This window comes from Trichoplax adhaerens, genomic scaffold, assembly GCF_000150275.1.
Source record: "Trichoplax adhaerens TRIADscaffold_2 genomic scaffold, whole genome shotgun sequence".
NCBI classification, from domain to species: Eukaryota; Metazoa; Placozoa; class Uniplacotomia; order Trichoplacea; family Trichoplacidae; genus Trichoplax; species Trichoplax adhaerens.
Genome location: NW_002060944.1, coordinates 138,056 through 210,144, shown reverse-complemented (window position 1 = coordinate 210,144; position 72,089 = coordinate 138,056). Strand labels below are relative to the sequence as shown.

The window sequence follows — 72,089 nt, the reverse complement described above, 5'->3', positions numbered from 1 at the left end:
TTATTTATCGTTGTATTCCGAAAAAGAAGTGCTATCAAATACTTCTCCTTCATTTCATATTACTTTTGGGTGGCATGATTCCATTTCTCTGTTCAATTTTCAATATTCAAAAGTTTCGATACATATATACACATTTAGATCTAAGCACTTTGTTGATGATTTTGTTATATTGGTTGCCTAGCCTTGTCATATTTCTCATCATTAACCTGTTACTAGGCATGATCGTTACTGTCGTAGCTATCACTTTAACAAGAAACAAGATTGCACGAGGTTGTGTCAATTACGTCAAAGCATCTAATGATTGGTTTGCAACTTTTGTTGATCAAGGATTCTTTTACAAAATCGTACATTGGTTCCAGTTGCACATATTTATTTTTGTGATTACTTTCAAAGCCAATGAATTTAACATCAAATCCAGTCGATGGTATCGTTACTTTTTAATAATCTATTTTACGATGTCTTTAGGTTTACTCTGTTACGAATTGACCAATTTATGCAGTAGTATTCTGGCTAATATTATTATTGGCGTTGTTCATCCAAGCGGAATGCTGCCTCTCCTTGCAACTCAATTACCCTTTGTAGTTACTTTGATTGCTTTAATCCAAAGACACTTTAATCGAAAGCAATATATACTAGGATTATTTAATGAATTGAATGCAAAAGATATTCCTGTATGCATTGAGACTTATCGAAGCGATAACCAAATTTTGGTCGAAGTTTCCCCTGATGCTAATCAATTTATTCACCAAATCCAAGACTTTTTCCAACAGGAAACATTCCACAAAACCTGTGTCCAAACACTATTTTATATTTAACGAAAAAAATTCCGATAAAACAATTAGTAAATTAGCTAATATAATTGAGTGGAAGGATGTACAATCAAATTTCAACATTGTTGAAAGTTTGAACGGCCGGAAATGGATAAGACTTTCCATTTACGACTCAGCAGCTCAACTATTACATCTTCCAGGTGTAGAACAACTGCTTTATAACTGTCTTCTGGTGCTACTTCTTGAAATTGGTTACACCGTAACTATAATTCTAATCTACCATGATTTGGCTACTTCACTCGGTAATATTGTAGTCGGCATATTAATGCCATATGTTTCTTTAGCTATAGCTGTATTTTTTTCCCGTACCTCGTTTGATACTACAGGTGATAAAAGAACTATTTGTAAAGCAGTTGCTATGAATATGAAACAATTGATGGGGAAATCGATGGAATTAGAAGTGTAATATGAATAGCAATTTTCTATTGGTAGTCATCCATAATACAGATTTGGCTATTAGTAGCTAAAAAAATTCATCTAATTCAAGATGATACTTTTACTAATCAATTAGCAATAACTACGCGACGTTGCCCAGCTAAAAAATAATAAAAAGTTACGTTACAATATCGTCATGTCGTTTATTCTATCTTATACCATTACTTAAAGTAATTTCTTTGTAGTTATATCCTTTTGGCTTTGATTCTATAGCCGTCATATCTAAAACTCCCTTTTCTTTCATCGTATGAATGATTTTTGAATGCTCTTCGAGTAGCTTAATATCTACGTTATGACTTGAATTCTATAAACATGATATACGCTGAAGTAAAAAGTGAAAGGTGTATCTTCGTGATTTAATTTTTCGAAAACAACGTAGAAATTCAATAACCAATTCGAAAGTAGTCACTATAATTATTGATCGATATTTCCATTGTTATGCGAACACTGTCGTAAAGAAATAGCCATATAGAGATATGAATCTATTGAATCCTTTTGCTATATTGACCGTCAGTTTTAAAATATTCTATACGAAATTCATAGAATTAATCGATTGCATCGTTTACTTAGCGAAATGATTACCATCGTCACCTTCAATGATGCATCATTTCTGTATCAACAATATCATTAATGGTCTATCTATTGTGTCTATAGTTTTCTGATTGCATTGGTTCTGTTTCTTCTTTCCATGTCAGGAATGGCTAAAAAATTACTATTACGTCGCTATCAAACTTATTGAATCACAAAGCGTGATAGCAAGGCAACTTAGCAAAGCTAAAATTCTTCATAAGCTAACCTTATAAATTCTAATTAATTTTTTGAAAAACACATTGTTATATGATCACTAGCAATGGTTTATCTATCTAAAAGTGCCTTTTTAATTAATACTTTTATCCATTTGAAACAATGGTGTTGGTAACGAGTATTAACTGACTTTTGTAGAATATAGCACCTAGCCTGATTAATTAATTTTATGTTACAAACTCAATTTTGGAACCACTTAATTGAAACTTTTTACTATGGAATAACGACTTCCTACACAGTATTTAGTAGTTTGAGTAGCTAAAATTGCTTAAACTATTACTATACTTCTCTGCAAAGTATCGATTTCTAGAAAATCTTCTCTAAATGCTTCATCTCTAAGAGGTAGTAATTGGGAACGTTATTGAGATCGCCCATTTATCACCACAAGCTATTCTTGAGTGTCACAGGCTGAAGATTCTTCTTGAAAGAAAAGAATGCACCACTATGTTGGTCTTCAATGCCATCATAGAAAATTAAGGCCACATCCTCGTATGCATTCGTACTTTCTTTCCCCTTGATTCATATAGATATCGTGTATTCCTTGATTAAACATTGATCCCACACAAAAATTCTTAGACTCAGAATTTCGGGCACATACGCGTACCATATCATCTACAGTTGTACTTAAAATGTGTGTCAATTCTTCAGCAGTTTTTTCGCTAAATTACTCTTGAATAATAAATCCTTCTTGAACATAGTCAATAGCGGCAGACTTTGCAGCACAGCTGAAATTATCTACACCTATAGACAATGATTTTAAATGATTCAAAAATTTAGCCTGTAAATCTTCCTTCCAAACGTACATAATATTTTTGCCACTATAGTCTTTCACATTAAGTGCCGCCTTATAACACTCTGATCCTTCAACTTTAAGGTATATGTATACATGTGGATGATTCCCTTTCTCTAATTCTTTGATTGGCACGCCAACAAGTGTTACGTATTATTTAACCATTTTGTTGTCGCTTAACTAAGATTTATTGGTAAACTTTGAAGTACTATATGAATCTTCTCTAATGTTAACGATGATAGTGTGGGCAGAGACTGGCAATGTTGCTTATTTATATAGACGAGTAGGCACACATGGATCAGCAACGCCTTTCTAATATTCCAGGCAATCGTTACAGGTTATGTGGTGATAGTAAAGGGCAAGAGCAAATGTGATTTGGTATACTTAACAAACTTCTGAATATTTCACGTACTGTAGTCTATAGTTGGGCCATAGTTGATATGTATTGTCAATGATTGATGGTAGTTGTAATACGTTATTGTCACAAACTAGCTATGTGACAAAATTACATAATAATAAGCTTAACATCTACAAATTTACAGTAATTTGTACACTTAAGCCCTTGCTAAGCTTTACGACAATATAACATAAAAAGTCCATTTCTACAAATTTACAGTAATTTGTTCGCTTATAACTTTTATGATAGGTAAACTAGAGAACTGATTTTATTGGGTAATTTTCTGAGCTTATATACTCTTAGACAGCTACTAATATTGCTGAATTATCTTAAGATTCTAATAGTTTAGTCTTACTTTATGGCCAAATTATTATAGAAATACTGATACTCATAGATATCTATTGAGTAATTCTATGCGCTATCATCAGGATTAAAATCACAAAAAGCATTACTAGGATCAATTAATTTCAATTATATATGAGAATAATTATTTATTGCAGTGCACCTTATAGTTACTGTAATAAATTATAATTACGATAATTCCTACTGTAAGTAATTAATTGTGATCAGCTTATACCAGTATAAATGCTGAATTCGCTAAATTTGACCATACTGTGACAACTATAAAAATTGTAGTAATCATGTAATTGTCTTCTACTAAAGTAGAAGAACTTGAGACAGGTCTCCTAGTCTCTCTAAATCGAATCTAAACCTTGAAAGAATAATGCTGCAGTCCGAGTAACCGTTTTTAATATAATTTCATCGTGTATTAATTTGTAATTTAAATCTTCTAGAATATTCGTAGTCGCGCGATCTCCTAATGTAGACAAGGCAAAAAGTACATTCTAAACAATTAAAAGCGCTAATATCTCTTGTAGAATTAGAAGTGTTAAACAGGCTTCTGAATTAGATTATACCGAATCCAAATTTCTAGAGAAGGTACTAATTTAATGATCAATGAATACAATCCTGAATCATAACTTTTATGATTATAATTATGGAGCCTTTGTTATAATAATTTTATACTCTACAATTATAAATTATTTTATGACCATATCACGACACTGTTAGTCAGCTAACGATGAATGACAGCTCTACCTTGCTATACTTATATCACACTTCTTCCCATGTAGCTCAATTCATCTTTATCAGCTCATCGTGGAAAACTTCCGACCGTCATCGTATGAATTATGGAAAGCTAGAAATAAAATGCTTTTATTTCTTGTAATTTATGCAAGTACTTTATATGTCAAGTAGATTCGGTACAATAAAAATATTTATGAATTGAACTCGTGATAGCCCGACTACTAGTATGAGTCCGTAGTAAAGAATTAGAATTACATTTATCTAAAGCTGTCTGCTGAATCATTATCAGTATCATTTTTTGTCAATTTTTGATCGTTTATTTATAACGGATTTGCTTATATTATTATCCTACAGCATATCCATTCCTACTTTTATTAACGTTTCTAGATACTGTAACTCTCAGTTTAAAATTTATAGCTAACGTTATAGCAACTACTGTTGTATAGACAGTGATATCCAAGCAAAAACAAAAGTAATACATAAATATTTCGATCATTCTGATAGTTAATTGTCTATTTTATCTGATCATACAATAAATCTTTTCATCTTCTCTCTGCTCAAATGATTTGTTCTTATTTACATGTGATTTTAACATGTTTTAATTTCTTTTCATTACATTGGTCTAGAATAGGACGCTATATTACCAATGCATATAATTATATTTAAATAGGTGTTAGAATTTCAATCCGGCTAGTTTAAAATGGCTGTAGGCTAACAACGAGAAGCTACATTTAGAGAAAAAAGACCAGTATTCTTACTCGTAATTGATGCAGAAGGTGAGATAGGAATAGGCATGGTTCAAGTCTTATTCAACATCAAAGCGCTAATTGTTTGCGACTATTTAATAACTGTTGTTCCAATAGCAGCTTTTAATTTTAATTGCGTTACGAGTGATTGGCTCGAAATCAAAAAGTTCTAATAAGGTATTGATATAATTGTAAATGGTAAATAATCATCAACATATTGCACTCTGACAATTGACGTCAATGTACAGAAGAAAAGAAGAGTAAATATGGCATTGAAGAATAGATTATCGTCATCAGAATATGAATTTTGATAGGGCTAAGCTAAATTGCAAGTCTATCACTGAGCTATAATTATGGATTAGAAGAGAAAAACTATAACCAACCACCATCTGGATAATTAATAACAGATGGATATAGATATGAAAGCAACTCCAACAAAAAATTTGACTATTCGTATTGACGTTCTTACTTTGTACAGAATATTTTATATTTCTATATTTAAGTGATAGCTAGGCTTCAAAAGATCGATTCAATCCATATTATAATTCTATATCTGTTTAAATGTGAACCAATTTCCAAGATTATATAGAATTCCGTAATATTTGATCGTCGAAAGTAGGAAAACTCTAATTCATCTAGCTACCTATCGATATTCTTAGCATGAACGGATATCAGTCCGATACCATTTCCATTTAAATTCTAATTGAAACGTTCTTATGGAATCCTCGATCAATTTAAGGTTTGAAATCAGATTTTTAATAAATTCAAAGATGGCTGCCTAATTTATAATTAAGGGTTAGTATTTCCAGTAAATTGTGTACATAGTTTTCCATATCATTGTTTAAATTTACGTTTATTAATCTTGCTTAATATTTTGTATGTAGGACCCATGTTAACGTTTCACAGATGCTGTAAAAAATAAATTATTATCTTGAGTTCCATGAAAGTCTAAGATACTATTTCTCGATATCACTATTATTTGTAAGAAGTGAAACTTTCAGTAGATAGATTACAATTCAATCAGCCATGGATACCGATATTTCAAGGCAAGAAATTCTATGTGGAAAGGTTAGTTTGAGTCCAGTAAAAGCTTTTTATTTTAGCTCGTAAGAATAGGCACTGCATCATATTTATATCCCGAAATCCCACCGATATTGATTAGAAAATTATTGATATTAATTTATTTCCTTTCTATCAGCTTTACGAAGCTGATCCTAATAAAATATGATTAAGAATATTAATAGATAAGCATAAAATTTCAAGTTTTTAGGAAAAAGGTTTGACGATATGAAGTTTTAACTTCAGCAAGTTTTTTCAATGTTTGACTGTGTTACTCTTCAATTAGTATTCCTTCTAATATCACCGAAAAAATTCAAAATCTCTACTAGATATTATCTTGGTTAATATTTAAGTCAATGAATAATGTATTACCGGATTATTTAGTTCACATAAAATCTATTCCTCAATATCTTTCGTATTCAAGTCATAATAACTCTGCCATATTAGCTCATGGGTATTTTAAAGTTACACCTTTCAAGACATACTGCTTACTGTATATGGAAAGCCATCATATTGTTGAAACTTCTCAATACAAAATTTTAAAGAAAATATTCTTGAACGAGTTGAATTCACTGAAAGTATTTTAAGTATCATTACAGCCGACCTATGACTTTAAATTAATTTTAGTAAAGGTATGTATAGAAATAATCATATCTTATAATTGCCGCTTACATCATTACTAATCCCTTACATGCAGCTGTAAATTACTATACAGTAAAGATATTGTCTATTAATTTATCATGCGAGAGAAATTAGTTTGACAGATATGATTAATTTTTGGTACCATCTGAAATTGATTTGTTAAAGGTGCACGTTGGAACTACTACCTACTGTTTCAGCCTTTATATTGTTGCTAATTCAAAAGGTTTACTCGTAAAACTATTCAACTCGTATGGAAGCGAATTATTTCAATATAACTAAGACATTATATATTTGTCCTCAAATACACGTTTAGCAATTTTAAGAGGTGTTGTCGTATGCTATGCCTAGGTTATAGGAGCCTTACATTATGACTTTTCACAGTTCATAATATAAATGTATCGGCAAATTATTGATGATTAGCAAATTTTGAGGAGCTAGTATTTTAATCTTTCGAAATGGTCGATTTATTTTCCTTGACGGAGATAGATAGAAAAATTAATTCAGGATATGCAAAATCCGGTGACTGGTCTAGCCGTCAAAACACGTAAACTATTCCTTGCCAGTATACCAAGTGTCTTTACAGGTATACCGAATTCGGTACAAGTAATCATTTAGAAACCCAAAAATATCGATTGTGATACGCACGGAATAAATGAAGTCATTAATACCAAGTCGATTATAACTGGTCCATCTTCTAATAACAGTAATATTTATATAAATAGGTACTGAACTAATCAATTGGCTAATCAAACGACTTGATCTCAAGGAAACAGGTCTATTTTAGATATCTGATAATTAATTAATAGGAACTGGCTTTTTTATTGCAAAATATTAACTGTCTATCGATAAGTGATACGTCAGCAATGAAAATCCACGCTGAGTTGTATACTAGCTAATTATTAAGAATGATAGCATAGTGTTCATATATCCCAGTTGACCATACTTTATACATTGTTTTTCTTCAATATTACTTTATACGAAATATAAAAGTACGTATATCATCCATCATTCCTAGAATCTTCTACTTTTTCGTCTTATCTAGTAGTTGGATATTGTAAGCGTATAGTATTACGGCCTGTTTGCAAATTATGTTATGATGAAAATTTAGACTGATGTATTTATCATTGATTAAGAATCGAAATAATTTGCAAATTTTTGAACTCAACATTTTTAATAATCAAATACGTATTAATGCTACAAGAGGCCGAGATAAATTACATTATTGATCATACTTTTAGTTATCCTGTACGTTTTGAAACATTTTACCTGATTGCAATATCTCCGTACAGATTTTCATCTGCTATATTTATGAAGCCAGTAATTTTTAACACAAGTAATCGTAGATAACCTTTTTTAAAGGAAGTATAAGTTTCCGCAAGTATGTAGTCAGACTTGTACGGATGAAAACCAGTAATGAAACTTTCTTAGCTTTAAGCTATTTAAAATTCATAAATTTCAGAATTAAATCAATAATACAATTTTATTAATTACGTTAATAAGATTTTAATCACTACGAGATACTGCATCCATTAGACTTATTATATTTCGATGAATATTCAATTTCTGTTGCATCTTTATATTATTGATCCATTTCAGTAGAAGCTGTTCATCTCGCTAGCATGTTTGCTCGCTACGGGTACATATACCCAGCTCATGAAACCAGACAACCATTTGCAATCAAGTATGATAATACGTTCTATCGATTTCAGGTATATGATATCCTTTAAGCAAACTTAACCTAATTTACAAAATCATCGTGGTAACAGCCTAAACAGTATTTGATAGGATTGACATTTGCAATTCTTGACTGATATTTGATACCGTAAACTAAACGAAATTTTTTAATAGAGGAAAATTGTAGTAATTACCTATTGTAAATACCGGCATATCTTTATATTGTATTGATTAAACTTAGATTATATTCAACAGGCATCTAATTTGTGGTTTACCAGAACTCCTACAATTGACCTGTCTGATTACGGTAAGATATTGTATAGTAGGGTACTCTTAACTAATATTTGGTTTATTATTTTGGCCATGAACTGTTAATAACCGCCATTCCTTGACTTTTGATAGCTGTTATGAGTTATAGTTTGAATTAAATGTTAATACTAAAATTTAGTCCGTTGGCTTGTGGATTTAATTTCTAGCTATTTATCTGCTTAAGAAACAGAAGCATGAACGGATATCCAATCATGAATCGGTGAACTATGATTTATATAATTAGGAATAAGTTACTACAACGGTATAATTCAAAATCTTTAGCCCATCTGTTGCAAGTTAAAATTTGTCGAGAAGAAATCAAAGTACAGCTAGTGAATTAAATTTTATGAGCTTGCCGTCCGTTTAGTCTTTCTTGACATCTACCTACGGTATGATTCTAAATATTCACGACTTTCAGTTATCACAAGTTTACAACAGAATATCTGAGTGCATCTCTTCTGCAAAGCTGAACTAAAGCTTTTAATTCAAGTCTACTAATTTTATGTTTTATTGCTATGTAAATATTAGTTATTAATATTTAAATAATATTATAAATGTATGAATTTACCTACTAATATTATGTAAAATATCAAAGACACCATCATCAGTGAATTTCTAGATAAGTTATATATAAAATCATGTTACGGCTATTGTACAAAAGTTACTCAATGGTACAATCTCTCTGACTCAACCTTCGCCTTGGCAAAGATACAATTTAGCAATTCAACATCTTTGTTTAAAATTAAGCTACTTTTCTAAATAGGGTATAATCTATTTTTAATCTTTGTTACTATTCCAATCACTTTAAACTACTCACTCAAGGCTGCATTGGTAAAACTACAAAGTCAACTAGAATATAATTGGAATTCTGTTATTTCAAAGGCAAAAGAAGAAGAAAGGTTTGTTAAATTAATGCAGCTGTTTTTTAGTTATCATGTTTGTATCTGTTACATTCCTTGAGTTTACTCTAATTCTCTCATGGTTACAAATAGAAAGGACAAATTGCGCAATAAAGCTGAAAGGTCTTTAAGTTATAGCGAGCAAAGATGTTTTTGGAGAGTTCGTCAGCCTCCGGTAATCTGTTGGCTAAGCTAAACCGTTCCTAATCATTATATAATTATCGTTACATAAGCTAATTTCTAGTCGATACAGCTATCGAAGGATAAGTAATTATTTATTGCTTTTTTCCCCTTACATGTTGTAGTCTTATGATGCGAATATGTCAGAAGCCGGTTTTAGAAGATTAAATTCCACGGTTGGTAAAAAATAATAACAGCAATCTTTATTAAGTTAGCAAAATGAATAAATTGGAAGTGATGTTGTCCCTATCGCCAATTCTTCTCTTGCGGTTACAGCCAAAAGACTCTAAACGGACCTTAATCAGTGAGGTAAACACTCTTTGCTTTATTAACATTAACTCTCACTATTCCAGTACTTTCTTATCGTACAATGCTCGTTCTGAAGCCTATCGCAGCATTGTACTTATTCCTGCACTAAATTGATTGCTATTACGATTACATAATACGTTTCAACAGTACTTAAAACCATCATCATAGCCTCTAATTATAATTGATATTTTGTAAACAGGCGGAAGCCTTGCGAAAAATGATTGAAGGTTGTGCTATGAAAGTTTCAAAAGGTGTAGAAAGGTAAACAATTTTTTTACTTATTACCTCATAATAAAATTACTTTAGGTAATTCATTTTAGCATTCATTGTAGCAGTCATGGTGTGTTATTATTTCTTTTACAGTAGTTTATCTTATTACAGCCTGCATTATCTATATTAATGACTATACTTACCGCTCGAGAGATGCAGTAAGAATGTAAAATATTTTATACTTAATTAGTGACAGATTCTATGCTGCTAGTCGTATTATAATCAGATATATAATATATCATAATACCACAATTCTGATTAGATACCAAGTAACGCCTTACATACGGACTTAAGAGATATTATTATCTCAATTTACGAATAAGTCTGCGTATTTATTATATGTCTCCCATTTGAAGTAAATAGATCTAGATTGTAACTTTTTGTATTTCCCTTTATCGATAGCGTTATCAACAATTGTGAAAAATATAAAGACTACGATCCATTCCTACCGACTACTAGAACTAGTAATCCTTGGATTACTGATAAAATTACAGAATGGAACCTAAATTCAGTCAAGTAATTCAATTTAATATAAAATATATGCTGTAGTATTTTACCTACATAAAATTAAAATAGGAAATTGATGATATTGTTACATGCTATCGAATCCATAACTGCAAGTAAACTAAATCACTTTAGTGATTATGTTAACACCTCATTCTAAATTTAGCATGATTTATGAGCTATCATCATTAGGTAATAAATTTTTTTTCCTATACAATTTATTGATAGTGCCACAGTTTTGCATAAACGTCGAGTTTTATTATGGGCAGTATCATTAGCAGATTTGCTACGAGATGACATTGGAGTGACCAATTTTATTGAATTTGCTAGCAATGAACACAGCGAAGAAAATATAAAGTAAGACATATAATATTAGTCATTATAAATAAATTACTGACTATGAGTTTGCTGTATAAAATTTTCCTTTTTAATAATTGAACTGATAGGTAGAATATATAACTTAACAGGTCTCTGATATAACGTTGATCGTTGTAGTGTTCTTGATAAGATTTTTTATAGTAACTAGGAGCTACCCCTCTCGATACGCTCAGATAGTATTGGTCTGAAACCTTAATATTTTTATTGTTATAACCATCACATTTTATACATAGATGTATCGTGTTTAGTTAAGCATCATGTCAACTTAAATGTCAAGTCTGAATTCATTTGACTCTTTGTGAATGGCTATGTAATATTCTCTGTAAATTTTATGATTTTGCAGGCTTAAAGAATGATATTATACGGCAAACTATAACAAGTAACAACTAACTCTTTCTGCATTTTTCTTAAACAGCTTCTGGCTAGATTGTGAAAATTTAATACACCATACGCCAATGGCACTAGTGCCTAGTGTTGTTCATGATATTTACGGGTTCGTTACTTCATATTTCGGCTTATTTGTTTAATATGATTATATTGACGTATTAAGTACTGGTAGATAGTTGCTGCTACATTCCTTGAGGTTTAATAAAAAAAATGAATGCTTGGTAGTGAATCCACTTTAAATTAATAATGATGATTCTATTACATTTTATTGCAAAGGCGATATTTAACTCCATCATCTCCACAGCAAATTAATATTGATGCTAGCTATATTAGAAATATTGATAAATCACTCTATGATCCAAACAAGTGGATATTGATTGATATACAGAAAAAAATTTATTACCTCATGGAGAGGAATAGTTACCGGCGCTTCATAGAATCTGAAGAATATCAATCGATTTTAGAAAGTGCAATTGAAGTTCGACCTCGGAAAAAGTATGATTTTTTAATCTATTATAATTTAAATCTATTCCAACTCTACCTGATACAAGCAGTGATTATTCCGGAAGAGTGGTAATAGCCAATTTTTTTATTTTTGAAGAATACTCAAGGCCGAATCTTAAATAGTCTCTTACTACTTAATTAATCGGTTTTTCTTCCTGAGTAATTTACTGCTAATAGCAAGCTTATAACCGGCTGCTATTTAAAGTACGGTAATAAATCTCCCAGTAGTGTACTTTACAAATCTAAAGTAACATACTAAAATATCACAGAATTAGGCAATGTAAAGTGGGTTAATAGGATATGCTGCTTTTCGATAAATAAATCAGCTTCAATTCAATTGTGACATAGATATATTAACAGATAATTTTTCCTTAGCAGATTGACCTTGAAGTATAAGCCAATTAGGGATATACCTAAAGGCCATGTTACGAACGATAATGAAAGATTGATGAGAAGAAGGACCAGCTCATCCACAGGACCATTTACAGTATTAGAGAAGCACTCCAGAAATGGACAAAAGCATGCAGGTGCAAGTGAAATCTTTCAACCTACTCCTAATCGAAATTCGGACTTATTCACGATTGGAACTATATCTAAATCAAGATCCTTTAATGACCTGGAAGGTAATATCGATCTAACTTTTAAAGTAATTCTTGAAATCTAATTGTTTCTATTCTTGTTATGAGTTTAACCATGTTAGACATTGCTTATACAAGCATTTTATAAACATATAGCGATCTAAGACTTTATGTGAAAGTTATTTCTTGAATTGTAAAAATCTACGGTATAATTAGATCAAAGTGATTACATAACCGCTTTATTCATGATTTTCGTATAATATTCCTTTTTAGTCTCATCAGAGTCTATAAATGATTCTCAAGCTATAAAACAAAATTTTTTACCGGGGCTGGAACTACCAAGTCTTAAAGGGAATGCCGTTTCAAATCAAGATTTAAGCTCTCCGGGAAGCAAACCCAGCATCAAGGCAGCAACTCCACGATCAAGCCAAATACCAAGAAAATCAAGTCTCCGATAGATCAAATTATAATTTGCCTAGTTTCTATTCCTTAGCCTGGTAGCAAATATTTTTTTGTTGTTCTTTTTAATATGCTCCTAATGTTAATATTAATGCTAATGGATGATAAACTGATAAGAAAAACTGGATCGCCACATGTTTGCTATCGCACATAAACAACTTGCAATATTTCTATGGAGTGCTTTAATCAAATTTCCATGTAATGACCTGCACCTATTTATTTTAAGTCTATCTAAACTAAAACAATTTGATACTGATTATGATGACCATGGTACTCATAAATTATACAATCTATTAGAAAATCTATGTGAATATTCACATGATGGGATCGTCTTTCGTGTTTTCAATCGTTAGTATTTGTGATCAAGCATTAATTTTTGATAAAGACTTCCGAAAGCGGCAAAGTAGCTTGTATTACCTTATGCTTTGATGCTGAGAAAGATGAGTAATCAACTTAAGGATAGATATCTGATTATTAGTGCGAAGGTATTTTCTCCAATTTAGCCATAATATAATGAGGTTATATCCAAAGAATTGATGATAATTATTTAAGATACCATTAATCAAAGCATGGCTGTACCAGTAGATAAAAAATATGGTTAACTCTACTTTAGCTAATGATATTAGAACTCTAGTATTTGTTAGGTTATCATTTTCATCTATTAAAGCAGCTCGCTACCATCTCTTATGATATCAGATAATGTACTATAATATAATAAATATCTTGCAATCCTATCTTGAGGTGTATAGATTAAAACAGCAACCGAATCAACCTACTGCAAACGTATTCGTTTGAATTGCTTCTTGTTTTTGGGCGGGGATTTAGGCTTAAATTATATTTAATTGAATTGGTGCTTAATCTATATTGGTATATTATCAATTGTTCATAACAGATTATAAAAATCGAATCGATAAAAATGATCCAACATATAATTCATTATACTAATCAAACTAATCAAATATATTCGTATTGGTAATATGTAATTTTATTACTATTTATTACGGCACTTACTACAGTATATATTACTCTATTACTAATTGTTAAATATTATTATTTATTATCGTATTACTAATATTATCTAGTTCAAGCATGCTACTAATTACAGTCTTAAAATTACTAATTCTCAATTTTGAGTTGTATAGTTTATACTAGACTATTAAGAGGATCAATTAAGGTAATTGAAGACATTATTTGTACTGAATGGCATGGGAAAAAAAGAAACTTGGCAGCTATATAACCTAAGTTACTCCGTCTGTGAAGTATTATCGTTATGGTTTATGTGTCGATATCGACATACGATGAATACTCTCGCTTACTATATTCCATTATTCACTGCATAGGGTTGCTATCGTACCATATAGTAATTATTTAGGAATCTATGGAAAGACCATCGACATTCAACTAAGCAAAGACAGAAATAATCACGATAGTCACCGATGAAACGGAAATCGTTTTGAACTAAGAAAATTGTTGTTGGTTACTGATTGCTTCCACAATACAGAAGAAAATAGAGAAGGAATACTTCTTATTAAAGAAATCAGATACAAAAAAAAGAAATTTATATTCTGGTAATCAAGATTCGACAATCTCGGTTTTATAAATCTACGTTCATATCCGTGGCTTAATGCTGGTAATAAATCTCTATTTTCCGCTACTACTCCTGTCGATAGTAGCATCACTTCTAGAAGTAATAGCTAACATTTTATTACATAAAATTGATGGCTTAGCAACTCCTTATATCGATCAATAATTTATTTTACTCTCCATAGTAAGGTATCCTACTAGCTCTATTATAAATATTAAAATATTAGGCAGAAATTAGCCGTATTTGCAGCTGCAATGACCGAGTAATAGTCTCCAGCTATTACTATTAGCCATATAATGTAAGACTGCAACTTACTGAAATCACTACAGCAGCTTTATAAATAAAATATACGGTATACAGAAGGTAAGATTGTAGAATTAAATATGATTTTTATGCAACCTTGCTGTCAACTTTACTATTAAATTAGTATTAATTCTAAAACATGCCGCATAAATGATTCATAAATTAGCTTGTATGGTCACAAAATAAGCTTTCTTGACATGACTAGTAAATTATTATGCCTAGCATATTTGGCTTCAATTAGAATCATTGAAAATGTTGATAGCTTTCAAAAATATCATTATACCACGTTTAATCTTACAAATAAATCACTACTCATAGGTGATAATGTTGCAACAATAATTTTAAAGAAGGATGCTCCTTAGCATTCTTAACTTGTAGCAGCTTGTCAGTGCCAATACTTTCATTCATACAATGCAGTAGGTTTTATCATTGCATCGTACAATTTTGAGACATATTCTTCAAAGCCTCTAGTACTTATAATCAACAGTGTACAGTTGTTACTAAAAATTTCATCAAGACAGTTATTTAAAAAATATTAAGAAGTAGCCATGACCATAAGGAATCATTACGCTAAAGCATTTCAGTTCTTCCTTTGCTTTGCTTCTTACATTACTCAATGACTCAGCTGACTGAAACGCTGATAATATTTGTTAATTACTATAGGTGGCATACCTAAACATACAAACACGACTTTTATCATTAAAGAAGGTGTCGACTAGTAAATCAAAATCAACTTGAGGTACTGTGTTTATATTACTTTCAGCTTTAAAGTCGATCATGCTGACCTTTAATAAAATTATCAAGCTAAGATTTCGAGGTTGATTAACGTTATAGTTACTATGGCATCTTAACGGTATTAAGTGACAAACACCGTGAAAAATTGATCTGACGACCATTGTAATAGAATATAAAAGCTTGTCTTTACAATTCAAGAACTGCGCGTAACTACTTGTTCTTTTTTCATTAGACCTTAGGGACTTTTATATATTATTGTCATACTAATGCCATGAAACAATGATAAAAATACCTTTAATGCAATGCAATGGCTTTGTTACTACACAAATGGACGAGATTTTGTAGCGATAATCTTTACTACCATCTCAACGGATTATAAAATCACCGGGAAGTGATTATATAGCCACCGATTGCTATAGTTGCGATACAGTTTATTGTCCAATATTGCTTGACGGACCATCACATAATTGTAGGATATTTCTGATAGATCGCATCTTGATATCAAAGTGTCATGGCCGAAGAATCTAATATTAAACCATTGAACGAAGAACCAGAAGAAACCCCGGGATATAAGGCACCAGCACAAAAGTCCTTAGATGAAATTAAAAATCTAGACGCGGATGATGAAAGTTTAGTAAAATACAAGCAATCGCTACTCGCCGGAGTAGATTTGACAGCCGCACCAAAAGATGATCGTAAGAAAAATGTTTTATCCTATTCACTAGTCTAACAGAAATTTTATACATATTGCAAATAGTCAATATATTCGTCTTGAAGTTGACCTAGCAGCATAATGTCAATACAAGTGCAACGCTGTATCGTTTATGTACAGCGATGCTATAAATTCGCCAGATATAATCTACTCGTGCAAATCGATGAACAGAGAAGTATGGTGTGGTAATTAATTCATTTTCAATTTATTTCGCCAACCGGTGGAATGAATAGTTTGGTATTGGAATTATACGAAAGGTTATAATGTAGGAAAGGGTTGCACTTACCATTTAATATTGTTGAGGATATTCTTAACCATCTTTATCCTTTTCCAACTATATGTATCCTACAATTATTCCCTATTCCAATGATAATGATAAAACTATATGAAATTTCCACTACCGTCAAAATTGTTCCAATAGTGGTAAAACGGAATAAACACCCTTCTACTATACACGTATAATACGTTTACTAGTGCCATATGACAATCAGTTAACTCTTATACCTTCATCTTCGATTGCCTTTTTACCGGAAAAGTACGTAATAACTAATACTAATTAACATTTTAATCTAGTCTATCATTAAAAAGAGATGCATCGATTCGAAATACAGACATTTTGACTAAGGTATCTTTTATTATTTCATAATAAACGCCCATTCCATGGTTTGAGACCTATTCTTTTTCGAGAACTTCTTGGATAGAAAAGTATTTTACGGTACTTCTTTCCTCGACTTTACAGTCATAAAACGTTCTTATTCCCTTTTTAATATGTTTTCTATCGTTAACCATTTTATTCGATTATTTAATGAAGTAATTTTTTGGCTTTTGATGAGACCCTACCCGCTAAGACTATAATTTTAACTATACCAGTAGCCATACTGACACATATCGTGCTACAGTATATGTTGTCTATCAGTCTATTGCCAACAGTTGGCTAACTTCTACTTTACCGTAAAGAAAAAATGAAGATAATTTATTCCAATTATGTTGACGGAAAGAAACCGATAGAAACAGCTATTGTCTAATAATTGAATGTAAAATGGATTATTGTACTTTCGGCTGTTGTATTCCGTAGATACTATAATAATAAAATTAAATGCTGGAAGTGTCAGATGATGTCATCATGGAGGGTTCTAAATAGTCAAATAATTCGCTGGAATCAGAGTGGCTAGGTAAATACTATACTACTATGTCATTAAGCTTGGGTTATTAGCTAGAATTAGGTGCGTACTGGTAATACATTGATTTGGACTATACGATTAATAAAATGACGCGAATTTGTTAATATTACCTAAAAAAAATTTGAAAGCAATTTTATTTATTGCATCAATTTGGATATTTATGCCCTCGATTGTAACCATTTTCTGATGATTTTTAAATTCTAAATTAAAATTATATATTATTCAACTCATCTGGATGGGGAAAAAAGCAACAAAATTGATCGTCCAGCCTTCACTTATTCATTCATGCTGTTGTACTATAGGACGGCTATTTTGACCCTAATTACATAGTTAAAATGATGTTATTAGTACACAATCGAACTGGATTAGAGGAGTAATGGTTTTCGTTTTAACATCAATTATATTATATGCTTCATCAAATTATCCACTGTATCCATTGTACCATTGGCTAGACCGCCAGTGAGACATTAACCCTGTTATAAAATAGTTAAAACTGTGCAGCATGATTTTAATTGAATCAGCATTTAAATGCTGATCTGCTTAGAATTGATACTCCAACTAAAATTTTTGAATTTTGACCAAATAATGAAAGATACCTTTTACTAAAAGACTGTTAAGACAGACGTGGACTCTACTATCTACAATTTTTAGATTCGACTTAAATGTATCTAACCGACAACAAATAGTGCGACGGAAATGAAAACGAAAGCGGGATATTTTATGACTTGATACGACCATAATTATTAGTGTAACTAGCAATATACCCATCGCATTCGCTGACGAATCCCCATCCAAATAGCAATGTAATGTGTGGAATATTTCATACACAAAATAAGATACATACAATCTTCGCCTTATTTCGATACTGTTTGTCCATGGAAATAAAGTTTTCTACCATATAATCACATATTTACGCCGCGTCTATTACATCCTTAAGGCGGATATTATCACAAGTTAATACATAATAATACAAGTATTGCAATAAAATTGCTGCAATAGATGTATATGTATTATCTACACTATATTAAATGATTACATAAAATCTTATAATTTAACGTATTACGTATATTTTCCTTCGCTATGTTATACCTTAATCTTAATCTAATATTGGAACTGCGTTATCTCTTGAAATAATCATTTGCTTAATTAAGCCGGCTAATTATTTTTATGGCTTGCATATTTAGCTCGGAGAGTAATTGTTGAAAAGATGGGGTTAGTTGTCCAGGGTCGCGATGACATCGAACTTGATCTCACAGGTAAACCGTTTTCCATTTTTGTCCTTAATATAATTGATAGCATGAAATACCTGCAGTAGGAAGTATATATAGTAAGATAATCTAGTTGTAAATTTTCTTTTAATGTATTACTTTGTATAGAATATATACTTGGTCATTTGAACAGGAAATTTACTAGTGGAGTAATATACTACATTCTTAACTTTCAGTATTTTGTTCATCATTCATCTTTGCGTAATGCGATCCTTTTATTATACGATTTCAAAAGATTACTGCTGGATTTATTAATATTTGCAATTATCTGCCTATAATTGTTACGAATGAAGTATTTATCAAGATAATCAAAATCAATAGTAGCAGCTATTACTGAAATATATTAATATACTGAATTGTATAACCTCTATTCTCTTGCTCATATTCTTGCAATGTTAATGGAACTAAACGGCCAATATGATGGTATACTACAGGTGACTTGTCTGAGCTCAAGGAAAAGACTATAGTCATTAAGGAAGGCACCGAATATCGAATCAAAATCTTTTTCAAGGTATCTGCCGCAATCTATTAAGCAACGTCTGCACTTGCTTACGATAAAATTAAACCGAAATATAGAGAAGTTTGCAAAATATCTTGCCGTATTGTCATTTTGCAAAATACCCGGGCAGTTTGCAAAATGACCGATTTCGCATCCGTTCTCGTTCATATATACGGTATAAGAATAGTTTTACAAGCATAAAACAATTTCCAAATCAAAGTAGAATGTAGCGAATATATAAATCATGAATAATCAATACAGACATTATGATTGCCGCTTGAAATATTTATCACAAGTTAATCTGAAAATCGATTCACTCTCTCTACCCATGCAGTCATGAGAATTTCTACTGCATTATTGTAGTTCCATAGCCTTTCCTTTTTATATACACTTAAAAGCCATGGCGCGATAATTACTGAACGATACATTCACTATTTACACAGAAATATAATTTTTCTATGTTGTAAACGGTATAATTCACCTCCTGCTTAGTTACTCTCGCTTAAATAATATGCTTCATCCGACTTTTTACAGGTGCATCATGAAATTGTATCCGGATTAAGATATCATCATGCTGTGTCTCGTAAGGGAATCTCAGGTACAGTACTAAGACGATGATGCTGAGTGATCAATTGTAAAAGTAGTCATGGAGATTTCATTTTAGTGAAAAGTGTAACGTTAATCTTTCCCGTACTTTACTTTATTCTATCGCATGGATAGTGCTAGAATTGATTTCAAAATGAATTTATGACATGGTGCTTGTCGAATTGCCTAAAATAATACTCATTCTTTTATCATCAATTTTATGGCATAAAATTAAATCCTACCTATATCATGGCTCTATCCTATGTTTAGTTGACAAGCAATCTTACATGGTTGGTAGTTATGGGCCAAAAGCAGAAATACAATCCTATTTATGCCCTAGTGACGAAGCGCCTAAGGGTATGATAGCACGCGGTCACTATGTTGTTAAGAGCAAATTTATTGATGATGATAAGAACGTTCACTTAGCGTGGGAATGGTCCTTCGATATTAAAAAAGACTGGGAATAACCTGAGCGATTTAAGGCATTACGGCAAATATCATCAGAATAAATGTTGATGATATCTCATTTGGTAAACACTTGATTATGAGGAATCGCCCAATCATTGATCCTATATTACTACTATTAAACTAGCGAGTAGGATTGTAGGCTAGTCGTTTATTAACAGTAAGTTATTGAATGAAGCATGTTACATGCATTTGTTATATGATTTTTGATTCCATTTCATCAACACCATGTGTTAAGGTCATTTCTAGGATATCGTAGTCTTTCTAATCGTATTTTTGTAAGGTTGATTAATTAAACCATGATTTAACTGTGGTATGGTATGTAAGATTATATCGTCATTTTTGATGTATCTGGTCATCTTTAGTGATCGCCTTCGAACACTGTTGTTTAAACGTCGTATCTTATGACCATTAATTTACATCAATGTACTAATAGTCCTCTCGAAAAAGTTTATAAATATCCTTTAGCGAGTAGTGTATAATCTGATGAGTATGATAATCACGATTGAATAGTTGATACCGTAAGAGGATTCTATGTTGTTTTCGAAAATGATTTGTTATTGTAACCGGTAAGTTTACGTATGCTTTTGCATCATAAATGGCATGCGGTTAGCATTTTTAATCAAGCTTAATCTATACCGAACTGTTTGGTGGCTTATGTGATGTACAATCTGTGTTTTGATGTTTATGCAAACGTTGAATAAAACGGTCTAAAGGTGTCCATTTGGAAGAATTGTTGTCATGACTGTTGATATTTCGCAAGCTGCGTTGGGTATACTCGTATATTAGTCGTCATCCTTGATCAATTCCTATTATGTAAAAACTTGAATTTTCAATAACCAATTTGAAATGCAATAGTTTGCGACTTTGAATGGCAGACTAAGGTGTTTCTTGGCTGCGCTAAGTTGGATGGCAGTAAGGGAATTTCATTCGGTACAAAGTAGCGTACAAGATCCGAAATCTTATCCGGTTATGATCAATATGCAGTATTTATTTTTTACGTATGCCGCTTGTTGGCTTGGCACAGTAATTCCAGTATTCTATGCTGCAATCATGATAGTCAGGAAAAACCTTCCCAAATTAATGACATTATACTACAGAATTCTGGCACAATCGATCCCTTCGAATATCGGCGTAGGTAATCCGATTAACGAAGGACTCCATGACTGTATTGGCATTAATCAAATCTGTCCATCGCTTTCATGAATTTTTCTTCCCTCTAGAAATTGATAGGGTAGTTGGCATGATCATGGAATAATTGAAACAGTTAATTAGCTTGTTAATACCAGAGATCAACAAGGTGTGATTGGATCCATAGGCCGAACAATTCTTTTCATGGAATCAACTGGTTGCTTTTTGTAGAGGAAATGGTTCGATGGCGTTAGCAGAAAGGCTGATCGAAATAACTTTACCAGGTGTTATAGCTGAGTAAGCAACGGCAATTATTATATATTTATGGTAATGACGCTCTTCAATCAATCAGTAATTCATGACTAAATTAGAGGGCTACAAGAACCTGTAGGTAAACTGACTGAAATTTGTTACGCCATTTTCTCTATTATGCAACTGTTTACAGCGATGTCAACTTCTAGAATTGGTTAGGCCATGTTGTAAACTGTGCTCCTGTTTACCGCAATGTCAAGACTCAACAGTCAAAGTATGAACAACTTTGGAAATTTATCGTATTGAAGCTACAAATGTCAAATTGATTCCATTGCTATTGAATTCATCGACCCTTCTTTACGACATGATGTACGCTTGAAGACTGCAAAGACGTCATTTTTCCTAGTTTCGAGCCGCCTCTTTCCCTAGCCTACTGTACCCATACTCCTTTGCTTAGTATTGTCTAGCAGTTATTTCACTGCCGCACAAATCCGTCTATTGCGGATAGTAGAAGGGGGAAAATTTGCCCAGGACTACTCGTCAAAGCATTTTCTTCTACCTCTATGGAAGGAAATAAACAAATGAGTCAGCGATAAAAGGAGTCGAGAACACTTGCCAGTTGCAAAAGACATTAGTCAAGGCAGAGGCTGATTAGGAATTGTTGCAATTTCCTCTTCGACGTGGCTCAACAGGTCCAGGTTTCCTGCTTTCCATTTAGAAGTACCACATCCTGGGATTTTGATGTCGGATAAATCACAGTCCGGAGCCGGCTACAGCATGTAAAATGGAAAGGAATGAATTACTGTGGAAAAAATGTCTTGATTCAAGGGGTAATTGAAGAAGAAACGATCAACTATGAGCAGACGAGTGCGGCATCATTTCTTCTCTTGTTCAACTTAACCTGAAATTTACTACAGTAGTGGACACTATAGCCATCGCCATAGTCATGGCAGACTGCTTTTGGATGAGCACTTGCGCTGTATAAAACGAAAGAAAACAGGCAACGGCTACTACGGTAGTAAAAGAGTTGAAGTCTGATTACTTTCGATGGCACCCTTTGGTTAAAAAAGTCAAAGTTGCATTCCGTTGAAATTCCTGAGTAATATTTGCATATACCCCTTCTAACATTCCGCATTTAATTGTGTACAACAGTCTGATTATTGTTATTATTATTATGATGATGAAGTCTGATTACTTTCGATGGCACCTTTTGGTTGAAAAATCAAAGTTGCCTTCGGTTGAAATTTCTGAGTAATATAATACAATATTTACATATATCCCTTCTAACATTCAGCATTTAAATGTGAACAACGCTGTTCAATGATCTCTTTTCAGGGTGCCATCGAAATGAATCAGGCTGTACACTACAATGTTACAAAGAATCTCGACGGTATTATTATGCAGTCGAGATCCAACTCATTTCCCTACAACATATCCAGAAATGCTGCTGAAATGCCTATCTATTTTTAATGCATTGGTAGCAAAATTAATCCATATTTTCGGTGCGCCTATGTCAAATTCAAGCCATCTACCTCCACTTCCATGAACTAAAACCTATCAAGGTATCCACTAAAAAATGGAAACTTGGACAAGTTGTAGCAAGATCCTGTATACGATAGACTCTACAGACTACAGTATAGAGTAGAAGAGCCGTTTCAGTGGCTTTTCCTGGGAAAGGTTTGGATCGAATGTAGAATGTACAGTACTTTACGCCCCCGTCCGCTGTACTGTACACTCTGATTCTAATTATTTTCGATAGCACCCCTTGGTTCAAAAATCCAAGTTGCATTCCGTTGAAATTCCAGTAGAATATTAATAGATACCCGTAGAAGGATATCTCCATGGATATTAGACTACCACTACCGATAGAATTGAACTCGTTTGGGCCTGATTGAACAGACACAATTCTAGTTTTTCAAGGTGCCATCGATAAATGAATCCGAGACAGGACACTGTTTGGGTCTGTTGTACAGTGCACAGTACTTTTGTTACAGTACTTTACACCAGTCCACTGTACAGTATGGACTGTACTTCCAGCCTTGATGCCGTAGACTTGAGGAAGGTCGGTTCGGTTCGGTCCGGTTCGGTTCAATCCCTTTTATCAACTACGAGTTGATGGTCTGGTCCGGTCCAGAGTGCAGTACAGTGTACAGTGTACAGTACACACCTCAATTCTCCGTACTGTAGACGGTAAGCTTTTCTTCGCCTGTTGGGCTAAGTCGAAGGCAGAAAATTATTTTTCCTCATTTCTCTTCCATTTTAATCCCTGCCGTCTGCGTTCTACTCGTTTCAAGTCGATTTATTTGCAAAAGTCAGGTATGGCTGAACAAGAAGAAGCTGATATAGCCCCTGAGGAAACCCCAGGATATAAAGCACCCGAAATGAAATCGATCGAAGAGATTCAAAATCTGGATAAGGAGGATGAAAGTTTAGTACGATATAAGCAAGCTCTGCTTGGCGCCGCGGCGGCCGGTGGAAACGTTGGAGGTAAGAAAAAGGGGAAACGACTACCTCGTTGAGAAATCCTATCATCTTGCTTGATCAGATGGGATATCCCCCACAACGTAAACTAGCAACTATTTCTTGCAAATCTTTTGCCTGGGTAGCGCTTTCTAACCATGATCAAGGACTATCGTACTTGTACAACAGTCTAGTGTAAAACTACAGCCAATGGACGACGTCCAATGACAGGGACGGACTTTCACGTTAGAGGAAAGTTGGCCAAAATTGTGGCCAAGGGATAGATAGGAGTTCTACTATTCCACATGATCGGTATCTACGACTGCTCGACTGATCATCCCTAATGGCATACTGTACTCTAGCACAAATTTCCCTTTCAAATTGCATCAACAGTATATCGCCTTGTCAATGAGTCAAGGTGGAGTAAGTGGCTGATTTCAAGTCGTCACTGTAATAGAGTAGTCGTCAAAGATTGATCACAAATTCAATTTTTTCATATCCTCCCTAGTCGCAATAGTAACGCTCTGCATGTCCACATCAATTGGTTATTGCCAAGTGGAAAATACTCCATTGATTTTATCCAATGATAAGTACATTCTACATGTCTACATGAAAGTTCGAAGTACACCCTTTGGGTGCGTTCCCATCATGGTCATACTGGCCTACGGGGACTCAATTTACTGTGGATAGTAAGTCCTACTTTTCTTCATCGGCACTCTGCCTTGATAGTTAGAATGGCTGCATGATCAATCAATGAGAATTTGATTTCTGAATACCTCACTTTCGAGTTGAAATTGTCACCAACAGCATCCAGTAACACGCACTTCTACTTCATAAATCTCATCTTCAAGGCGTTATATTCTTGTAAACGTATGATAGATTAGTTATCCGTCCGCTCATACATGCAAAGATTTCTTCCATCTATTACTGGAGTCTGGGCAAGTAGCGAATATAGCATTCACTGTTTGACAAACCATTTTTTTCTCAACCCTTCTTCAATAGTGTCATCTCTTTTCGCTCGAGAAAATTCCCAAAATGCTACCAATACTTCCGCATAAGACCTAAATTAGTAATCAACAACTTGTGTCTAAATAGGGTAAGAGGATTAACACCATATTCAACATTGTTAGGACAGATTAATGAGTAGGCATGTTGAGATTACTGGTCTAAATGGCTGCTGATAGAGAGATATAATTATTAGTGGGCTAGGGAGTCCTGATAGGTTTCTCCGACCTTTTTCCCCTAAGCATCCTTTCCATTAGAATTATTGAAAGAACATTCTACTGTTTTACAATGTGCGGTTACACTTGTATTCTATAAGAAAAAAAATGGCTCCAACACTGACCATTCATGCTTTTAATCAGCCTTTCAATAAGTATCATTGCAAAATTGTAAAGTAAGTATTGTGATAGCATATTGGCTATGATAAAAAACAATTACAGCTATAGTAGTATTGTCATAATATTGTGAATACCGCTTAATCCACCAACCTGGAGAATGAAACTCCCATAAGTCGTTTAGCACAGTAAATCAAAGTAAAAAAGAGGGCTATGATATTGATGAAAGATCAACGATAAAATTGTACCTGTACGCCATCTTTAATTTACTCGTCTATTTGCTCGATACTTTATAGTATAGACGCTAATACGCTCCTAGTTGACCGCAAATAAAACAAAGATGGTAAAGCACGATGCATGCAGAAAGAACTACCTAATTATTGTGCCTATTTGTTATACTGCAAATAGAGTTGACAGACAACGAATGGATATCTTTTTACTCCCTTGCAGAAACATAATCTTTGTCGCTACCATAGGATCGCAAAATACTGGTCGCTACTATGCAATTATCATACAAATTAATTATCAACAGCTGATACACGATTAGAACAAATAGCTTACTGTCTTTCTAATATCGGACTTCAATTTGAATCTCTTACTTTACTTTACTTTACTTTCGATCAAAGTACTGTAAAGCGGTATGACGAAATGGTTGCAGGTGGTGTTGTAAAAAACTTTCACATCTCAAAACGTGTTTTTGCTTTTTGTGCTGTAATTTTCATATTAATTGAGTAAATAGACTTCCAACATGATCTGCTAAACATCCCCCATTTTGGGTAGAGGATAAAAGACACAACTACTCGTCTATGTGGACATCATGGACATGTTGAAATGCCAATCCACCGTGAATTGCGGGGAATATCAAAATTATATTATTTTTACCGAAAATTTTGTAATAATGTAATTTACAAGCTATACTAAAGTAACTTAATCTACCCTATGGAGTAGTCCATGATGATACCCTATTGCACGTCTAGATTGTAGAGCTGTATTCAATGACTTTATAAGGTACCATGATGCTGAAATGGCTATAGCATTGATTGAATGTTGTAGATTGCTCAGGGTGCCTTCAAAAGTTTAACCTTGAATTTTAGTACAATAAGTTTTCTTCAAATAAAATTATGCAGTACAAAGTGTGTGTCTGTATCGGATAGGAAGCAGCGACAGCGTCATCAGATAAAATGTAAATGGTACTAATGAAATTAGCGTACTTATCGGATGCCATTGATTAAGTCATCCATTCCGTAGCCCTTGCTATAAAGATTTTCTAATTTTATTACTAACGTAAGCCAAACAAACCCTAGATTGCATGCGTTCTATACTTACGTAAAATGCGACGGGAACATTAACTTCAGCGCTTTTTATTGAGGACAGTATGACTTGGCAATTAATACAACTGATATTTTTTTTACACTTTTCCGGATAGGGAATACTTACACAGTACTGTTTTAAACCCTCATACTTAAGCCATTACATGGCAAAAAGTTGGTTGATACAGCCCATGTTGCAGCATAACTCTTTTATATTTGATTGTTAAAAGGATTGATTACGTATTCGTAAAATTTTATATTCATTTATAATACCGATCACTAACGATATTTATCCTTCATCCATACTAGATTCTTCTGATCCCCGAAAAGTAATTGTTCAAAAAATCTCTCTAGTTGTCGAAGGTCGCGATGACTTCTCCTTAGATCTCACAGGTAAGTCGCTTTTATAAACATTTTTCACTTATAGCGTAATTTGTAGTGAAGAATTTCGAGATTTTCAACATTACATCATGTAACTGTGTAATGCATCAATGACGTTTATGTTCATGGTTGTCGATCAAGACTGCTTCTTCTTAGTGACAATAGTTATGAATACCGATTTAATGTATCAAATGTAATTTCAACAGTCATTATACTGGTTTAATGTATCAATTGTCATTTACTATATCACAAAATAGATTTGTAAATGTAAATAGTATTAAGCATTGTCATAGTTTTCCTAATTGTACATTTCATTTCCTGGATATATAAGTAATACCTTATTAAATATAAATTAAATCGTTGAATTCAAGTTGACCTTGATAATTATCAAGAAAATGAAGTTTTAACGTTAGAATGGAATATCGCTAGTGTATAAATTTATTGTAATTGGAGTTACTACATAGCATCGTGATTGATATCTTGATTTTTATCGAAATTGGTTAACCGAGTTAACATAGAGAAGACGAGATAAACATTTATGTACCACTAAAATTGTGGCACAAGAAATTATTCTGTTATATGGAATAGAGCACTTGTGTTAATTTTGATACGTGTTACTCTAGGTGATATATCCAAACTGAAAGAGCGGGCTATTACGATTAAGGAAGGATGTGAATATCGGATCAAAATCTCTTTTAAGGTACGTAAATATAATCTGTTCAAAATTGTTGGCTATCCAAAAGTTTATAAACTACTAAATACTCCGTAACTAATTTTGACTAAGTCACTAGAACTACTCTGTTGTCCATCGTACAACAGTCACGCTCGACAGTGGTTGAATTATGTTACGATAATTTATTTTGCAACGATGTGAAATTGGCTATTTCTTTTCATAACCAATTTGTTGTATGATAGACAGTATTTATATCCGTTAAGTTGGTGGTATAAATGATTACCAGTTAAGGCTGTCATGCAGATTACGCAGTTCGTGTAACTAGGCTTGCATTATGAGTAGTGATTCCTGAATCGACTGTAGCGGTTGTTTCGGTTCAAAAATTCTAATTTCAATAGTTTGTGATGTTTATGACCCTACTGTAAATATAGACTCGAAATGTGTATTTGATTAAGTTTAAAGAATTGATGTCATGACGCATTCTTACAAGATTGCGAAATACACCTATTCATCAAAGCTACCTATTAATTTACTATCTAAATTGACTTTTTTTTAATGTAGATTCAACATGAAATCGTGTCAGGATTAAAATACATGCAAGTCGTATCACGAAAAGGCATCAGAGGTATTTTTAAAGTCATACCGTGACTTGAAATTTTGTAATAATGCTTTTCATCTTTTATTCACTACTTCGTGTACTATATAAATTTGACTTCTTCAGCTATGTACTTCATTATACGTATGTAGTTATTTAGTATCTGATTAGGGCTATTCGGGTGCCGATATAGCTTACGGTTAATTCTTTTTCATCCTTCTAAACGATAACGTCTGATGTTTCAGTGGACAAAAGTTCCTACATGGTTGGTAGTTATGGACCAAGTCCTAATAGTCATCATTACACAACCCCTGTTGAAGAAGCACCGAAAGGTATGCTTTCGCGTGGACACTACTCAGTTAAGAGTAAATTCACTGATGACGATAAAAATATCTATTTATCGTGGGAATGGTCATTCGATATTAAAAAAGACTGGAATTAGTAAACATTGTTCATCTGCTGAATAAGTTATTATCAAAATGAAATCATAATAATACCCTTACTATGAATAATACAATTAATATAGGGTATTCTACTATGACGCTTTGCGGTCATAGAATAGATAATAATTCCAGTAAGCAACACCATTTTAGTAATGACCTATTACCGATGCATCTTTTGTACGATTTTTGATTTAGCTACAGGATTATGAGGTAACATTTTTAATCGTAAATTGTGAACCCTTACTAAACTGTTGTCAGGTTGTAGTGTGAGATCATAGGTAATCTTTCTAAACGTAACTAAAATGTTCTTTTATTTCAATTTATATTTTATTTGTATGGGTATCATAATAATAAATTGGGAAATTTGATCTGTGTCGTGCAATACTTATAAGTGCGTGCGTTATTAGTAATGTTACTGGAGCTATTGGTGTAATTCATCGATGATTAAATAGTGTGTGACCTTAGATTGCTATATCTTGTTGAAATGGCTTCATGCAGTATACAACAAGAGTATCTGTGATCACTGGAATGCAGTTGATTGTACAACTTTCAACCAATGTTTGATGTATTAGATTGTGTGATGATCTGATCTAATATGTATTTGTGATTTGTAATAGTTTATATTAATAAAACATGAATAAACGAAATACATTGTTATCTAAACTCCTGACTATTGAACTTTCATTGTTTATATCATGGATTGTAGATAAGTAATACTTGAAGTAGTGGTTTAAATCCTTAAACTGTATATTGCACATTGTTCTGCAAATGCGTTTATAGTATTGGGAATCAATATCCACCCTAAGCCTAACCCTGACATAAAAGACATCTACAGTTATAGAGCATAGTGCTTAAATTAGTTCACGCTAAACCGGTATAAGATTGAGAATCAATACGTAACAATTTTCACATTATTCTCTTTACACTTTTAAAATTGACTTAGAAGTTACTGAAAATTTGTACTCAAAGCGCGTAATTATTGATCATACTGTGTTTGTAAAATGTTCAAGAAATTAAAAGCAATCGTACTCGTATACCTTGATCATTGATATTGATGTAGTGGCCTTTCTACTATCCTAATGCATTCAAGCAGCGTACCCGAGTTGATATATATAATTTTGTGATTCGTTAAAGCTAGACTGTGTTGAGTTAAAAATGGTGATCACCTTTCCAATTCACCATACTTGCGTATACCTTTCACAGTATCAATTGGATTAAGTCATAATACAGTACACCAATTCAAGGCATTAAGTATTGAGAATTAGCGTATGCTATCGTATATAAAATTGACTTTTAGCATTCTCATAATAGCTTGCGTAAGATAATTTAAACTAATACGACATTTTCAGTGTTAATTAATTGTCGTACGTCATGGCCGATCGATTAGAATCCTTTTTCTACAATATTTTACAAATGAAAGTATGGGTAACAAATTGCTACGAATTTATTTCATATAATATTACGCTATCAATTTCGTCATATTGTTGCTTTTACGTACAGATTGTCTAATGAAGGATAATTGTTGCGATAGACTATAGAAGATTTTTATGGCATAAATTTGCTTGGTATTGAAACCGCTATATATATATATATATTTAGTGCAATTTTAGGCCCTCCATACTTTTGTAAAACTTAATGATAAATTCTGTAGCCGAAATACAGTACTACTATGGACTAGTAGATAAGACAATTTTATCCTATAATTTAATCCCATACGACATTTTCGGCGTTGATTAATTGTTGTACGTCTTGGTTGGCCAATTGGAATTCTTCTACTACGATAGTTCAGAAATGAGGTACGGTGTATCAGATTGTTACGAATTTATTTCATATAAAATTACGCTATCAATATCGTCCTATTAGTGCTCTAAAGTATAAATAGTCTCATTAAGGATAATTATTGCAATAGGCTATTGAAGATTTTATAGCATAAGTTTGCTTGATATTGAAACTGCCAAGATTGAATGTGATTTTAGACCCTCTATACTTTTGTAAAACTTAATAATAAATTCTGTACCTGAAAGACACTACTGTACTACCATGGACTAGTAGATCGACTAATGCTTACTTATTTGCTATGACAAACTGTTGTAAATGTCAGAAAGTTATAACGTGCATACAGACTAAGGAACTCGTTGTGTTTATGACAGGTTGATTGATGCTTACTTCATTTCTACGATGGGATATTTTATATATGATGATCAATACGAATGCTATATTATTGTCTTAATTTAAAGTAGCACTATGCATAGTAGTATCTTAACAATTTAGAGCGTTCAGTATACTCGTATTAGAAATAAACCGTTACCATCTAGCTCTAGGCGTAGGAAATTCCGTAATGTTTGCATTCCTTAAATTATAATAAATCCGAATACAGTGCATGTTTGTGGTATTCATAAAGATTTCACCCTAGGCGTTGCTTTTTGAATGTATTTACGAACATCAGTATGACATCTTTAATTATCACTGAATAAATTCTTTTGTCTGTTCAGTAAAGTTATCACAACTAATAACTTGGACACTCATTAATTATTCTATCTGGGTTCAATTTAGACTTAAGTATACAGATATACGGCTACTAATTAATTGTACAATTTACGAATTTAACGGTTATTGTATTGCGAATTGCGCAATTGGCGAATAAAAACTGTCCAAATAAACGATATGAATAACGTTCATGTTTCATCCATTTTCTCAGTATTCTCACACTCACAGGGCATATATCACGGCCTTAAAATATATTGATTCTTAACCAAATTGGATAGAATATCTTATGGACGTAAGCATTTTTAGTAAGGTTGCATTTATGCATTGTGGTTGTCAAGAACGTAATCCACTATTTTGAATGGCTAATTGGCTATGCTGTACATACATCGATAAAAATTTAAAATATTAAACTGTCATTGCGAGATGGACATAAGCATTTCTCGAATAAATGAGACTCTACTTTCTTTCAATAAACATGGAAGACATGATCAAACTTGGAAATAAGTAAAGTATTTGTAACATCGAAGTAATTATTTTGTATTTGTTCACTTTCGGCAAGGCAATTGAATTTTGACTCAATGCTGAATTGTTCAACCAAACATGTCGAATAGACCCGTGTACTCTATAGCCGTTAATACGAATTCCTAGAACTACCCGTAGCGACTACTATTTATTCCCTATAAGCTCTCATAGACAATCCCTAAGGCCATTAGGACAACTTTACCTATTGTAATTTACTTTATTATATCTACAGATACCAATACGACTTTAATATCATCATAGGAAGTTCTAGATGTTGTGAAAGTAGCTCGTGCAAAATGTTGCAACAAAGACTTTTATTTACTTTTAGTCGATTCACGCAATTGATGAATTGTAACAGTTCTGAAATGATTCACTAAAGCAAAACTTGAATGGGGTAATTTAAGCTTAAAAATTGATATTCCATCCCTATGCTAACTAAACTGCTGCCACTTAATTAAAGTATAATTAATTAGCAGGATTTCCATAAACAATCGCTTCATTGAAAGTATATTGAACTACGGTATAGTTGGTTGGTAAAAACTAAATAAGTACCAATGCAGTCATATAGCAACAAGCTTACCCTTACTAATCGACTCTGGATCGTCAAGGATGCTCCGTCAGCAGAGCTGTAAAAGCTGCTTTATACAAAATGACAGACAATCTATTTGATATGAACAACTATATAAAGCAATTTATTAATTACTGTATATGTCCCGATGACGTATTCATGTGATTCTATAATTCTATTATTTCAATTTTTTAAATAACACTAATGATAGCACTTGGAATTATAGCATCTGCAATGGTAATCATAGACAGAAAGTACAAAATCCAAGCAGTAAAATTTATCCATAATGATGTTGAAATACATTGCACGTCTACATTTTATATCCTTTTCGGTTAGGCTTTCCAATTTTTCCAAAGCAGATGTTCAATTACCCGGTTTCTGTATTCAATTGAATTTCCATGATTTAATTCAATTAGAAGAATTTTGATAGTAATAAAGTGCCGTCAGGGATAAGTGAATGGTGTAAGAATGATTCAACTGCTATGAAAGAGTGATTACTAATAGTAATTAATAAAGTCTCCAGTTGTTTGGCTATTTTTGTGTCCATACTCTCTTCTGATGGTATTGGTCGTGATAGCAGCCATAGTCGGTATGGATTGAGATATCTTGATCAGCCTCCTTGAGCTGTTTCAACACTCTCTACCATCAGTATCACTCTCATTTCTCCAATATATGACTACTACGATCATCGTGTACGATAATACGACGTATCTCAAGTTGAAGTAGCATGGATTGTCAGTAAAAGGCGAAATTCTTACTATGGTTTACTGTACATTAATCGAAAGAAGACAGCCATCACTTTGACTCTAGACTTGTTATGGGGATATACCATTTTGCAACAGTTTTATTGAATACTGACTGCACTGCACTACTTCTGGAAAACGTTGTTGCGTGTCAGTTTATACTAGTCCCATAACACCTCTATTGAATGATCTGCAACAATATTACTTTTAGAGGTCCGAAATTGTCTTTCCATGGTAAGCAATCAAGGGGGGTTCCCTTCAAGGATGAAAAACTGCTGTGGTCGTTGATGACAACAGTTAGCTGCTAAGTTTGTCAAGACGACTACCTAACGCAGCAACGACCATGATGATATCGGAATTATGATTGACTGTAATAGGGTCTAAAAATGCTTTCATCCATTCATTTCAAGTAGTATCGAGTACAGCATGATAGTCAGCATACTATTTACTAGCAGTTCTCCTATTTTCCAAAAGCAATTAATCAACTTGCGATCAAGTCGAAGTGCAGCATAGGGGGTTCGACGTCACCGCGTCTGATTCCGCAATTTCCACTCAGTATCGTGAGTAGTATAGCCATGTCACCAGCTGGCACATTAGCATTACACTGAGCATTTTTCGGCAGCGCCTGCAAGTCTCCGCCTGATGTGTACAGTACTGTACTGTAGCCATAGTGTACAGTACTGTACACTGTACACTGTACAGTGTCAGTCCTGTACGTTTCCTAGCCTTTCTGACTAACTGCATACAGCACATGCGCGGACTGCTCCAAAAAGGCTAGTAATCCATGCTACACAGGACTGCATGGACTGCCTAGAATCTTAGTGTTGATTCGCAATGACATCAATAAACTAACTGACCACAATATTGCACTGGTGACTAGTATGGAAAATAAGAGGTAAACAGCACTACTTGAATTTTCCAACCAACTTCATTAACTACTATAATGTGCTGAACCAACTTGCTGTCCACTGTCCCAGTTCTGTACTGTACAGTGTACAGTACTGCTACTGTACGGTACTGTACACTGTACACTGTACAGTACAGTGACAGTTCTGTACTGTACGTTTCCTTGCCTTTCTGACAACTGCATACAGTACATGCGTGGACTAGTCCAAAAAGGCTTTTTTGGAGTAATCCATGCTACACAGGACTGCATGGACTGCCTAGAATCTTAGTGTTGATTCACAATGACATTAATAAAGTAACTGATCACAATATTGCACTGGTGACTAGTATGGAAAATAGGAGGTAAACAGCACTACTTGAATTTTCCAACCAACTTCATGGACTACTGTACAGTGTACAGTGTACAGTACACTACTGTACCAACTTGCTGTCCACTGTACCAGTTCTGTACTGTACACTGTACTGGTACGGATGTTATTGTTCTCGTTTCGTCAACAGTCCATTTTCCGGGTGCTGTGTCATGATGCAAATGGAGATGTTGCCACAGTATCGCTTGCTGTGTCTGTTTTTCAACACAACACTCCACCCCCAATCGTCAATCTGTCTACCAATCAAATCCTTCCACGAGTTTTTACAATGCGCAAGCGCAGGGTTCCATAGCCCCTACCAGTTCATATTTTCCGCACTACGTCGAGTCCATCCTCAACAGTTGCACGACTTGGAAGTGTCTTAACGTCCTATCCAATCATTGCGACATTAAGACTTGAAAGGTAAGTTAATGTCGTTGCAAGCAAGTTTGGATGGCAACATAGGAAAAGAACCCAATAGTTGATGCTGTATCTTATTTCTCTTTGACTAGTTCTAGGTATAGAAAGGTAAAGTGGCAAGAGTTGACCGATTAAAAATGAAGACTACACTCATTCTTTTCTCATTGATGTGCCTTTCATTGGCCATGGCTGAAGATGTGGCAGATAAAAATGTCCTCGTCGTCACCACCGACAATTTCAAAGAAACATTGGACCAGCATAAATATTTATTAGTTGAATTTTGTAAGTCAGTCATGTTTTCTTTGACATTGTTGTAGCCATGTAAATGGAATAGGATTGCAGTAGGGCTAAGGGGATACCATGCGCTTTTGTATTTTTCCATTTCTTCATTTGTAAAAGATTTGGAGAATAGTGAATAGCTCTGCTCCCTCTTTAGGCAGTTTACACTTTCTTTTTTTATTCATTCTGCTTCCTTTTCCATAAGTGACAACAACTTGTCGTGACGATAGCACAAGTGGAATCGAGTTCGATAAAAGAGCTCCTGATTACCCTATGCTATTCATGGTCCATTTTTTTTTTAACTTCCTTATTATGGTGTATTCCGTTGTTGGTACACAGTGTCGCAGAGAGTCTTGCGTCAGCGTGTGTATATTTACAGTAGGATCGTCGTCGAGTCCGACTGTCAAGTGAACGAGTGTCGATAAGTCTACTATCGGCTACTAGGACGTAGCGACTTGAATATGAAACTACCTTAGTCAACTTTCCGGTACAATCGAATCTATGGCGGCTCATGATATGTACTACTTGATTGGCATGGTAATAACAAGCAAATAGCTTGGTATTGAAATACGATGATCCTGTAATAGGTGCCATCTTATTGTTAAAGTAGTGATACCCATGGTAAGCTATCTACTTTCTTACGCGTCTATATAGACAGAGATGGTATCATTACCGTAAATGATTATTTCACTTAATAAATAGTTAATTAGCGGATGACGATGCAATGGACGAAACAGCGACCGACAATAACCATTGATGACTGAATTATTTGATCTTATTAAGGTGTTATTGAGGACAATGTATTGTAATCTCGTCCTTGAGAAACAACCAATTACTTAAGAAGTTATTTTGCCTAACAGACTGAAAGGATAATCGTCGAGCTACTTCACTTTTATCGTTCAATCAACATGGACGATATCATAATCATTTCTGTAATAGTAGGAGATAATGAGTCATTCATTCATCATAGCATAAAGTTATAGAAGGTCGTACCTTCTTTCTTGGATCGATGAATTGCATCTTACATTGGAGATCGGTGTACTCTAAAGCGAGCGACACCAATACTCTGAATTCATTTTTGATAGTTATTTACTATACTGTATGATTATTGCAAACATGTATGGCAGTATCGAAAATTGAGTAATCGCGTAGGCTTTTGTTTCATCAGCTCTGTAGCATTGAATTGCTTTGTGGTTACCCACGACATAAGGGTAAAAAGGGGAATCATGAAGTTGCTGATGGTAACAAAATACTTAAATAGCGTTGCCGTGATAGAAAAGGCATCAATCCCCATTTGTAGGTGCATTGTAAAGCAACTTATACATTTGGGGAAAATTTAACCACACATTATGCTAATTTTATCACAGCCATTTTGGAATAGCAGTACCACGTGTGCAATGCCATAGGCACTTCTTTTAGACTACGAGTAAGAATGTTACGTTGCGACTTATATAAAGTGACACTATCATGAAATGATTACTGTGATTATTTATGAACAGTATAATACATGTAAATTGATGCCTTTCAACTTCATAGATTGAATGGTGAATATTTTATTTGTTTCATATCCTTTGATACATTGTTGATGGACCACCTGTGCTACTGATATGGATAATAATGTAACGGGATGCAGATGCACCTTGGTGTGGACATTGCAAAAATTTAGCACCAGAATATGCCAAGGCTGCTGATGTCTTGATGGAGGAAAAGTCAGAAATTAGGCTAGCTAAAGTTGACGCTACCGTCGAGAGCTCATTAGCACAACAACATGAAGTACAAGGTTATCCTACCTTATTTTTTTTCAAGGATGGAAAGAAAATTAAGTACAATGGTAAGATGATTATTACACTAAACAACACTGCTTCGCAATCGCGACGGTGTTATTTATTCGTTTTATTGTAATTATATATTTGTACGCCAGCGTACCCTGCTTTCCCAGCTACGAAACGAAGCATAAAATCTACCAATAAAATCTTATAGACTCATAGTTGATTTCAGTCTTAGGATAATATCATGTCATCCTACAAGGAAATTGAGATCGATCTTACTATGGACAGGATTTACACCAGTTTTTGTTCTTATGCAACTGTTTTACTCCAAATCTGTAATCGATAACATTTGCATAAATAAATTCTATGAATAGATAATACGTTCTGTAATCATCAAAAAATGAAGGTTTACTCATGAAGCAGGCACCTTATTTTATAGTGATAAATACTTCATTTACATTCGAAAGCTAATCAACAATACTTGATGATCGTTTTGTTTCATACCATTCGGACCATCTCCAGTCAGTGTAGTAAATAGCTGCACTCACTTGCTTTGGTTCATTATTGTCCAATGGAATACAATAGCAATGCAAAGTGCTATTTTGGTATACGTACAGTAGATTACTATTTAATCGCCATCTGTATAAATGATTATAATAAGCTGAATAAATGAAAATTCTATTGTTCAGCACGAGTTTACAACCAACGCTCTTTAAGCACAGATAGACCTTATACTGTACGTATTCTGTCCTTGACGTTACTACTAAGTTATGCTACGTTAATGACATACTGCAGTTCATTTATCGAAATTTCTATTTATTTTATCATTTTAACCAAATTGAGAAATGTTACCCACTCCCGTATGAGAATAACGACATTTCATTGCGCAGTTTTCACTTGTAAACATTTATTATAAGTTACAATTCAATAATAATTAATTGTACGTGAACAGTGGCGACGTAATACGATAGATTGAATGAAGCAACTATAACCTTCCTATTATATGAAGTGCTTTGACAACGAAATTGTACTGAAATAGAACCGACAGATCGTTATTGATCAGCTCATACGTGAACATGGATGGATATTAATATGTTTAGATTGATTTTTTTTTAGTTTCGTTAACAACATACGTAGACTATTTACTGGACCCCAGCAATAAATAGAAATGATCGGTTAAGGCTAATAATTACTATGGGGCTTTTACCAGGGAGAAAGCAATTTCCGGCATTACACAAATGATGCACAATGTTATTCTAGCATAATACAGTACGCCGTACAATAATATTCTCGACATAACTTTCCTCCAGTGAATGTAATCAATAAATAATTTAAAAATCCTGTTTTTACTATTTCTATGGTGTTATTAAATTTTGAAATTTACTAAAAGGAAATCGTGATGCTGACGGTATTGTTCGCTGGTTAAAGAAAAAGACTGGACCTATTTATGTTTCTGTTGAAAGTTCTGAACAACTCGAAAAGCTAAAAAATGAGAATGACGTCGTGGTACTTGGTTTATTTCGTGATTTGGATCAAGCTACGCCCAAAGACTTTATTGCAGCAGCAGAAGAAGTGGATGCTGTTACCTGGGCCCTCGTTAACAACCCTGAAGTTGCAGCTGGACTAAAGATCGAAATGGAAAACATAATTATGTACAAAAAAGTACGTAGTAATGCTGTCTTACTATAGAATTAGTTATCAACGATCTGGCAATATTGATTAGGTATACAATATTCAACAGATAAATTACATTCTTTATTTGGAACATTTTAGGATAGCGATGCTGAAGAATTTAAAGGCTGGATGACAAAGGAGAATATTCTTAAGTTTGCTCGTATTTTTGCCTTACCTTTAATCAACGAATTTACTCAAGAAGTAATTTTTAATGCATTAAAACGTCCTTTACAAATCATTGAATAAAAATGCTTATGAGCAGGTCTTTATATATTATCTTTTCTGTTGTTTATATAGAATGCACCCAAGATTTTCGGTAGTGACGTCAAGACTCATTTGCTTCTATTTATTGGTAAAAAAGATGAGGAAAACTTCAATAAAGGTGTAGCTGCCCTGAAAAAAGTTGCTACAGAATTTAGGATGGAGGTACTTATATTCTTACGTATACTTTCATGATTAGTATTACCTTCCATATTTTATTTCGTTATTTTTTACGTAATTGTCTCTTATCTAATCCTGCAGATGTTATTCATTTACGTGGACATGGACGATGAGCAAAATGAACGTCTTGCAGAATTTTTCGATATCAAGAAAGAGGATGTACGAATCATAATCTTGAAATTTATTATCACGTTTATAACGTTCGTTCGTAGTTATGCATAATTTAACTTCTTTTAATTTACAGAAAACTAATGTTAGAATTATCAAAATGGAAGAAAGTGATATGAAAAAATTTAGACCAAATTTTGAAGAATTTAACGAAGAGAACCTTAAAAAGTTTGTTGGAGACTTTGTTGACGGGAAAGTCAAGGTAAGCATCGCGATTATGAGTCTTGTATAGTAAATGGTGCCTAAACTGCATATTGATATCCGACGCTAGTGACGTTTATGTTTATTAAATTAGCAACACTTCAAGTCGGAAGATGTGCCCGAAGATTGGGATGCAAAACCAGTAAAAGTTTTGGTTGGTAAAAATTTCGATGCTGTAGCCAAAGATCCCAAAAAAGCAGTCTTTGTTGAATTTTGTAAGTTTAATGCTGTAATTGTACTCTCCAACAAATGATATTTTGCTGTAGTACCAAAAGTGTATTTAATGAGCACTAATTTTGCGTCTGTAATTGCTGCAATGATTGCTTAAAATCTAGATGCTCCTTGGTGTGGACATTGTAAGGAATTAGCTCCAATTTGGGACAAATTAGGAGAAAAATTCCAGGATGACAAAAACGTAGTCATAGCTAAAATAGATTCGACTGCCAATGAAGTGGAAGATGTCGCTATTCGTAGTTTCCCAACTTTAATATACTTCCCTGCTGGAGAAAATAAGGTAGTTTAATTAACTTTTGGCATATTGGAGATTGTATGATTGTGCAGTATTGTCAAATCGTATATTCGTAAGCTATATCGAGATGGTCTTATTCTCATCCATACATTTTCTAGGAACAAATCCAATATAGTGGTGAACGTGGATTAGATGCTTTGGCGAACTTTGTTACTTCTGGTGGTAAAGGGATGGGTAAATCGGAAGGTGTAACAGAAGAACTCCAAGACGATGAAGGCGATATAGATGCAGGCGATGAAGCAAAAGAAGATAAACCACGTGATGAACTATAAATGAATCACTTTGAGCACTGAAGTATACCCTGAATTATAACACATTATTAGTTGTAGTTCTACTTTAAGTACCGTACGTAGTCCTTTCTATTATCGTAATGTGATGTTGTTCAAGAAAAATAGTAAAGTATATTCATTATAAAAGGTATCATTTAATGCCTTGTTGTGTTTACAATGTATTCTTAATTAAATTGGCATATCTCTTTCAAAAAAATTTTACTGGTATATCGTGCTTATACTTAGAAAGGTTTATGATTATATGTACAACAGCCATCTGTATCTTGTTATCAAATAATCTTATATAAAAACGAAACAATGCACTTATGCTTATTATGATATTTGTAGTGAGTATGTAATTTAGTAAATGACTTGTTTTTATTAGTTGGGCTTTGGACTAATATTATATCCAGTAACCGTTAAGGATGATTAACCCTATGACGTCGTTATGGAATAAAATTATCTTTAGAACTCGATGATATGTGACCGAAATGAGCTTACTACATTATTCAGTTGCCTTTAGCACAAAATTGTTCATAACATGCTGGTTTTACATTACTGCGATAACTTTATCTCTGCCGTTTCTACTCTCGTAGCTGCTAATGACCCTTGTAGACGTCGCACGGTATCTTAAAGCAATAGTACGTTGCAGGATAGCAAAAGCAATATTTAGAAGCAATCATACGTTGAATTATGCCTACTTTCCTTAGCATGACTGATCTGTCGCCATCTTGATTAACTGTTATATTGATTCAGTTTACAGTATGTCGAACCTTCAATCAATATTGTGTCTTAACAGTTTTACCGTAGTTAGCAAGATACCCTCACAGGAAGGGCAGTTCCTTGATAGTACAATAGATTGCCTAATAACTCTACTCTAGATTATTTCTAGATATTAGTACCAACGTAGCGGTACAGTAATAATAGTAATCGAAGAGAAATTCTCATGTAATTATATTTTCTTACCAAACGAGATTTTAATCCGTATGTAAGAGCGGGATTCTGATAAGTTAACGTAAACGTAAAAAAGTACACGCGAACTACGCTATTTAATTATGGGAAGAACACCATTTATTCTAAATTATCAATACTGTCGTCTAATTTACTAGCTACAAGGCTAGGGATCTGCTTAACTCAGCGGAGAAGCCCACTTTAAAATTATCAGTACGATTTAATATTCTAACAATTAGTTCTATAAAACAGAATATAAATTAATTATCAGCAGTATAAATAAAATTATTGATAATATCGATGGGCACCAAATTAAAAGAACAATCATTGGTGCATAAATTACAATAAATATGAATGACTAACTGTAAATCTCAATTACACTTTTATGCTTATATATCAATATCCGATTAGAGATAGGATCTACCAATCATAATTACAAATACTGGAAATTTATATGGCGATGGCATAAAATCTGATACTGTATAGCGATAAAATTTGGCACTTGTTATTCTCTTAAAAGTAATACTTTCATTTGGAATAAATGTACTCAGTGATGTGATGATGTCAAAGATAATAATAATCTTATATTCTAACAATAATATTTAGAATTTGGAGTGAAGTTAATGCTAAGAAATGCTATAAAATTCAATCTTCGTATTGCAATCTTAAAAATATTGGATGTCGAAATTTAAAGTTTACGAGAATTCGCTTCATAATAAATTTCACGTTACTCTATTATCTAATGTTTCAACACTACGTAATAAAGCGTATTAGAACCGGCTCATATGTTCAAGGATATAAAGTAATAATATTATTAAGCTGTTGATCAAAAATATACCCCTTAATATCTCATCACTATACACACGAACAGAATGCACATGTGCAATACATATGTTTCAGATGATTCTTAACATAAATAGTTTATATGAATAATGTATTAATTCTACGGACTTGATCTAGCAGTGTAGCTCCTAGAAGAAGCATATATAAAGTAGTAAGAAATAATCTGGCTGTGAATTTTCTTTCAATGTTTTGCTTTATGTAGAATATATACCCGTTCATATGAACGGGAACTTTACTAGTAATAGTAATAATAGTAATAGTATAGTAATAGAATTCTTATTATATTTAAGCTTTACTCGTTTACAATACAAGCGTAGTACTATCCTAAAACCCAAAAAAAGAATTGTAATGGTGCATTATTGCTAATCCACAAACAACAAAGCTATGGTGATGTATGAGAGATCTGAAATTCATCGCATGGTAAAGGTAGGTGCCGATAATTATAATTAGTTTGTGTACTGCAAATTTTTACCTTCAGATCGGAAATGCATAGTGTTACTAATCAAAATAAGATGATATTCACTCACGTAACGAAAATTTAAGCTTAAAATCATCATAAATTTTAAAATTTTTATAAAAGAATAAAGCAATAGGGTGATTTGTATAGCTATTTAGCGAAAGTTTACCGTTTTCAATTTAGATGCGAAGAGGCCTTATTCACGTTTCCCAGATGCCGTAACATTTAGATTAAGACTGTTAATAACCATCAGTTCAACGTTGCAACCATATACAATGATGTTAGCGCTATCTATCGAGATCAGCCTAAATGTGATGCAGTTATATGTATGCGCCAAAATGTTTCATTTCTTAGATCAAAATTACTGGGGGATAATTATTTGGAAGTAGCTACTTCTGATACTGCTATCGAAAGCATCTAGCACAAAGTGTATAAAGATGACGTAACGTTATTGATATTTGAAAGATATTCGAGTATTCGCTTAGCAATGCTGAAAGATTATCATGTCCAGATTGCTCATTCTTATAATACACCATGAAACACGACGGCAAGCTACAAGGATTAATTTTAATTCAGGGAAATGAGATATCGGGTTTACTCTAAGCTATTCTAATAACTCTAATTTCTACTGCACACCACAGGCAATATTAATCAGTGTTACTACCACTTACACTACAGTTCTACTCGTAAATTTACCTATTCTAACACTATCGCATTCGATTAATTAAGCGATTACTTGTGTAACGTAATTCACTATGTAAGAGAATTCCGACATCAACGTTATTAAGATTACCACTACGTACTATCCGTTCATTAGCAAGGGTACAATAACCTAAAATTTTATGCAAATCACTTAATCTAGAATCAGAAACCATATTAGATAGCTGTAAGTGAAATAATTTGAGTAAGAACTTGCAATAAAACTAAACAGCAACCTTATTAATTCAATTTAATAATGAAAAGATCGAAATGTAAATATAGTCATCCAATGAAACATAACTTTTAACTTTAAGTCGATTTATTGTTTTTACAGTTGGGAGTTTTCGATATACGACTGCCCATTACTCAAATATTGAGCTTAATTCTTTATAAATCTACACTAATCATGATCAGTTTGCATATTAATCCGTATTTGATGCATAAGTAATTTTAGTGCAAACGCTTGCTAATACATTAAATAAATGATTCAGGTATATGACAGCGGTGGCACTAGCAATTAATGTAATTTACGTCTACTATATGCTGTAGGAAATAAACAAAATTTGGTTTCACTTGAGTATCACCGCAGACTATAAATAATCAAGTACGATTATCAATTTAAGGTTATAGTTACTAATCGCAAGTAGACTCATTCTTGATTAGATATTTAGTTTAAGATTTAATTATGAATGGAACATAACATAGTGCACATTTTTGCTCCCAACTCGAATGACTAGTCTCTAGACTAATTTCGAGTGTATTGGAGAGGTGATTATTTCGCAAAATATCATCTGTAGGTAAGTAAGGCCTATGAAAAGTGACGTAGCTTATCAGCTTAGCCAAGAAATAATGGCATTTAATGAAAGTGTTGTGAAAATTTTCCTCTTAACTGTATTACAAAACAAATAGATCAAAAATAGAATTTCAAAAGAAATTTTAATATTAATGAACTCACCAATGTCAACATTAAACGACCTAGAATATAAAATTCATTTATAGTTATGAAACGGCTAAAATAACTGACAAATGGTTGATTTACAGGGCTTTTATTAATACAAATGCGTACTGCAAGGTTAATACAGGAAATAGCTTTGGCGATTTAAGATTGACATTCCTATGATAACTTTGACGTCATAAATTTTACCCTTTTCAAGACACAGAAAACACGAGCTGCGATCTTATCCTTTTTACCGACATAGGAGACCTACATAGCCAATAGTATAAAATCATCACTCGTAGTGAGATTTGAACACAGACAGAGCCGATCACCATCTATAACCACAGCCGATTCACAATCATCAGCTGGACGCGGTGAAACATATTTTTCTACTATATATCACTTGCTGACAAAATATTCGTTTGGGTAATCTATTTAAGACAAGATGAAGTTATACGCGCTAATTTTCATACTTTGTGCGTTTTATGTATCATCTGGACAATGTGCAAGTAAGTACATATCACTACAGTGTTCACAAACTTCAACTTTGATTTTATTATAATCTTCTGAATAGTCGTTTAAATTTGAAAGAGATTTAAGTGGATATAAAAAGAAAGCTTTCGTACACGTCTGATAATTGTCATCTTCTTTTGGTCTGTTCTTTTTAATTAAAAATTGTTTGAGATGCACCATATTTGTTGAGAAATAAAACATTTAATGTAGTGTAATATTACTATTTTATTTTACCTGCTTAAATGGGCTAAATTATCTAAGAAAATTACTATTACGTGCCATAGTTGGATAAAGTGCCATTCTATAGTACTCTATTAGTCTAATTTTATTCATTTAGAATAGGATTGCAGATAGTATTTATGGTGTACAGTCGTCGATGAAATAGATTCTTAATAGTATAATATTATATAGCTAAGATTTCGTGGACTATAACTGTGACATACTCTAGAATGAATATTTTTTCTTTTAACAATTAAATAAGTTGTATAGTAGAATAGCAGAACGCTTAAGTATACTCCACTTAATTACTTCCGCTCCTCAAAAAAGTATGAAGTATTACAATAGAAAAATCCTGAAATCCAAGAAAATTTTCAAAACTATGTAATAGAGTTTATATTATGTACTTGATCTACGAAAGTTCATAAGACGAGTGTAAATTATTTGTACATGGACACATTCTAATATGTTTCAGTAGTAAATAAAGTCAAACACTAATAGCTGTAGTATCGTAGCAATGACCATTTTATCATATTTTAAGAACAGCCGTTAAAGTCCATAATCAAAATATTTATGATGCCTCGTACGTGCTGGTACAATTGTAATAACGAGTGATTATTATTATAATCGAATGTAAATCTATTCTGTTACGGCTGGCTCCGCTGCCGCTAAATTAGAGTTTGTGATATATACCAATCACGAAATTCCAAATTTTAGAAAAATAAGGGCTTTATTGAATCTTATACAAAGATTAACTACACAGCTCTACTCTAGCCGAATACTACTTCTAAAGACTTCTACAACGAACTAACAGAATAATCTAAAGTTGCATGCTTTTATACTTTTCGTAGCATTCGCAGCTACAATCCGCATGGCAACCTTTTACCTTATTTTACACATAGTTAAATTATTCTTAGTAAGACTATTCTACTGCGGACCATCATTAATCCAATATGGATACGACTACAGTACTTACGTAGACATTATTCACACCAGCCAAAGTACAATGAATTAACCATATCCTAATATATGATTTACAGTTCTATTTCTACCTATAGCCATATTAGTAACTCAACAGCTTACTGTATATGGTCATCTGTACTCTAGCATAGAGTCTCTACCACTACAGTCTATAGTTACAGCTACCAAATATCTCTTAGGATAAATATCTACCGTACATTATACTACACATGGCTAACAGTCTACAATCACAATACTAAGTTACATTACAGAGTTATAGAGTGAGAAATCATGTTCTTGCAGATAAAACTAATAAAATTACTGCACATAATCTTCAAGGCAAATTAGACTTGATTTTTACTTCAAATGCAGTGTTGATGAATGTTAGAGCGCTTGCACAGACGCATAAGAGTAGCAAGTTAATTCCGTCTAAGTTTTTATGTTTTGCTTACCGAATCGAATGAACTTAACTCTGGTTGGCATAAGCTATAGAAAATTATATAAATCTCTACACATCTACAGCTACCGAAGTTAGTTATTAGGCTAAGAAAGGTAGTCAGTTAGAATTGTCGTCAGAATTTTATGCTTGGAAGAAAGTTTTAAGATAGAAATAAAATCAATTTAGTTCATACTGATTCGAAGTCGTATTTCTAGGAGAACTAATCGGAATACTTCATTTATGAAGTTAATTTGCCAATACATAACTAAAGTACAACAAACCTATCATGATATTAATCAAAACGAGATTCCTAATTTCTCCTGTTATATCATGCTACAGGGTAATTATGATTATAACGGATTATTGTAAACATAAATCCTTTATCACGTATCCTAACATTAAATTCTAGTACTCTTTCAATGAACCCTAGCAGTAATAGCCCATCTCTATCATCCACTATATGTTTTCCACTTTCTTATTTTACAATTAACAATTTGAAAATGATGCAGTTCCAATGCCAGATGGTGTAAACTTTAACTTATGAAGCGATCTACTTCACCGTCCAGTTTCCATGTTTTACTCAGTTCCGACATTTTTCTACCTTAAACCTGGTAATAATGCAATGCATCTATAGATCTTGGCAAATATGGCGGATTTTTAACTACTTTTTTAATCATTTTTATTGTTGGACTTACGTGAAGCAGACGGCACTTTAATTCGTTCTTCAACTTTATCTCAGTCTAAATACTTGTGCGTGCTCTTCGATACTCGAATTTTTTTCCATTTATAAACCTTTGCTTAATAAAATGAGTTCATTGGATATGTTGAAGTCTTTTGCAATAATTTAAATAATTTAAGTATATTATAATAAAGTATTATGGATAAAATTAAAATTTAATAATAGCTACATTGGAAATACTGATTTACTCGTAGCATGAAATAACAATTAGTTCTTTTCTGATTCTAAGAAACAATGGTTCGATATTCGCATCTGCCATTAATTACATTAAAGCACTTGAAATCTTTAAATAATCTACTGTGTACTTCAAGCAAGAAGTACAGGAGGTTCTCTCATTCTAGTATTTTTATAGTGAATATGTAACCTGTTGCAGTTTACTTAAATATATAGTATGCAGAGTTCATTAGGTGCCCCATAATAGATGATTTATTTCAACGGTGACTAATGAATACATACTGATAAATTGACAAACACGCAGCAGCTGATTTTTAGTTTACTATATCGCTTAGATTAGTAAGAAACGAAAGTAGCTATACGCTGTGCAACAATTACCCAAAGCTGCGATATCCTCTTAGTATTGCATTCATTTTTTTGAAATTTTTCTTAAATTTAGTGAAATTCTATACATAAAATTTAAAATGAACATGTTTCGTTTTCTTTTATATAGCGCCTACTAATAATCCTGAATGCCAGAGCCTTTCAGATCTCATCAATAATCTAAAGCAAAACTTTGATCGGATACCCTTGTCCTTAATACCAATTCCAGGACTTGATCCGACAAAACCTAACACTCTAAAATGCTATGAATTTTCTAATTGTACTGGATTTAACTGTAGCGGAAAAGTTTATGGCAGACAAATTCAATTCTCTTTCGATATGAGTTACTGCGCAAAGCCAATAACGGCCTACATTTCGGTAAATTGTGTAGATGATTTTCGATGATTTTTAGATTGGCATATTCCTTATCAAGCTACTAACGATATTTTAACTGATCTTACATTATTGTAAAATATTTTTCAGCTAGTAATCCTGTAAGTAATCCATTATTATCGTTAGGATAAGATAGCATGTTCCTTCTCTACTACATATTATGTATCGCTCTACAAATATGCTGTCAAGATAGTAGGAGAGCGTCTTCCAACCAATTCAATAGTGCGTGAAAGATGAAGTACTAAAACTCGCGAATGTATTCGCTTAATGAATAATATCTCGATTGTGGGCTTTTAGTAATCAATATTTCGTATGAAACAGCGATTCTGTGTGATAGTATTCTTATCCATTTATGGCTATGATCTTCAGAGATATGCTCAGAGTTTCGTAGAAGCTATCATCTCGTCAATTTTATATTACATCAAACAAGGAAACTTCCAGTAATAATTACTATTTCAAAAAAATACCTGAATGAGTTAGAACTGTTAGATAAAATAATTAAATGCGCGTACTGCAGCTATGTAGCTACTTTAGAAGGTGATACAATGTAATAATAGTGTCGATAAATAATTTTAGGGCGGATATTATTGTTGTAGATAATGCAATTAAATTTTGGGCGGCATTTCATAAAAAATTTTAAAGAAGATACTATTCTATAGAAATAATTTTTAATTAGGTCATGCCTTTCTTCCAGTATTTGATTCCAGAGCAGTGATTGCTAATAGATTACTTAGACGTACTTAGAAATATGAGCTTGAAAAGTTATACAGTAAGAATTCTATAACAAAATAATTTAAAACCTGCTTTTATGGACAGTTTAAAAGTGAGTGCATCTTAGCGATCAAAAAGATCTTTGAATCATATAAACTTAGCTGAATTATTATAAAGCGTCGGGCAGTAAACCATTAAAATTGTTAATGAGCAATTCACTCATTCTCTTGCTATTTCAACAGGCAAACGTCGTTTTAGTATCCTCTGCTATTCGTATTAATCATACTACAACCATCTCTTTTATATATGGTGTATTCTAAAATTATTACTTGGAATTAAGGCTTAAAACTATTTCTAGCCAAGATTCATAATTTGATCTATCATTTGCTAATTCCTTTATAGGCAAATTATCCATCTGAAAACATTACATTCAGTCAGAAGATACGCCATGCAGAGGAGTTTTATCTCACTCAATTTACCTTTAACGTGCCAAACACTAATATCACTGTTCCTGTAAAATTGTATGGTAAAATTAATATGGTTCGCTCTCCCGGAAAAGTGACGGTTACGGTACGTAATTAATTAATAACCAATATAAGATAATTTGCCGTCAATTCGTTCCAGCACCTAAGAAAATATAAAATTGGTGATTCATTCGCAGTATTACTAGCTAAATGACACTATTCATAACTAAAATAGCTGCAGTTTACAATACATTAAGCCCTAGAAATGGTAACATATTGTTGGTCTCTTAGACTATCATATCTAAAAATTAGCAGTGAAATATAAAAATGCGCAGTGACAAAGATAAGTAAACCGTTTGGCTGCATACTTCCTGATTTCATAAATATGTTATAGTAGTCTTACAGTTTTTCTTACTTTCTACTCCTATCCTAGTAAGTATACTACCTATGTACATCAAAAGCCTGAAAATTAGTTGTCCAAGTCATTAATTTCATTAAGAACAGTTCAACTTCAAGTTAGATAAAAATCTTATTTACAAGGATGTTACTAAAGTATAGATCTGCGTCATGTATTAAAATTTTAATGCTAGAACAGGCAAATTCACACCTTCCTTTAAAATGTTATTTTCTTAATGTATTCATTTATTTACATAATATTCCAGGCTGGTATCGTACCAAAATTTAATTTATTATTCCCAATACCTTTGCAATCATTCAACCTGGTCAATAATCAAGTTATTAGGGTTAACACTGCCGTATGTGGAGGTATTGCAAAGCTGACATTATAAATACAATATTAGTCAATCCTTTACAGCATTATCATGTATGCACCGTTAGCTAGCATTGATAAAGGTAAAATAGATTACTTATTCCTATGAATAAATAGGTTTAACACGTCTAAATATTTAGAAATACAAGCTATTAAATCACTTTCCAGTTCGCAATTTAATACCGTAGATTGTAAATAAAAAAGCTTTTTAAATAGCTCAGTGAATAGTTTAAAATTCATTTATTATCAATCAGCCATTGATGGCTATAGCTTTAAAATAATCGATGCATGAACAGTATCGAAACTTACAACAGCTAACCATGCTGATTGTGAACAAGAATTAAGTTACCATTTACCATCACATTTCAATTTAGACGAAGTTGCAACAACATCATCGACATCAGGACATGGTAGTAGCAGCCCATACTCTGGTATAATTTATCGCTTAATTGAGAAATCTTAAGTGCAAGATATTTTATGTAGCTGCATCGAGCGTTATAACACATTTTCTTTTGAACTAAGTATAATATACGATTTTCTTCACTCCTTTTCGGCTTTTAAATTAATTAAGGCATGTCAACTATGCAAGGAACATCTACCAAGCAAGCGATTGGAAGTGGAGGGCTAACAGGTAAATTTTCATCATCTAAATTTAATATGTAATATGGAAGTGAGATGATTTATTAATAAGCACCGATTTTAAATGCCAAAATAGTGGCCTTAAAAATGCTAGAAGTAAACTTATTTTGTTCCTTTATGATATTTTTAGGAGGCGCGATTGCAGCAATCGTGACATCAGCTGTTGCCATCGTAGTAGTCTTTATTGTCGGTGTTTTACTGCATTTCAAGAGGTCTAAAAGGAATAATGGCTATCCATTAACAGAAGAAAAAGAAAAAGAAAACGTAACGATGTAACCGGGATAGAAGTCCATTTTATAATAATTACTAGTCACTGAAGACCATTAAGTAGAATTTAGTTACGAGCAAAGTAATTTTAACCATTTAATATCAGCTCAAAGACGTAAGATTTATTTTCTGTCCCCCTACAAGCAATAATTAGAGTCGTAAAATTTACCATTTCAACTGTATAATACATAGGTACAGTAGATTCAGGAATGGCCAATTCCTTCTGTTACCATTTGAGGTATATCAGTTCTTAGCAGATATTTGCATAATAATATCATTTTATAGATTCTGCAACTATCATAAATGTAGGTAAGTAATTTAAATCTAATTGACAGCAATTATTACTTTGAAATTAAGGCTATTATATTGGCACTAATTTATAAGTGACCGATTTTTTTTAAAATAATAAATCAGTCATATGTATTTATATAGTGTGCTTCTTAAATTCTTCTCTGGAAACAACCCTATAGCATTGATAAGAATGGATCTAATATTTTACTGATGCGGTACTTTCTGATGAAAGATAACTAGAGCACTATCTTTATTTTACTAGCCGATTCAACTAACTAATTTTCTATCTCGCTTTCTCATGAAAAACGCCTTTATTTGGCCATTTCGTACCAACATCCAACTAAGTCGATTCGGAACCTATATACTCTCAATTGATATTCTATATGTCGGGACGTAAAGTCCCGATGTCCTTGATCATGAGCAATAATGAATTAGCCGTATTACAGTTTTAATCAAAAGTAACCAAAACACATTCTAATAGCTGCAAATTTCCATAGAAGCATATCCCAGAAACGACTCAAATATGAACTTGCAGAAATCTTATATAATTTTACCTTACTTTATGAAATTACTGGACAAAGTAAACCTGGCGTAGCCGGGCATTTCTTCACAAAATGTAGGAACCTATTACTTCACATAGAAATATCTATATGACACTTGTATATACAACCGGTATAGCCGAACATTATCGCCCATATTTTAAAGTAGTTTCGTAGTGTACTTTACTTTTTCGTATAAAACGTGCAATGTTCACTAACTGCACATTCAAAAATTTCTATATGTAATTTAGTATCTTGCGTATCAAATTGCAATAAATTTGAGCAACATCAAGCTCTGGAACATAAAGTTACATGATAAAGGCGACGTTGCACTCCGTAGGATCGAAAGGTTGCCAAGAAATGATTATCAAAATTCTTAATTGGCTATTTAATATGCTTAGGTCGACCAAGGAACCAGGTAGACAAAAATACAGTTCGAATACCATAAAATGTTATAAGCTAGTACATCAGATTGGGAAAATGTAAGCCTTGTACTTCGACAATATTGAAACAGACCATAAACTAAAAAAGAAGGAGAAATAATTTCTTATGATTCTAGTGTAAGGAAAATTATGAAATTATCTGTAAAACTGATATCGAAAATCATAACAAAGAAAAGAATACATAGAATCTACGATATATAGTGCCTTATGTATACTAGCTTCTTTGCTGTTAGAACAGATCTGACAAGTTATTATAAATCTGATTGGTGATATCTGGCATGAAATAAAAGTTATGCCTAGCAGTTCTAATGGTATACTTTATTAGCATTTAGTCAACGATGCCTAATAGCTATAGTACTGTTACGAACTTGGTGTAGCCCTAGCTTTCAGCAAGCCGTAAGAGAGTATTTTCCATTCTACACTTATATAATTTGAAGTGCCAGTCAGTTTGTATTACTAAGATATTTCAGCTAAACTTAGAAATTGTACCTTCGATCGTAATTTTCTTCGAGATGATAGATACAATCTATTTAAACTAGTTGGCAATTACTAATTTTGATCTGTCTAATTCTAAATTTAGGATTGCTAACATGTCAGCTGTTAATCTCTAAAGTAACAATTTAGGAGGCTGTAAGCATTACCGGTACAAAAGTATATATAGAGCCTAACATGGCTCAAAAATCACTAAAGTACGTGAAATTGCTAATATTTTATACTATTTAATCGGTTTAACATGCCAAGTCACCTTGCGATGATGGATATTTAATAAATTGTAAATTATCAATTGAATGAAAAATCACTTCTTAAAGTAAATATATTTGTACACGAAAATAGATGGATTATCCATTAAAGAAACAGTATTCCGTGGATTTATCTTATTAATTATATGTATTTGACTTTAATACCGTAAATAGACAAAAATTTAATTTAAGAGCTACAGATAGAAGCCTCTGTTTTATTTAAGCTGGAAATTCCTCTCTTTGATCCTTATTTAGCAGTTCATAATTACTATACTATTTTTAAAATTGGTATTAAAGGCTTATTTTTAAGTTCTATCTTAATATGGATAATTACCTTGTAAAAAGATATATCCCTCCTGATTAAAGAATAGTTAACAATTGTATTACATCAGGTTATAATCGGTAAAATTATCTAGCCAAATGACTCTGTAAAATAAATATGAATGATTGATGTTAAAAAATGAATAGACTAATAATATTTTCTTGCCATTTTAGTAGCTAAATCTATCACTCGATTTTCGCACTTTGAAATTTATTGGTAAATACCGCTAAAGAGTAAGTGACGATAAATTTAAATTTTCAATCTTTTACTTTGTAAAATTGTTTTGATATATTTGGATAAGAACTGGTGCGACTGATTTTGAATCAGTATCTTCTTTAGACTATCGATTAAGCTATTTTGGCCTAAATGATCAAGACCAGCTATTAACATCGTTAGATCATTCGATGCTAAATTTCTCTTCTGCCAATATTTTAACATGTCCACAGCCAGAGTCGAATAACCGCCTTTGTTTCGGCCTTGTTGTTGAAGAGATTTAATTTCATCGTCTGGCAGCCCCAGTTCCTTAGCTAATCTTTGCCATTCTTTTCCAATGGAAGATGCGATCACAAAGTAACAGTTTTCTATAGGGTAGATTATAGGAAAAAAGTAAAGTTTCAATTTCATTATTACACTACCTACGTGTTATTGTATGTTAGCAAATGTCTAAAACTGCTGTACTAATTATAAAGCTCTAAATAAACATGTCATTATGGATTCCATCTATCTATGAAAGGGATAATCCTTAAATTTCTAGAGAAATATTAACGTATTAAATAACACATTTTTCCTTAATACAAACCATTCAATTTTTCAATATACTTTTTTTCTTCTTCTGTATATTCTACTTTAGGCAAATTATCTTTGTAATTTTGATCAGACATTACATTTTCTATAAATCGGGTAATAATCGCAGCGAAACAACACTTACTCATTTAAAAGTTGAAAGCTTTCTTAATCTATGTATTTCACAATTTATATTTTATATGGTACAGTATACCTATCAAATTAATACTAGCTCCATTCTACGTAATTTCTCAAAAATTACTAAAGTTCTAGCACTAAGAAGATATCAAACCGACAACAAATTAATCTACTTTTGCTTGTGCCACAAAAAATGAAACCGAAAATTAATATCGTATAGACTTAGTCTTGTTACAAATTTAAAGTTGTAATGATAACTTGCTAAACGATTATAGACAACTACAGAAGTGCCCATTAAATGTCAAGTTTATCATCTCCGACATCTATTCTCAGTATCACCCTAACTACTGACGATTTCCTATCGTTAGGAGGAACAATAATTTAACTAGTCTCTACTAGACAAAATTAAACCTAAACTTTTCAAAATACCTGTAAGTTTATAGTCAATTTACGTAAACATTAGTTATCAGCACATAAATGACTTGGATAATATTATAAACTATACATTTATCTGTGAAAGAATGTATAATGTTATAGATAGCCGTATTTTTAGCAAATACTAAAACATATTATCTGATGAAAATAAGATAAGCATTAGTTGAAGAAAGTGATTTTGCTATAAGTCTAAACTAATTATGTATAGAATTTCTTATCGACTAATACAAATAAAATATTGTCATACCGTGTGATGGTGCTGAGTGGCTAAGACATTCATCCACTATATTATCAGATTGTGTTTGACTTCTAATTAGATCTGATTTGTTACGCCAAACAGTTGCATTATCATTTTGATGGAGTTGTTCATAACAATTAGCGATGTCCTTGTATAATCTAGAAATTTCAGGATGATTTTCTCCAAATAGATCAAATAAAATACTAACAGCTTTTTCATACTTTGGTAAGGCTTTGTCATATTGGGAGGTGGTATAGTAAGCGATTGCTAAATATTCGAATGTTTTAGCAGCATATTTATGCTTTTTACCCATTTGATTTAATATTATCTGGAGGGACTTTCGACATACAGATATAGCATCATCGAATTTTCCTTGTTTAGCGTAGATTCTACCTATTTCGTTATGCAAATCAGCAATAAGAGGATGATCCTTATCAAGCATTTGCTGGTAAATTTTGAGTGCTGCCGTAAGTTCAAAGAATGCATTATCATATTTCTCTTGCTGGTAATAAATAGTCGCAATTTTCTTGTAGACTGTGGCAATATTAGGATGATCGTAATCATAAACAAGCCTATAAATCTGAAGTGACTTTTGATACATATTAAGAGCTTGGAGATAATTACCGTGATCATGATAGATGTTTCCCAGGATAATATACACTTTGGCAAGGTTAGGATGCTTATCACTAAGTTTTTCTAAGTAAATGTTAAGTGACTTCTCGCACATAGAAAAGGACTCATTCCATTTGCCTAGATCACTAGAGACAGAAGCTAGACCTTGATATGAGACTGCGATATCAAGTTCATGATCACCGTGTAGCTTCATAAGACTTTTAAGAGCCTTATCGTACATATTATATGATTTAATATATTTGCCTTGATCGTAATAGAGCGCTCCAAAGTCATTATGGAGCGTAGCGACATAAAGATGATTTAGACCAACTCTTGCTTTAAAAATGTTTAAGGACTTTTCGTACATCGAATGCGAATCTACGTATTTGCCTTGATAGTAATAGACAAATCCCATATTGTTATAAAGCTTGGCAACGTGGAGATTATTATCACCTTTTACTTTCAAATAAATTTCGAGCGATTTTCCGTATGCAGAAAGTGAATCATTGTATTTTCCTTTACTACAGTAGACAGCTCCAATGTTATTATAAAAAGTAGCAACTTTAAGATCATTTTCATCATGTCTTCGTAAGTAAATCTGAAGCGATTCTTTATGCATAGAGAGCGACTTTTCGTATTTGACTTGATGATAATAAACAATCCCTATGTTTTGACACAAAAGCGCTCTAGCTACATCAAAATTTTCATCTGCAGATCTTACTGAGTAAATCTTCTGTAGCTTATCATACATAGTAAGTGACTCATCAAATTTGCGTAGAACGCAATAGATCTTTCCAATATTATCGTATAAGCTAGCGACATCTTCATCATTGCACTTTAACGAATTTAGCTTTATTTCCAACAATTTTTGGTAATCATTTAATGCCCCATTCCAATCATTATGCGCAATTTTGCGTTGGCTTATCATCTCCAAACAACAAGTAATTTCAGACAATTTGCTCGGTTTATCAGCCAGCTTTTCTGCTGCTTGACAGCAATCATTAGCTTTAGAAAAATCTCCATTATTTATGTAAATGTAGCAAATATCAAGATAAATGTTGTATTGAAGTTTATTGAACTCAGGAGTAATCCGAGAGGATGATTGAATTTGTTCTAAAGCTAGTTCATAATGGTTTAGAGCTTCCGATACATTTCGCGATTTAAGACTATCCTGACCCTGATTATAAAGAGACCTTACTCGTTGGCCATGAGTAAGTTTTGTGCATCGACCGCCCATATTTTAAACGCAAGAAACATCCAATATATACGTACACAGGAGCTCTGGATGATGGTAACTTATCTGCAGATGGATGTTATGCCCTTGAGGAAGTAAAGTGTATAGTGGAAACCATACAGCCAAGCATTTCAAAATAAACAAAGCGCTATGATTTGGTTTCTTCTCGGAAGCTTTTGATCAAGTCATTTAGACAGCTTACTGTCCATTGCAATCCTTCAGAGCATAAATTTTATTCACTAGCATTGAAATTATAATCCAAATTAAAAGAAAATAAATTAATTAAATTACATAAGATACCTGGCTTTATGAGCTATTTAATTTGATTCTTTATTACAGCTTAATTCATTTTTTAATTTACCAGTGGATCGAATTTTAAAGTAATAAACTTGCATATTATTAAAATTTTTGCGAAATTATTCATATCACGATTAATCAATCTTTATGCTGTCTGAATATCATCACTGTAAAATCTATGCATTATGTTCAATATACGTTTAGTTGTTGAACATTTGTGATCAAGATTTATTTATTTAAAATTGATCTTTGCTCACCAATGATTATTCAATCTGATAAAACTTGACAAACATCATCGTTTTAATCGCTACTGGTAGAACGTCAACTTTATGTTTACATTCTTTAAAGTCATTTTTGTTGACCTTACTTTCCGACATCATTATTTATGACGCTGCTACAAATGGGTCGCACGAAGGTTACCGAAAACTAAAACAGGAAATAATCTCTCTTAGAACTGCTTTAAAGTAATATTGAATTTCCATGTCCAGCCTGTAACGAACTCAAATCAATTCAAATAGTTTACAATTAGAAATGATTATTTGCCGCAGTCAGGGAGTTAAAATTGGAAGCTAAATATCGGGAGTTCGAAAATGAATATAATTAACAGATTTGATGCTTCACTAAGGATAACTATCTACAATATATACAGTAATTATTAATATTGCAACACTATAAAGTACTCAACACCACAGTAAATCGAACGAATGAATGAAAGCGAGTAATACAATAAATTAATTTCGCATACTAATTCGGCAATAGGTAAATTATATTACTGGAAATATTTAAATTTTAAATTTTTATTATATTTTAAGCACAGCTAATCAATTATACAAGAACATAAAACAAAATCGATCAAAAATAAATATAGAGGATATAGTAAAACGTATCTATTGGACGTAAAGGCTGGACCCAAACACCAGTAAAACTTGAAGAATATTTACTCATAAACCTGTAATAGTTATTTTAGATACTTGGACTCGTAATAACCTTAGGTTATGATACGAACATCGGCTAAATATGCAAATGTAAAGGAAGCATATTCGTATCGTCAAATAGGTGCCGGAGTGTACCATACTGTAAACAGTGGGACTACACTAGTTTGGTATGCCATCAGTTAGCTTAAGTAGAAATACTAACACTTCTATAAAATTTAGAAATTTCATGTACAAATTCAGCTATTGCTTACATTCCAAAGTTCAATACTCGTCAATAACAACTACTGGGATAATCCTAACAAACTAACACATATTGTTTTAAATAATGCGGTACCGTATTTCGAAATTAATGATCCTTAAAATAAACCATTCTCTTAATTTAATATTTTAATAAAGTTTGCTATTCTGCATAACGAAGAAAAAGAAATAAAATTAATATTGTAAATATCCAGCCATAATTAAGTACCAAAATGGAGGGATTTATAAACTCTTCATCGAAATTAATTTCATCACTAATACTTTGGGAATCTATAGGTTAGATAGAAGTCAGGAACAACATGCGTAGAAAAAAAAAACTAAGAGTGCACCGAACAGCTGTAAAGAAGGCTGAAAAGCAACTTGAAAATTAGCGATATGGAGAAAACTGCGCGTGATAATAGATCAAAATATGGATTCTATAGGATATTTAATTGAGAATCGTTTGAAATCTTCACAAATAAAGAAAGGATCTTGTGATCTACTTTTAGGCATATATTCTACTACAGGAATATCGAGGTTATTTGCTGTAAAAGAGAAGGAAATAGGATCCATTCCATTCCAGTATAACTTCACTTTACAGCAACATGTTGAGAATCCAATATAAGCAGGCTTAGTTAATTCTTGATTTTAAAGTAACCGAAAATTGCAATAAAAATATTACTAATAAGAAAATTAATGCCCTTATTTTTCTATCGCGACCCTCTTTGATTGCCATAATGTACGACCAATCAAAGTACCATTCTGGTAGTCAGTGGAAATTGTAAAGGAAAAATTGAAGGGTATTCTTTATTCTAACCGTAACATTATTTACTGTGATTTTCTGTTATACTTGAAAAAAATGAAATCAAATGCCAGTGCTATAAGCATATCTTCATATTTAATAACTTTATGCCCTTAATTGGTACTATTTAATACGTTTAATCACTGTTAAAGAATCAATGAATGCTGGAGATTGCAGAATTTGTAGCCGCTGGGACCTGCCAATATTCACTTAAAGACTCTAAAGTGGGAAAACATTTAGCTTTTCATAACACATCTAACGAATTATCTGCTCTTAGTAACAGATACTCACCTTCAAATGCCACTTTATTTAATCTCCTATTGTCAGCACAAAATCTTCATTTTCGTTGAATTTTGGAATTAATGCTGTTGGTGCTACATGCGGACCACGTGAACTGCCCTATATATTTTTACGGAGTATCATCTCAATTTCTTTCTCTATAGTTTTAAAATTAGTTTCTCTTACCTCAATAATCGATAAAGCCTCCTAGCAATGGGATAACTACTTTCCAATCAAATTTTTGTTCTGTTACAGTGGTAACATTTAATTGTGTGCTATCATCAGCGATAATAAAATGACAGTTCCAAAACAAGGAATTAAAACGTCTCTGCTATTCATCGTCAAAATAATCTTGATCTATTTGCCATTTGCTAAAGTAGGATAAACGTACTATCTAGGTTATAGAAAGCCTAATTAGAAATGAATAAAGTGATATTCTATCTATTAAGTAGTAGGTATCCTATCTGTTAATACTACTAGGCTGTAGAAACCTAATTTGCAGTGAGTAAATAAGTATTCATATTTCTATATTATTTCTTCGCTTACTGAGAGTTTTGATATATCCTAGAGTAGGATAAAACTACTTTCTAGCGCGGTAGTAGACCATACATAACAGTAATATTGTCACATTCTAATTCATTACCAGATTTTTTATAGGTAAATTCTAAAACTAATTTGAATAAATTTCAAGCTGTCAAGTAATCAATTTCAAAATAGTAACGAACTATTTATCTTACAAAATTGTTGTTGTAGTTGATATCTGACTTTATTGACTTTCAAGCAATAGATTGTTTAGACCAATTGCTTGGTTTACTTTCAATCATTAACAACGGTCAATACCTTGCCAGGCTATAGCACGTAGTAGCATCTTCTCTTCTCTTTTACTCTAAAAGCATTTGTATTTTCTTACTCTTGTTTAATAGTATGAATAGCTAAATAATATATCCTGCAAGATCCAGATCAGGTGATTATTTGACCTATCTATTAACAATAAAATTCGAAATCTAAGAAAAACACTCAACTAAATAATATTTTGAAAATATCGGTCAATATACAATTAATAGTCTACAAAAGACTTACAAGCCATGTTAACGCAGCTATATTTCAATCAATATTCATACCGATATCCATGGAAAGCATAGAGATAACAAACTTGCAGTTAAATAATATTTCTCTCCTTCTACACGAAACACTAGTATATTTTTTCAATTAGTAAATTTAAAGAGAATTTTTAATTTTGAAGAAAATGAACGTTTCTTATCACTAACCATCAAATTTGTCTATATTGCCTTAGATTTTTGTAGATGATATGCTGATCGATCTATCTTTCGATTAATTCGAGTAAATGGTAATCGAGTTGATTCCCATCTTATTCGCAATATTAATTGGATCCTTCCTATTAATTACATACGAGAAAAAAATAGTGTACGGTAGATATTATAGTTGTTAATCGAATCTATTTTCGACCTCCTACGTAGAATGTTAATGTTTCCAGTAGCAATATAGATTTTAAATTGAAGAACTATTGCTTTAACTGGACTTAGTATCATAAAAGGACGGTTATCAAGCCGTTGTTAGCTGCAAGACTTCCTTTAATTCATTTTGTAGATAATTTAGAAAAAGTTTATTTATTTTAAATTGATCTTTGCCCAAAATGACGAAGTAATCAACATAGAGCTTAAAATTAATTTCTATAATGGTCCTTGATAAAACGAAATATTCAGTTTACATTTCTAGATTGGCTTTGTAGAATTATTTGACTATCAATTACTACGACGTGGGATCTATGCCATATATAGTAGCTTAACTGAGATGGTGACATGACAAAATAGGAAATGATTTAGTAGGATCGAACTAATTATCTAGGGTGACAATTTGGCAATGCAGTAAAACTGCTATAAATATGTAAGTCTTTTCTGTAATAAGAAGTGTTGCCTCGATATGAATTTGAAGCGATTAAAACAGTGTCGATTGTAAGGAAACGATCTCAAAGGCCAATAAGCAAGTAGTTTGCACCCTTGCCACTACATCACTGTCATTACTGAAATGATACACTTCAAATTAAACTCTGCATCGTCCATCCTTCTTTCATGATATAATGCGATAGAACCAAAATATCAATCATGTTGAGTCCAATCGATATACTTTACAGGCGAAGCATGCTTGGCTGTTCAACTCACCATTATCCTATTCTCCTTTCACAGTTGTTACTAGTCTATCTCATTACTTGCTCGTGAATATAGGCTTTCTTTAGGCTCTGTCAGCGACGAAATCAAGGTCTAGCCAGCTCGAGCTTTTACCTTTCCGTCGTGGATACGTTGATGGCGCCGTTGATAAAAAATCTCAGTAAGAAGTCAATTACTACTACTTTCTAATGAATAATCCATATAATTGTAGTGAAGCCGTTAGATAAGCTATTGTTGTCAACATGTTATGTAAAAGTGAATTAGATATAACTTAGAAGCAATACCAAAATCTAGGGCTGTTGACAGTAATAGGTATATAAACATAACCATAGATTACTTCGGGTTTTGGCCGACAATAGCATATAAATATAAGTAATTTTTGTGATAATTCAAGCATACTGATTTGAGCTACATAGAATATGATACTAATCATAAAATTTTATTCTCATACTTAGTTCTGTAAAGGTTGAATTATGTTTTCGCGATTGTTTTGTTGACACCAAGTTAGATAACGTATTTAAGCAGCTGCGCTTTTCTGTTATTATTGTTCTTGGTCCTTCTTTTCTAAGATCTACTAGTATAGCAAGTTTTCCTTGTCTGTCAGAACTAGTTGTACTATTACATAGTATCTTAATCGATGCAGAATCAGTAATAAAATGTGCTATTATAAAATTACTTGTGTGATCTACACTCTAATTACTATTAGTAGAACAGGTTTTGTTGCAATAATTAAAGGATTTATAAACTTGTTTACATATTTATAGAACAAATCAATTAAGCTACGAAACCTACACAGCTCACAATCAAGAAATTTTATTCGGATACGAGTATTAAAAATATTAGATCTTTAACTTAAAAACCAAATAGGCTATAAGCAGCATATTCAAATGAATTATTAGGCTTATTTTATATTAATGTGAAAAGATAGGAAATTATCATGGCTGATGAAAAGTTAAGGCCATCAAGTTAGTTAGTATATGACATATACTATACCGTATGTAAGTGTTACGATGTTGCCTTGTCATTAGGGTAGCTTAATAAGTACAGTATTAGCTAGTATGGAAAATATCCATATTTGTAGTGCTAGGTAAGATAAGTAATGCCTTAACGTGGATGTTGTTTGCGATAGTTCAATACATATTTGATATTGATTGTTATTATGTGATAGATAGCAGTAAGATGATTCAAGTTCTAGTTGATGGTAGTTGAATTACTAGTATGATATAATAATAATACTGTTGTTGTTTATAAATTAGACGGTTCCTATATAAACGGGAACATTTGAGTCGAGTAGTGTAATAAAAAGTTGTAAATGTATCTTTCTAATAAAAGTTTCATCTTTACAGTATTTTGCTGTGTATGCTTAACATTAAGTAAAAGGGCATTTAAGTCTGAAGCTACTTATAGACTTCTACTGTACGTTACCTTGTCGCAGAAGTGAAATTGTGACAGTAAGATATTATATGTTCTATATATTTACAACTTTAAATCTTCAGAAGCTATCTTGAATAGAAGCTCTGATAACGTAAAGTTTAGGATTATTATTAAAAGTTTTAATCACGCAAGAAATCACTTAAATAGGATTTTAATTTCTCTACTATATCAACTCTACTTATGTCCTGTAAGACTTTAATAATATCGATTATTTCAGCATTCAAGCCGACTTTTTGTTGCCACATGTGTAGTACTTTCATTGTTTTCGTGTAGGGCTTGCCTTTTTCATCGCAGATTTCATTAATGGGGATAAATTCTAAGCCAAGTTTAACACCAAAGGGACAGATTTCGTAACTATACAATTTTTCAGCTACAATATCAAAACATTTATTGAAGCTCTCTATTTAAAAGAACAGAAGATCAACTATTAAAATATTGCTATCAAAATTAAACTTCCCTAGACAATCATGAAACTCCATATTAGCCAAATGGAACATATTTTTTCCGTTTGTCAGTGATATTTGTAGATGAATGTCATGTACTAGTATTTTAAATTATTAAAGACTATTAGACTTACAGAGTAATTATAGTTCTGACTCAGCTTACAGCAATACACAGAAGTCACTAATGAATCAACGCAAACTTTTTCAATAGGTTTATACTATTTTTTGAGGAATCTAAGAGGAACATATTTAATGTATGGATAGCCCCTTTCAATAAGATCAACTCTTCAATCAATATTAGAATGAATCATTTCTTCATGAAGCAAAAGATTTATAAGCGGCGTTTATAAGCGATCTATCAACTAAAAGGAAGTGCTATATACTCTTTGCTTACTAAGATTTTTTTCAAATTTACCGTTAGTGTATTCAATTTTTGTATGATTATCATTCTAGTACGTATGTTATCGATTTCTTACATAAATGATAAGTAATACTTGTTGAATTCTCGACCAACAATCAATAGTAAATTATTAATCCTAATGGTAGGACATTTCTGCATATTTACAACAATTCTCTACTAACGTCTATAAATATAAGTATAATCTATTGGTCACCATTCACTTATATAGCATATTACACAGCATAGGTTTAAAATCATAAATCTAAATCACATTTTAAAATTAGTATTAAATTATTCATTTAAGGAATGATGTTTGTAATAGAATGACACCTCTTAATATACGTATTATGGCATGTACAGATAATGAATGAAGTTAAGTTACCAATAATTTAAATTAAAAGGTAATACCTCGATGTAATTGGTAAGAAAACCCTTGATATTTGCATAGTGCTTGCGTACCTAAAGATAAAAATAGAGTAGTAAAATCGACTGATTTCTATTACGATTCTTTATCTGTTGTATCGGCCATTATAATGTTAATCCAATACAATTAAAAAAAACTCAGTTGTGGTCTATCATCCGTGACGTAAAATTTGTAATATGCCACTTAGTGGTACTACATTAACCTCAAGTAGATAACATAGAAATTTTCTTTTGCGAATTGCCCACAATTTCAACGGTATCAACTTTGCGTAGAATTCATAAATAGAGTGAAATATTTTTTCTATAAATCCAAGAAAGGCTTAATGGACTGCGAAAAATTGACTGAAATTTGCCAGTTAATTAATTAAATAATTTCTAGCACTACATGCATTTACGTTACATTAATTAAATTGATATTCTTGATATATCACTGTCTTTATGGATATGTGAAAATTTACAGCCTTCCCCTTAACAATTTTGTGATAAATTGATAGTTCTATAAAGATATATCTAATTTAAAAATAGGGCATCGTAAATCGGCAACGGTGCAAGTAAGTGCAGATGATATACATTATTTAACAGGCGTATAGTTTTAAATTAAAATATATGAAAGAATAACAATTTAAACTAAAATTCAATATCCAATCGATACCTGGTAATTCTTCCAGCTTATCACCCATCCACTGGCTTAATGCTGTTGATTTGAAGTGCGTATTACATTCTGAACAACAGATATAAGTCAACTGTCCATTTAAATGGCTTGTAATTGTTGTTTTCTCTCCACATGAGGAGCAATTAACAAAAAATTGACAGTGTGCATTCTGAAATTTTGGCATCCTCTCACTAACTACTGTGTCTAAAGTGTCTCTAATCTTTTCTTGTGGTTTATTAGCATTGATTGAAGATTTAATATCCTTTTTAACGTATTCAGCAATTGCTTTATTTTCAGCCTTGTAACAGTATTGTAAACCAATATATGAATCTTCTTTCTTGATTATAATCCCATAAGGAAATTCCAGTTTGTATTTTGCAGATCGACGGTAGATCTCTACGTCTAACACATTCCATATCTTTAAACACGCTGATAAAAGGCAGTAAAATATTCCGTCAGGAATATAGGGTATAATTTTACAATCGTATCCAATGTATAACCAATCGGAAAGAATACAATCATCAGCTTTCATTTTATCTGATGAATATAGCAAATACGGCACAATAAACTGGCGACCATCATCTCCTTTCTGATTTTTATTCTCTATCTTGCAAATGATATCATAGCTCTCCATTAATTGTATAATAAACTTCTTTTCGTAATCATTTAATTTTATTCCACTGTTAGCAAGAATTTTACCAATATATGATTCTGATATTTTACCAGTTTTACGAGCAATTTTATAGCAACTTTCTAAGTGAGCACTCATAAACTCCTTTTCATCTTTATTTAATTTTATTTCACTGTCAGCAAGAGTTGTATCAATACATGATACTGACATTTGACCAGTTTTACGAGCAGTTTTACGAGCAGTTTTATAGCAACTTTTTCTTTTTCTTTTTCTTTTTTTTTTTTCTGAGTAAGCACTCGTAAACTCCTTTTCGTCTTTATTTAGTTTTATTTCACTGTTAGCAAGAGTTGCATCAATACATGATTCTGACATTTTACCAGTTTTACGAGCAGTTTTACAGCAACTTTCTGAGCAAGCACTCTTGCAGTTATCATCACCAATTTTGATAATCGATCGAAATATTGCAAGTAGCCAATCCAGATTAGTTACTACCATTGCATCGCACCCTTTTTTCTCACAAAATACGATATCGCCTATATCATGCAAGTACAGCAGCATACTTCGTAAATTTTTTTCGTCCTCATACAATTCACAATCTTTAGCTAGCTGTCTAATTTCATCGTATTTCATGATGTTGTGTATTCGATGTAAGATATCTTTATAGCTAGATTTTGATGCAGTTTCCTTACTTTTATCGTCAGCTGACGTATGTAGTATTGATGCCATAATATACCATCGAATGGGAATTTCTTCTTTCATAAACGGCTGACTCAAAGCAAATTGCTTGATTAATTGATGCAGGGTACTACTAGTATCACGTCTTTGCTTAACAGATGCTTTGGTATTATCATTTGGTTTACAGTGAAATATTATGTTTGAACTGCATATATTTCGTCTATATTTTGGCATATCTTCGACTAATGCATTTTTGAAAATTCTAAATTTTTTACGGTGTTCCGAAGGCTTTACTAGATCACCATGTGATGCTACCAGGATAACAATCGGCAGATCGTATGTCGCATATTCCTCACCAATTTTCACATCGAGAGTACTTTTACCCTTGTGGCTACTGATTGTCGAGGTTAGCCATTCTCGCATAGCTTGTCGGTAGGTCACACCGATGGTTTTATTATTTCGGCCCTCTATTGGAGTATCAATTGTATGGTTGATATTAAAAACTAACACATAGATACTCTTTCCAGATAGGAATGGGCGATGGGCTACGTAATAGATAGCTTGACCTCCAAAATCGACTAGCTTTCCGTAGCGATTATCTTTAGTATTATCATCTTCAATCTTGCCCTTAGTATCCGTCAGAGATCGTATTAAATCTTCATAAATTGAGAGCTTATGATTTACTTTAGGTATAGTTTGAGTGGGATAATTTTTCGGTATAGAGCTATTCTCTGCGTCTTTTACAGCATTATTATCGATATCTGTAGAACTATCCACTGTTTCAGCTTTTAATGTAGGTTCTATTACTTCTGCAACAGCTAATTCGTTCACATCTTTCGTTATTTCTAAATTATTTTCAGTTGTAGTGGTCATTTGGCCACGCGAATGATCAGATGTGGTGTTGATTTTGTCCTCTTGATTGGCGTTCAATTCGTCTTGTTGATTAACGGTTAATTTAGGGTCAGTTTGATTTTTAAACCGTTCTATTGCCAAGAGTACTTTCTGAAGTAATACTTTTCTAAAATCAACTACTTTCTTATTCAAAATATCAAATGTGATAAGATTTACTAATTTGTTAGTGTCTTCAGCAACCTCAGTTTGGCGGGTTTCCTTAAGTTTTCCATCCTCAGTAAATGCATTCATAATAGATGATTTACCGACATTTTCAGGACCGACAATGACAATTTTAGTAAAATCATTACTACATTTACCATCTTCTAATGCTCTATTATAGTCTTCTAGATATTCTTTATCTTCTACAGCTAGATAAAATACATTAACATAGCCATAAATTTGCCAATATTAATAACTAATTAGCTCATTACTGAAGCTTTATTATTATCATTAATAGCACTTATGTTGTTATGTATTACTAATGGATCGCATATGTGTTATCCTATACAAATGTAGAAATTTTCTAAATTTTTTATTATAACATTAACGTACTGAAATGCTTTACTCTATAGCTGTCAGATATCGATAACATTACTTTATAGAATTTTGATAAGATGCACCACCTACTCATAGCTTATTAATTTTTTAGGCATTATGATACTGAATATCCTATCGTTAGATTTTCTAGTTTAATTACATTATTACCATAAACCAGTATGACAATAAAGCTGCATACATCGGCTATCAGTAATACTCTGCTAGACTGAAATACCTGACTACGTAGCTGCTAAAGACTACAACTTGATTACATTCTGCAAGCCGTATTATTAAAAGATTACGGATATTTTACAAGAAACAAGATGCATCACAATGTAGTTTGTGTCCTCTTACCATCTCTATCTGCGTTTCCATCACCATTTTCTAGATCTGTATTCTTTTGGGTAAGTTCTATTCACGATTAAATTAAAGCAATATTTTAAAATAGCACTTCATTTAAATGATAGCATTAAATCTGTTACCTTGTAAAACTGTAGTGACGTATTTAGAACATAGTGGATTCTTTTGATTTTCAATTAAAAGATTATTCAAACTAGATGCTATTTTTTTTTGTTTTAAATCAGCAAGACTCTTCATTAATATTGTCAGGTTATCTTGTGTTAAATTTCTCTTGCGCCAATAATTGAGCATTAGCGTTGCTAAAGTGGACTGAGTAGGTGAACTGCTAGATTGTTTCTTAATGGAGTTAATATCATGGTCGGAAAGGCCCAGATCAGAAGCCAATGCAATCCAATGACTTCCAATGGAGTTTGCAATCGTAGAATAACACGCATCTGTACAGCATTATAAGGTGTAAATTAGAACACTTTTTAATTTTTCGAAACGCCTTAAAGCAGTTGTATCTGATATATTATCAAGTCAATCAGTACACTAAGCAACTTTCTTACAAGACATTAAGCTATAATTATTTTGTAAAACAACGACCAATAATTACGTCACGATTGCGATATTGAAAATACAATCTTTCTCCTCAATACAAACCGATAAATTCTTTTATAGCTTCATTTTCTTCTTTCGTATATTGTGAGTTAGATTCTTCACTTCCTATAAGTCAAGTAAGTGTACACGTTGATACCTTACTATGTAAACCTTATATAAAAAACTACTGGCTAAGTTTATTCGTTCATTGGGTTCTTTATGCTGGTCAGTTACGCAATGAACTAGTGGAAAGAGGATATCCGTATCGACTTATTTAACAAGTCACACAGTACAAATTCTTTCGCATTTAAACTACTCGCTATAAGTACTAATTGAACATAAATTTATTCTATTTCTATTCACGATCATCTTACAACTATCTTACCACTTTCTTTCGTTGGAACAGCAATATCGGATTGATATCGTTGATAATTTATATCGGCTATCTTGCTATTGATTTGGGTAATATCAGGATGACTTTCACCGAAAAGATTACGTAAAACTTTGATAGCCTGATTATACATTGTTATGGCTTGATCATACTTTGCCTGATTTAGAAGCACTAATGCTATGTTTTGGTACCAAACAGCTATATCCGCATGATTTTCGCCATGTACTTGCTTGACCATTTTTATCGATTTTTCAAACATAGAAAGAGCCTGCTTGTGCTTACCTTGTTTGTAGTATATACTTGCTAAGCTAGCATATAACTGAGCAACATTAGGATGATTATCGTCATATACATGCTTGCATATTTCAAGAGCCGTTTTGTAGTTGTTTAACGCTTGACTGTACTTTTTCTGATCATCGTATATTTTACCAATGCTGGTATACAAGTCTGCAACACAGGGATGACTACGACCAAATATTCTGTCATCGATTTTTAGCGCTTTTTCATACGCCGAAAGAGCTTCATCAAGCTCTCCCTGGTTGTAGTAGACGATTCCAATTCTGCCATAAGAGCTGGAAATATCTAGATTATTGTCTCCTAATAACTGTAACTTAATACCCAGTGATTTAACATAATTATCTAAAGCTCCGCTTGCATTATCTTGCAGTGATTGAATGTCGCCTTGGCGATCTAAACATCGAGCAACTTTCAACTGATCGTTTACTTTTAATGCTATTTTCTTTGCTTTCAGACATAATTCATCAGCTTTCACCCATTGGTGTTGTCGTATGTAAATGTCGCAAATATTAAGATAGATATCGTATTGTAATTCATCCAATTCGGTAGTTGGTTGAACGATGGATTGGATTTCATCGATAGCATGTAAATAACTGGAAAGTGCTTCTTCATCTCTATAATTTTGCTGACTTTGGCGACCGTCTTCATAGAGTAACAGTAAGCGTTCTAGGATGTCCAACTGGGTAGGATGTAGAGCCATATCGAATAGATCGAAAGAGATACACTGTCTAACACGTGTACCTTAGCTGCTATTCAGTGATCCGTCAAGAATTTATTCTTACTTCTATGTTATTCCTCAAGCTAATTAGCCAACGCTATTTAAAATGGCATCTGCCTGGGATGCGTTGATTGAGAAAATTTGTGGCCTATCCAATGACTGCAACTATCCTAAAACTATTTTCTATCATACAATACCAATTGACCATCCCAAACTCCCACAGGAGTTCGTTAAAATGTATAGCCAAGGACTTGTTACGGCTTCCAACTTGAATGTTAGCTACTTTAAGCGTTATCTCATCAAACACTCTACAATGATCTTCTATCCTTCACTACCATCCCATAAGCGTACGTTAAAATGTTAAATCAAAGACTTGTTATGACTTCCAACTTGAATGTTATCTACTTAAAGTGTTATCGCACCAAACACTCTACAGTACAACGTAGAAAAGTTGAATCGATGCAGTAGTTTACTTTTACGGATTATAGTACAGTGTATCTCGACTGATTTTAAGCCTTTTAGAAAAGTAGTTCTGAGCCGTTATCGTAGCAATACTATAATCGCGCACACTTGGCTGATTTTGATCTTTTAAGAAGCGTAATTCTCAGTTGTTATGGTAACAGTAATACTATAACCCCACCCTTCCACCCTGAACATGGCTTAACATGTTTCCATGTTAAACCACAGTAAAAGAGAACATAGAAATCTGTGTCTACCTATATACTGTAATGTGTTCTATTTTCTTTGATATGTTGGAATGGTAAAAAACCAGAAGTAAAACGCTTCAAAAATACCCATCCTTTGCATCAATTTTGTATAAATTGATGCAAAAATTGCAATCTCGAGTGCATAATATATATACACTGTACGGTGTACAGTCCACCCATTTCGACACATCCAAAATGATGTTGCAATTAGACTATACAGTGTAGAAAGGTTCTGTTTGTACAGTGCTTTCTTTCTGATAATATTATCCTCTTGCAAGAGATTGATGCTAGACTAGTGCCACAACTCAGCAACTGCAACAAGAAAAACACAAGTTAACTTTTAAGACACAAAGCCAAGTCTTAACTAAAGTCGTTAGCAGCTGTAGTCTTTATTCTAAGAGAAACTCTGATTATACAGTATAGAAAACGTCTATGCGTAAACATATTATTATTGCTATCTCTATCTCTTAATTTAGTCTTCATCACTCCACTAATTATGGAAAACGATTTCCCCACGTTAACCCACTTTCTCTAAGACTCTTGTCTAGAACAACGTTCGGCGACTATAACATGAAACATGTAATCATAATCATAATATCAAAATACTCTAATAATAGTTGTACTAAATTTAGTATCAGTAAGGCAATTATAAAATTAATACTTTCGGATTCTAACGGTATTATAACAGCTAATAAACTGGTCGGGAAGTAATCGGTGAGGACCGATATAGTAAAATAGATGAAATAGGGACCAAGTCTAGTATTACTGTAGTAATGCTTAGCAAATAATGAGTAGCCTTTCAAAAGGGTAATTCCGTGTTGTTAGAGTAGCAGCACTAGAATTAGACTGGATCTTACAGTAGCTTAGGGCATCAATTTGCACAAGCAACTCTCAGAAAGAGCTTGATGTTAAACTAGTAAACTTGTCGGGAAGGAGTCAGTAAGAACCGCGAAAGTAAATTAGATGAAATCGCCATCCAGTCTAGTAATATTGTAATAATGCTTAACAAATAATGAGTAGCCTTTTAAAAAGGTCGTTCTGAGCTGTTAGGATTGCAGCACTAGAATTAGATTCGATATTACGTTAGATTAGGGTATCAATCTGTACAAACAATTTACGGTAAGAGCTTAATGTTAGACTAGTAAGCTTGTCAGAAAGTAGTCGGTGAGGACCGCGACAGTAAAGATAGTTGCAATGGCCATCTAGTCTAGTACTACGATAACGAAAGATGATATTGGCCAGAAAATAATGGCGCGGTAACCATAGTAAACTTTATCAATGATCTATCTCATTCATTATCAATAAACACAACTGGAATAGTAAAACTACTGAGTTCGAGTTAAAGAGGTAGAAGATTCAGGAAAGATTGATCCTCATTATTTTATGCAAATTCCAGTAAAGTTAACCGTCAAACTTTAAAAAGAT

General features: G+C 32.6%; 8 protein-coding genes across 8 annotated transcripts in view; 6 read left to right on the top strand and 2 right to left on the bottom strand.

Annotated features, from left to right (window-relative positions):
- TRIADDRAFT_52867 (uncharacterized protein) overlaps positions 1–815 on the top strand; it is a gene marked incomplete at both ends in the record, with an annotated part of 1,548 nt that extends 733 nt beyond the window's left edge. Inside the window, one exon of the mRNA XM_002109681.1 lies at positions 1–815. This exon is cut by the window's left edge and continues 508 nt beyond it. Within this exon, the coding sequence (XP_002109717.1) occupies positions 1–815 (815 nt within the window).
- Positions 816–7,296: 6,481 nt separating this feature from the next.
- Positions 7,297–12,276, top strand: TRIADDRAFT_52866 (uncharacterized protein; the record flags this gene model as incomplete). Its single annotated transcript, XM_002109680.1, has 11 exons — positions 7,297–7,372; positions 8,386–8,498; positions 8,705–8,770; positions 9,595–9,671; positions 9,765–9,846; positions 9,977–10,027; positions 10,360–10,421; positions 10,833–10,946; positions 11,163–11,291; positions 11,728–11,805; positions 11,976–12,276. The coding sequence occupies 11 exons, from the start codon at positions 7,297–7,299 to the stop codon at positions 12,274–12,276; spliced, it is 1,149 nt and encodes a 382-aa protein (XP_002109716.1).
- A 4,098-nt stretch (positions 12,277–16,374) lies between these two features.
- On the top strand, positions 16,375–20,575 carry TRIADDRAFT_20518 (uncharacterized protein; the record flags this gene model as incomplete). Its single annotated transcript, XM_002109679.1, has 5 exons — positions 16,375–16,558; positions 18,941–19,012; positions 19,459–19,535; positions 20,058–20,121; positions 20,379–20,575. 5 exons carry the CDS (start codon positions 16,375–16,377, stop codon positions 20,573–20,575), a joined length of 594 nt encoding a protein of 197 aa, XP_002109715.1.
- Positions 20,576–24,274: 3,699 nt separating this feature from the next.
- TRIADDRAFT_63598 (expressed hypothetical protein) lies at positions 24,275–29,154 on the top strand (the record flags this gene model as incomplete). Its single annotated transcript, XM_002109678.1, has 5 exons — positions 24,275–24,443; positions 27,373–27,456; positions 28,068–28,144; positions 28,679–28,742; positions 28,958–29,154. 5 exons carry the CDS (start codon positions 24,275–24,277, stop codon positions 29,152–29,154), a joined length of 591 nt encoding a protein of 196 aa, XP_002109714.1.
- Positions 29,155–35,333: 6,179 nt separating this feature from the next.
- On the top strand, positions 35,334–40,481 carry TRIADDRAFT_52862 (uncharacterized protein; the record flags this gene model as incomplete). The annotated part of the gene is made up of 10 exons (XM_002109677.1): positions 35,334–35,430; positions 37,061–37,258; positions 38,587–38,858; positions 38,970–39,071; positions 39,168–39,296; positions 39,393–39,470; positions 39,556–39,681; positions 39,775–39,895; positions 40,016–40,194; positions 40,308–40,481. The coding sequence occupies 10 exons, from the start codon at positions 35,334–35,336 to the stop codon at positions 40,479–40,481; spliced, it is 1,476 nt and encodes a 491-aa protein (XP_002109713.1).
- Positions 40,482–44,810: 4,329 nt separating this feature from the next.
- Positions 44,811–51,021, top strand: TRIADDRAFT_63597 (uncharacterized protein; the record flags this gene model as incomplete). The annotated part of the gene is made up of 7 exons (XM_002109676.1): positions 44,811–44,874; positions 47,900–48,147; positions 49,276–49,443; positions 50,000–50,102; positions 50,403–50,537; positions 50,678–50,737; positions 50,876–51,021. 7 exons carry the CDS (start codon positions 44,811–44,813, stop codon positions 51,019–51,021), a joined length of 924 nt encoding a protein of 307 aa, XP_002109712.1.
- A 2,575-nt stretch (positions 51,022–53,596) lies between these two features.
- TRIADDRAFT_52860 (uncharacterized protein) lies at positions 53,597–56,790 on the bottom strand (the record flags this gene model as incomplete). Its single annotated transcript, XM_002109102.1, has 3 exons — positions 53,597–53,928; positions 54,147–54,236; positions 54,951–56,790. The coding sequence occupies 3 exons, from the start codon at positions 56,788–56,790 to the stop codon at positions 53,597–53,599; spliced, it is 2,262 nt and encodes a 753-aa protein (XP_002109138.1).
- A 12,126-nt stretch (positions 56,791–68,916) lies between these two features.
- Positions 68,917–69,426, bottom strand: TRIADDRAFT_20399 (uncharacterized protein; the record flags this gene model as incomplete). Its single annotated transcript, XM_002109101.1, has 1 exon — positions 68,917–69,426. A coding segment is annotated over one exon (510 nt), but the record flags the coding sequence as incomplete, so codon positions are not given.
- Between the last annotated feature and the right edge of the window lie 2,663 nt (positions 69,427–72,089).